A 60,529-nucleotide genomic window follows, 5' to 3' on the forward strand; every position below is an offset into this window, starting at 1 on the left:
CGAGGTGGAGTATAGGCACCGTCGACATTGCTGGGGGATGAGATATGAGAACCCCGGGAAACCACAGAGGAAACAAGGAGTGCTACGGATTCTGTATTATCTGTGACGTCTGCTCGAATTCCTGGCCGGGTTAGCTTAATCGTCGGAGAAAAGTCAAAGGATGATCGATCATTGGCAGCCAGCAGAGTGATTTTATAGTCGGGCGACTCGGCTGATTTCGTGGTCGAATGAGGGAGCGATCTTGGAGGTGGGACCGAGCTGTAGCACGTAGACGAGACGATTCACAACACTTGCGACTCCGCGAACGCAGGCACTGTGCTTTTTTTCCGGGAGACTCGCGTCAGCAGCCGGGATATGTTTTTCTACGCTTTCACTGCTCGCCTTCCGGGGTAGCGGAAGATATGATAAAGTCAGGAGCTCGAGCCTGAGCTCGACCTCGCCGTCTACGACTGTTTCTAGATGAAAAAAACTTGACGCCGGTTCGGCTGAGGGCCAAACCGAAGTTCGCGTAGAACTACGGAGAATGCGCTCGTTTAGAATGAGTGGAGCACTCAAATGGATAATTCATATGATCTCTCATTAATCAGTAGCGTCATGGGTCGCACTTCAGTGGAAACCGATATAGAGTGTTTTCCATCCTCATATCAGGGGCGCGCACAGGATTTGATCTTGGGGGCGGGCAACTAGAGTTTTGGAGGGGGCCAGACGACCGAAAATGATGACGCGCCTTCTTGGGGTCTATGCTCAAGCGTTGAGGGCGGAGAATTCCGGGAGGGGCCACGGCCCCCTCCCCCCAGTGCGCCCCTCTGCGAACAGCGAGTTCTCTTGAAAAAAACAATACTTCTTCCAACGGTCACAGGAAGCTTCCGACGAGCACCGCGTCTTTCAGATTCGGAGCATCATCGTCCCATGGAGTCTGTGCGCAAGTATCTAATGGCTTTTCAGAGTACGAGCCTAACGCGGTACGCCGGGTCGTATAAAGTCTTGTGCAGTGCGTCCCATTCGTCGTTGTTCGACAGTTTATCCGTTTCTCGTGGTTATCCTGCTCTCTCGATCGACCCCATTGCGCTTTTCCCCGCTCTCGTCGTCTCTGTCCTGCGTACATGGCACGCTGACAGCTAACGATCCTGCGCCGTTGTGTTGCCACTGCGGCCCGTTAGGGATTGTGATGGCCTCGACTTCTGCCGTGGCATTCTTCGATGCTTTCGCCGTCGACTCCGTAGCGATGCTGGCTACGGTTTTGGCTTCCGGGTCCACTTGTGTTCCGAGGAGAGTTTCCATTCTCCGGAGACGTTCGCATCCTCTCTCAGGCTTGCTGGCAGGCTTGTTTTTTTTAAACTCCAGCATGTGGCCGTGGCTTCCTTGGTTTCGACTCCTTTGTATCAGATTATTTTTTCGACTTCTTCCCCGAGACAACTGCTCTGCTCGCCGAATTACTCCCTCCTGGAAGTTTATCTTCTTCGACTTGATGCGAACATCGAGTCACGCACACACTTCTGAGTTCGAGATACAGGAGTAAGATATTGCTGGAACAAAGCTTTTTCAGGAAATATACCGAGACCGGATCAAAACGAAATGGTTTGAAAGCTTTTTGATGTTTCCTCTTCTGCGCGTCTTCCCCTGAATTCCGTTCGATGGACTTCCCGAACGGAAGATCGCTTTCTGGCCAAAGAACACTGTCAGAGTTTGCTCGAGTCACATCGCGTCTCTCCATAGGAGAATTCGCAGGTTTCCGAGTCAATCGCATCCTCACCCGGAGATCGCTGAAAGCAAACCCACGGTCCCGCTGATGTTTCAATAGAGCTCGGAATCGCGTGATCGCCTCCAATCCATCAATTATTATTCGTTGCGGTTCACGGTATCTTACGCTCCTCTACGGATTTCCTCTACAGTGCGAAGTTAGCCGGGTCTCGTACGGTGAGGATGCGGGGGTCCTCTTTCCATTCATACTGGAAGACAGACTGCGGTCATTGTGGTGCTCGCTGGTAATCAATCATTAGGAGCCAGGAAGTGTCACCGATCAGAATCCGCTCTCGTCGCACGCTTGCGCGCTTACTCCACTCACCAGAGTCGAACACACATGGTAGGCTCAAAATTTCACCGAGTCCCTCTGTTGCGTAACGAACAACGTCTGCTCGAGTCCTTGACATCTTCGCGGAGGATCCTTCGAATGGAAAGCCGCAGTCTCGAGACATGTCGACTCGAGAGCATCGACGAAGTTTAAAGTCGTGTAGTGGTTCCCCAGGCACCGTTGTGACACGGTGACCTCGAGTCACATCGAGAACATTCGGCCGCATATTTTTTCGCGAGGAATATCGTCGCGACGGCGGTGACGACGGCGAGGCCTTCAACCTGTCGCAGCTCGCGGGCGACGTTCGAAGTCTCGATTAGTTGTCGTCAAATTTTGAAGCCATCACGGACCTAAGTGCCCCCATTCGACGACAACGCCAAGAGTTGCACTCAGGAAACTGCCCAATTCCCCCATTCACATCTCCCCCTCTTCGGTAGGAATGGAGCTGAGCTCCGAAAACTTGGCGCATCCACAGGACGCAGGCGCGAGGTTTGACGCGAAAGCAATGCAACAGTCCGGATCTCGTACTCCTCGCCCGCTCGAGAAAGTTCAAGCGTTGCAAGACGCGGGAGTTTTGATTTTTGCGACACCCGAAACGCTCTGATTGAAATGCACTCGAGCTGTTCTCTCTGTCGTCATCCACAGGGTAAGTTCCTTCCCTCCACCGGGACCAAGCGATTGCAAAATATGATAGAAGGCTCGACCAGAAGCGAGTGACTGTAAATACCCGACATATTTTCCGACTTGATCTATTCGATTTCATTAATCTACCGAGGGTGGAGTTTCAATGGACGAATCGGGTCAGGGATCGCCTCCAGGCAATTCCGCTTGGGATCGGGTTTCTCTTCGTGGTTTTTGGCCCGTCGCTCATGTTGTAATAAGTATTGGCAATGACCGCGCAAACATTCGTCGGAGCGAGGAGGAATGAAAAATTCTCTCGATACTCTCTGTTCTCGAGGAGCACCGAGACGACTCGGCCGACTCTTGCAGGGACATTGACTTATATTTATGTCAATACAGTTTTTAGATTCTGCGAATCCATTATCAACAGAGGGGAGGAAACTGCCTCAAGGTCTTTTCAATATTCTCGGAGCTTTCTCATAGCAACGTGTCGACTCGATCACGGAGTTGTTCTCGTTTTCCTTGCGCCTCCTATGAGAAGATCTCATTACTGAGGAGATTTTCCTGTTGATGGTGGCCAGCTTCACCGAACATTTGGAATAATTATTAGCGCAAATAATGATTATTCCCGAGAATCGAACTAATTTATCCGGATGCTGGTCTTCCAGTCAAAGCTGAGAGAATGGCTGTGATCACACTATTCGGCCACTGTGGGTGTACGTCGCACCAAAAGGGAGACTCTGCAATGCTGTAATGCTTGAACACACAAGATGTATTATACAACACCGAAAGACGTGCTCGGCTGGAGCGACTGCCGTTCTAAGCGTCATTGTTCCGGGCCTTCCTCTCGTAGAGGGCGCGTAGCGGAGCTCCCTTCGTATTGTGATCCTAGTTCCTGTCCTAATGTGTCTCGCTCCAACAATGCCTAATGTCTAATATGTTGAAGAATCGCGAGCCTGCTCGAGTTCTCCACGGTCCTTGTTGAGCGATAATTCGAGGCCACTTATTTCCCACAAAACTCGCTCGGATTTGAATGGTGGCACGCGCTATCGTCGGGCCGAGTGAACTCGAATCCTTTCGCTGTGGTTCGCGTGAGCTCCTTTTCATTCAATGAATTGTAAGGGAGCTCAAATTCATTTTTATGGCCCGCATTCCAAATTATGACAGCTTCAAACAGCCGAGAGCGGGAACGATACCCCTTCATGCACGAAGACGGAGCGAGACGATGTATACTAACGAGGATCGGCATCATCCGTCCGTAGTCGTCGATATCGACGCGTCGTCGACGTAGGCGTAAGCACTTGTCATACATGTCGAAGTGCCATCAGAAGAATAAACACCTCACTTGTTGTTGGCCTCGCTGCCGTCACTGCTGCCGGAACGCAGACCAATGGTCTCCGAGGGCGGAAACGAGTGACATCTCCCGCAACGAGAACACGCCTCAATTCTTGTATGTGCCCCTGTCGTCTCAGAGCAGCGTTCCTTTAGATCACGGGAAAGAAAAGTCCTGCCCGTGTCAGCTCTCGCCCTCGGGGACAGCACATCGCGTTAATGCGTCAGCGGCCCTCCTTTAACGTAGGAGATCTCTGGAAATTTTAGAGTAGCTATGGCGAGCTGTTGAGTCCTCCAGGCGACAGAATATTTACAGACTTCGGCAGGAATCCACGGCTCTCCAGAAGATTACTGGTCTTGGCTCTTGGCAGACTCGGCTCGATGCGCCGAGGTCCCGGACCGAGCATCTCACATCTCAGAGGAGAAAAGATTTCTCTCAGAGAGGTCAAGTCACAAGGATTGGGGAGCAGAGACTTTCGCAAGCGACAACGACGCACCGATCATCCGCCTTCCACGCTAATTTCTGCTCAATACCTGCCTTCTTGCATCGTTAGTGTTTGTGCGTGCGGGGAATGCCCTAAGAAGATTCGATTCCATCACTTTCTCGTCTCCTCTGTTCAATGTGCCTCAGTTCTGCCCGTTGGGCCGAGGTGAGCGGTTCTCTGCCCGTACTCTCCAACTTCCCCGAATCCATTATCCCATGAAAGGGTCAGTACAGTACCGCGTTATTCATCAGGGCTGCGTTATGTAGCCCCCGCCGCCGCCGCCGGGAAATACAATCGAGAAACCATTGCAGGTGCGTCCGAGATGATTCGTCAGCAAAATACAATTTTTTTAAACGCGATCGACTGATTCCCACCGCTTGTGAATGTGTTCCGCAAGAAAAAAGCGGCGCTTCATCAAGGAAGCTAGGCAGTCGGTACCAATACTTCCCTGCAGGCAGCCCACGTGCTCCTCGAGAGTAAACGGGGACTCGTAATAGACCCGAGGAACAAGGCAAAAATGAAGCGGCTGGTATTGTTTGACTCTGCGCCAGGCTTTTCCCTCCCTCCGCACATCGTTCCCAGAGATCTGCGGCCAGGCACCTTTACCGCCAGACGATAGCCTCGAGGCGCGTATAAGTAATCGGTCGATGGGGACCGTGACAATTGTGGGGTCGGCAATCGCAACCACGCTGAGACTTAACACCTGAGAATAGGAGCACAGGCGGCCTCAATCCTGCGTGCGACCTCGGCCGAATCATGCGGCGCAATAATTCGAATATTGATACTGGCGAAAGCCTTATAAAAACTGAGGGCGTGATCTCGAACTTTCTCCCCGCGTCCACCGCAACTCGCTTCACCACTGTGTTCATGCGAGACTCGTTTTTTGTATGTCCATTCACTCTTTCTTCCTCTAATAAGACTTTCGGTACCTCTTCCGGAAAAGGAGGAGGCAATCGGATTTTCGATGAACGAGAAGCGGAGTTCCTCCCGGGGGAATATCCTGCGGAACGCGAACTTTCACATCTAGTTTGCAATATCGATGTCGCTGCCCGCACCTGTCTCTCTCCTACATGAATCGAGAGTCTATCTGCCGTGGATGTACATTCGACCTGCGGTGCGGCCGACTCTGAAGGTACTTTTACGACATATGTGGTGGGGGAGGGGGGAGAAACCCGCTCGCACCTGAGTTCCTCCACGGCCCCTGGATTCCGTATGCTTCCCTGCCATGAAAACCAGCTATTTGCTTTCTTCGACGTCCTCCCCATCCCCTAAACAATCTCCTGCTCACATCGTGACATGGGCCGGCCGGAGCAGCTCTTCACCTCTGCCGGATCCGAGAGAGACGTCGGACCTGGTTGCTTGTTGTACTCCGGATTGGCTCGATTATTTTGCGGCCGAGCTCCCCAGACCTGAGTCTGATGGGTAATCAACGCCTGACAAGCGCTAGATATTGCTTCGACGGAGTTTTGTGGAAGCGCACTCGAAGCGAGGCTGCAGAACGAAAGAGAGAACGGAACGATTCCATCGAGGAAAGAGTCTCTGTTTGCCAACGGGAGGATCCGACCTGCCGACAGACGCAGACCGACGCTGTTTTTGAGTTGTGGCGAATGGCACCCCACTCATCTAGTTCCAGAACCGGATGGAGTTCCGTGGGTCCCCGCTTCGAGAAGCTCTCGAATGACATTTTTCCTGATGTGTATGCCTCCGCATCTTGTCTGACGGGAGCCACCTCCAATATCGGGTCCTTCCGCGAATACACACGACCGCGAATTGGAAAGCTTTCCGGCAGAGTAGTGCCTCAGCCGCGGGAGGCGCGGTTTACGCGTCCGTCTGAGAGTCGAATTCACCTCTTCGCGTCAATATTTCCCCTTTTTTTTTCTCCACAGCAACGGATTTAAGGCAACGTGCGATAGTGGCGGCAGCGACGGAGGTGATCTTGACTTCTTACAGCTGTATCCAGGATATTGCAGGCTAGGACGTGTGCAGGGTTTTTAGCAGATGATGTGGAGCCGCTGCTTTTTTGGCCGCCGCCGCCGCCACGACGACTCTTCTCCTCGGCTTGAAAGCTCTCCAGTGTGCGAATGAGACCTTCAAAGGTGAAACTTTCGATGGTAAAAGGAAGAAAGATTGAGCCGAACTCTCTGGACACTTGGAGACCCTCTATTGATCGAACGAAATTCCCCAGAAGGGGATGAATGGGGGAGTGAAAGGATGGATGGGCGGACAGATGAATGAATCAATGCTACAAAGAATGGCCTCGCTTTCGCAGCGAGGAGCTTCTTTATTCTCGCGACGTCCTCCGTTATCCTTTCTCACTGATTGTGGGTGAGAGCGAGGGGGTGCAGACGTCATCGAATTACAGAATGGAGGGAATCAGCTGTACTCGATACGAGATGCGTATCCAGTTGTGGAATGAGGATCCTCTCATCGTAGGTATCGACCTGGCTTTCTCTGTCACTTCGGAGAGGTGTCACGCTTATCCTGTCATACAGTGGGGTCCCGGTCAACGAACTCGCTCGGTTCCGTGGGAAGGTTCGTTCAGCGGAGCCACAATTGAAATCGGCCTCAATGGGGAAACAGGCGTCTTGATCGCATCGTGCATCTAGGTCGACGCGCTAGCAGAAAAAAAACTTGGAATTCGTAAGTCCATAAACCTGTGAGATCCGCTTTGATTCTCTACAAGAATACGAAAAAATTCGTCAAGCGGCTAAAACTGGTTCGAAATGCGGGTCAATGGGGTCAATTCGGTAAGGTTCCTTAGCCGGAACGTTTGTTCTCCGAGGCGTTCCTTAACCGGGACCCCACTGTGTAGAGGGGCCCGGAACTGGGAGGCTACGCAGCGGAGCGACTCGGCACGCTACGGATGTGTCGCAACAAACTGTACCGCGTCGCAGGCGGCAGGACTCGAAAGCCTCGTGGATCATTATGCAGTCTTTGGGTTCGCTGACAAACGTATGGAAATAAGCGCCAATGCTACACGAAGACAAAGGATAGATTCCGAGTTACAGGTGAAGCAGTTTCGCTAAGTTTCAATGCGGCGATACCCGCGCGAGCAGCCAGTCGAGGCGACGCTTCACCGAGTTCTTGTCGATTGCTCCCAGGAAGCAGCAAAACTACCGAACGATTGCCGACGGCGACCGAGACCGACGAGAGAAGGGCCTGGGCTAGAGAAATCCACAAAAGTTCATTGTTTTGCAAACGCCTCGACGTTGAATGGTGCGGATGGTGGCTTTCGGAGACTGGTTCCTTTTTTTCTCGGTGGGGGGTTGCCCAAGGACGACCGCGTTCCACATCGAATCGCGAGGCTGAGCGAGGAGCTCCCGTCTTTTTCTTCTTCTGATGACGGAGCAAGGCTAGGCCTCGCCGCGCTTCGACCTTCCCGGAATGGTCCAGAACGATTCCGACTGTTTCAGCATGCGCTCGGAGAAACCATTTGAGCTTGGTATATGTTAAATGGAGACTTGCGCTGTCTTCATGGCTCCGTTTGGGGAAGTGTTTCTCGATTTTCGGAAGGGTTCCCTCTGCTGGCTGGATTTCCTGCTCGGTCTACCAGCAGACGGCCAGATGAGACGAACAAGGCCGGCTTTATCGCGCGTGAAGGTCCCGGTCGGAAAGAACGTTCCAGAGACTGGTCGGAGGATTGATGGAGGATGTTCTCGATAATCTCCACATCTCTGATAGCTTGGCCCTATTTCTCAATCGCTCTGCATATTCCTCCCGTACATTTGTCCCGGAAGCTGTAGCGAGTTCCAAACTTCGATATGTCGGGGCGGCCACCGTTTCTGCTCGAAACGCTAAGCTTCCCGGGACAAAAGTACCTCGCGGCCCCATTGTTCCCCTCTGCGAACGATTACGAAATGTATGTGGACGGATTTCAGTCGGAACGGGCAGCGAAACGCCACGGAGATACGGCGCCTGGCCGCGTCGGCTCAAACCGCTGGAGGAAATGAAAGGAGAACGGAAAGCCATTCGCTCTGCGGAGCGACGTGTTCCAGGGTCCATCAATCATTGGAACCGGCCCGGAACTTCCGAGTCGAAATACTCCGGAGCTGATGGCAGCGGGAAAAGTCGGCGAGAGGGACAGGGGCATCCGCAAGTCGAGTCCTGCGTCGCGCAGTCCCGCATTCGAATGGAACTCTGCAGCGATGACGGTCCAGCGATTCCCAGTCCCCGCATCCCCCTCTGCCCGAGGTATTGAATATCTCCTGAGCAAACTTCGAGGAATCACTAGAAGTTTCCCACGACGGAGCGTTCATCAGAGCGGACGATTTTTCGGTTCCACTTTCTGTCTCGGCACGATCGCCGCTTGAGACCCGATTGCTGGAATTCCTGAGGATTCTTTCGTGTTTCGCTCGTGAGACTCGAGGCCTCCCCTTAGCTGGCTGGCTGGACGCTCGCTGCACAGAGGGTATCATCCATGAAAAGAGTTAACCTCAAAAACCAACGAGCCTTTGATGGGAGGGCGAACCAGCCTCAGAATTCTTTCGGAACTTTCGAGAATCCTTAAGAAATATCTGCCACTCAACGTTGTCTTCGGGATAGACACCAGCGACCGACGCTGTTGGAAGGAGGACTCTACCTACTCACAGAGCAATCTCGCAAGCCTTCATTCTGCGAAAAAGTGAGTGAGTGGGTCAATGAGTGGGGAACGAGGGAAAAACGAAAGTTGGCTGGGGAGCGAGGAGGCGACGTCGCGCCGTGGGGGTGAGGGGCGCGGGAGGCGCCGAGATCGAGCTCTGGAAGTTTCTCGCTCGGTTTGGCGGCGGCCGCGGCGTTGGTGGAGAATTCCTCCTCTATCGCTTGCTAGTTCAGTGGATCCGCGTCCCGCTGGGCCACTCGTGCTCTGGAGCATCTGGGCCTCCTTTTATACTTTCTCGACCTCGAGTAGTCTCTCTTTCTCTCTGAAATAAACGGCTCTGAGGTCGAAGATGTCGGCGGGAGACGCAATTCTCGACGTCCTCGGAGCAAACATCAACAACAACAACAGCTGATCTATATCATCCACAGCGTGGGTTCAATCAAAGTTCGCAGCGCTTATTTGTCCCTTGGGAGCGGATCGAGGGAGAGATATCCTCTTGATGCCACAGCTTCGTCTTCTAGGGTTCTGCAGCTTCAATCAGATGATCCCTTGTTGCGGCGCAGTTACCCAAGCGTTGATCACTTTGAGCTCGGAGCCTCGTTGTGCCTTAAGCTCTCCTAGTCGGAGCTCGTTAGCGTTGTTTGGAGGTCGCGCGGTTTGGCATGTCTGGACGCGGTCGTCGCGTTTGATGCGATTCTCGCGGCTAGAAATAGAAAACTCCTCGGCCGTGCTCTCGCGTGAGGCACGCGAGACGGGGTGTTTTTGGGCCCCGCGAATCCCCCATTGCACGGTAGGAGGAAGGTGGTCCTGCTCTGGTTCGGCAGGAGTTTCAGCTCGAAAACTTTCTAAGGGGTCTGCCGTGATCGGATGCCGAGCAGTCCCGATGTTTGACTTGTTTCGATTGCCCTTCTCGAATAGGGGAATCCTACAAGAGAAGCAGCAGGAATCGGTCCTTCCAAAGTTCGATGCCCGAATCCGATTTGGCTCTTTCCGTCCCGGCTCCCGAGCTCCCGTGTCTGCAAGTCACCGGCTAGCAGGACTCCAAGTGCAGCGCTTCTAAAAATTGGCGACTGACATTTTCGCTTTCCAATGACTCCCCATCGAAGCGCCTGGAAGCTCTTTTTCTGGGGAGCGGTGGATTCCGGAGGTCCGTCGCAAGCTGCAAGACTTTCCGACTTGTTACGCGACGGAGAATCTTTCACCTCGCTCGGATCTGTTATTTTTTCGGGCTCGACTCCATCAACGACGACATCGCCAGCGGTTCACGTCGACCATTAGATTGTTCAACGCTGGGAGTCAGACCAAGGTCTCAGTCATCAGCCAAAGTTCACCAATGGTTAGCACTGTACTTCGCTAAGGGGAACATTCCTCCGTGGATACTGCGGAGAGGAGTTTCTCCTTACCGACGCATACGAGTTTCAATCCAATTCGTTTGACGGGACGGGGTCGAGTCCTATCGACCCATCCCATCCCCGAACGTGTGTGCGATCGGATCAATTCGTCCCGTCTGAGCTCAAATACAATTCATCAACAATCGCGAAGATGTCTGGCTCTCCGGCTCCCTTGGACGGGGCCCGCAAACAATCCCGGATCGAATTAGCCTGCGCGGTCAGTGTGATTACTTCGTGAATGAGACGATCGTTCCACTCCGGTCTAGATTGCCCCATTGGAGCTCTGCTTACACACGCTGTGTAATTCTGCCACTCACCATTGGCGGTATTGACTCGACTGGTGACGAAATACAGTCGCTGGCTGCAGCACAAGGAGAACATCGGCCGGATTCCTGGCATTGAAAGTTCGTATCGCCATCAGAATTAGGGTGAGGGGGAAACACCTTGCATTTTGGATCAGGGGAACTCCTCCAATTTCGCGACCGTGTTCTGAAAGGATCTCTGGGAGTTAAAGGACAAGACAGGGCGAGCCGTCATGATTCCGCCCTAGACCAACCCAATCTGACTCGACACCCGATCGCTTGGTGGCATCGTCCCTGGGAGTGGCGCGGCGCATCGCGAGGCAAGATTTCACGCAATTCTGAATGTACCTAGTCGAGGCGGAGCTCGTCTATTCGAACGAAGGTCGTCGACTGACTCCCGACCGGAGAGTCGAAGAACACGACCGATCGATCTCCGGATTCACTCCTAGCCTCGTCAGGGGGAGATGGATCTCCCGAGGGGTATCTGGATGAGGCATTTTCTCAGGCTCGAGAATGCCCAAGTGATGCCGAACCCGTCAGGTTCATCGGCGGTCCCCGAATTTCTCAGGATTCACGCTAGCATCGGGTGAATTATTGTCTTCGCGATGATCAGTACCTTCGCTGAGGAGTCGAATGTCAAAATCCCGCTGATTTTCTCTGGAGGAGTAGGGAGAAATTCGAAAGCTTGAGACGTCTGTGATTCGCTTCGAACGGTCGCAGGCGAACTCTGTCCCTCCTCTCATTAAACACGAACACTAATCGAGCCACGGCCGCCCAGTCGGAGGCGGCACTACTGATCAAGTTCGCGGTCGAACAGAATCCGATCAGCTCGGGATCAGCTGACGATGCTCAGCGGCGCGGGTTCCATGCAACAGCTTGAGAGTGCTCGCTGCAAGAGAGAGAAAAAAGCGAGTTTCCCCGCAGAATAATTCATGTCACCCTCTTTCCTGCCCACATCCAGCGAGAGGACTTGGTGAGGTATTCGCCTGCGGAATTACTCTCCGTTAAATATACATACATGTGCGAGTGGAGAATATCTGATGGAAGGTGCCGCGTCTCTTTCCCGGGACCATGTGAGCGAAGGATTAGGGGCTTCCGAAAATCCGTACCGTTCGCAGTCCATTGACAAGAGTACGGCTGGCACGCGACTATAACCCCGACGTTGGCAATGTCGTGGGTATTCATCCCGTGGGTGACTCCGAGGAATGTTTCTCGCGTTTGAATATTAAGTGTTGCGACCCTAGTTTCGGTTCCGTGATCCCGGGAATCCGAGTTTTCTCTGGATTCCTCAGATCCGAAGTAGAGCTTGCCTCTCTCAAAAGTATTATCGGCATACATGTATCTTCGTCCTCGCTTCAGCTTCAGGGTAGAAGTGGCGTTCGTTCTTTTCTGCAATGCGCTGAAGATCCTCCTGCTCGGAACCGCCACCACCGTCACCTCCTGCGAAGGCAAGGAAGCTGCTTCGTGGGGCCGCCCGAGAGAATGTCTGTCGTCTCACTTGCTCACTTTTCGTGCAACTTTTTTATTGATGTCGAAACCGTTTTCGAACGCCTTTGGCGATTCCTTTTTTGTCGAGAGCCTAAGCGGGTCGAGCCCGCGCGGGAAGCCATCGACGCCCGACCTCTAACGCGGCTCGACGTGCCTAACGCGATAAACTTCTTCCTCTTCTTCCTCTTCTTCTGCAAACCGCCTTCACATTTTTCATCAATTCGCCCCCTACAACATCCCCCCCTTCAGCGCCTTGTCCAGTCGTCTCGACCTGAGCGTGACTCCGAAGAAAGGTTTTCGCATTCCTTGATCCGGACTAGCCGGTGGAGAAGAGAACAGAGCGATGGGGATCTCCCTGGAAGGAGTTCACACATCTGGGCGGGAATCCGCGTCACGTCGCAATCGGAGAGCTCGTCACCTGCTGGGGAGAGCATCTCGATGATACAGATCGACTATTGCGTGGTGAGGGCGTTGCCCTTGGGAAAAAGAGGAGATCTAGTCGTAAAGCCGTGGTCGTTCAAGTAAGTAAGCCTTCAAGCTGTCGGCTGCACACGTCGAAACGTTTTCCAGAGAGCGGGGACCATTTCGTCGCAACAGTTCCTCCCTCACGGATACTATCCGCTGATGCTCATCAAGCGAGCCGCCCACATCGTCTACGCCTAAACTTCACTCTAGAAGAAGTGGGAGGGGGTCGGAAGGGGGAAATCAATCGGATGTCTGATAGAGCATGGGATTGAAGTACTATCTCGAAATTCGATCTGGAAAATTGCAGGAGACGAATGCGTGACTCGAACGTACTTGTTCCGCTCGAGAAAATTCCACCGTCCTCAGCCTCGTCGAGCGGTATTACGGAACGTCTCCTCGGGTCCCCTTAATAGCTACGCAGTTGCACGGATACCGAGCCATTAGGCGGCACCGGCACCTATCTCATCTGTTCCCGTTGACTATAAACATCTCCCAGCATCGGCTCGATGCCTGATCCACAGCAACTGGCCGTTGTCTTTGACCCGAGTCAGTTGAGCACCGCCAGGGAGCTCGTTCAATGCCGTTCCCTTGATCTCGGAGATTTGCCGCCAGTCTCCTCGAACCCGAGTTGACAACTCTCTCCGAGTGAGCAGCGACGCTGCCGATGTAGGACCGCTAGTTTGCTTGAAGTGCGACTGATCCAAGAAGAAGTGCGCTGTGTGTATACATAGTACCTACGTGTGACATTGCTGAGCAAGGCTTGCTCGACAGTCGAGGAAAAAGCTAATTAGTCTGACTTCACTCTGTGGAACTTTGCCTCCCACTCAAGCTCCTGGAACTCAATGTCCCCTACAGGTGACTGTTTACGACAAGATTCGAAACTCGGCTTGGTACGACTGGAGAAACCAGCCGAATAAGCCGAAGCTACACATGTGACGATCAGGGGAAACGTTTCTCGTTGAGTCCGTCGGAGCGGCGGTGTTCGCGTGATATATCTTCTCAATTCCCTGGTTCCGTCGATAATAATCGGACGAGATTAAGATCCCCGTGTTCGGCGTACTTGTGCTTCGATCTCACACCTCATTCCTCTCGATGAAAACCTCGCAGGAGCGTCGCGTCGTTCACTCTCATGCATCGAAGACAGACGGCTATTCATAGTCCACGAACAATGTTTGCTACACGAACAGGGATCCACTCACAACCGATGGGCGAGCGATACGCTCGGCTGGGCGCATTGTTGAGGAAATTATTTCCGGAGAATTTTATAAACATCGGCCTTCGTTGGAGAGGAAACTACTACGAGCGGAGCGGAATACATCGATATTTTTCGTCGTCGGAGCTCCTCCGAATGAAGTGCGCTCCGAGGTTGTCCAAATATTTCCATGGGGTAGGGAGCGGGTGGGCAGCCAGAAGCTCTATTAGTAGAGAGATAATTAGAGATTCGCGCATAACGTTCGGCTGGCATCGCTCACTCCACACGATGAAAAGCCTCAGCTATACCGCCACCGCGGTTGAGACTCTGGGTATTTATGCTTCACATGGCCAAACCATAAACAATCCCCATGAGCGAGAAACTCGGTCTTAATCACATGCTCAATACGCTGACGCAAAGTTTTTTGCGTTGCGGAACGTCTCTATTGAGATAGCCTCGTCAAGCGACGCTCGCATTCGAAAGCAAGCCAACTCTCGAAGCGAAAGTGAGTTTTCATATGGTCCAAGTGAGTCCCACGATGGGAGCCGAGTCGCGAGTTGGATCCTCGGAGAGTTCATTCCCCGGAAGCCTCGCTCGCACCCGGAAAGTCGGTCTCGAGAGACCAACGCAGTCGACGCGCTGTAGTTTCCCTCTGAGCAACCACCGTGCACGTGGGTTGCTTCATGGCCCTCCCCGAGGGAGAAGAGCGACATGAATATGTTGTACCTGAGTGCCAAAGAAGTCCACGAATCAGATGCTGCCCGAGGTAGAATTCAAGGATTCAATGGTAAAGTTCGTCTTAAGACAATTTTATTAGAAATCGGCTCTCCGTCGTTATTGTTGAAAAAGCGTCTCGGAAGAAGGAAATGTGATAGAAACCGATTCGATATTTTACAATTTCCCGCTTCACTTCAGCTAATTCATTTATCAGGGAACGGAAAAAAATTCGCGCTCGAGACGGTCGTTACAAATATTTCTTAGGTCGGGTCCTCGGTAGTCACCCGGAGGCGACACCGGACCGGTCCTCGGCAACAATGTTATAATCTTATATGTATATAGGAATTGGTTAGAATACATAATCACCTATGGCATCGGTAACATTCGATCTCCACTCTCAAGGGATTTCAAAATTCGCTTCATCCTCAACGCCAGGTCAGGTTGTATCCTTGACTCCCGCTCATTTTTCTCGGGACACATATCATACTCAACATTTTCAGGAGAGGATCACCGAAAAAAACAGGCTCGAAGAAATTTAGAGCTTGACAAAAAGGCCCCGAACTCCCGGAAAGAGACGGAAATTAGATTGCGCCAGTCTCGCCGCGGAGCGCGGCTTTGCGATTGACAGAGTTGAGTCGATACCGACAGCTGAGACTTAAGTAATGAAGAATCGCTCTGATTCCTCGAGGTCCGATTCCTAGATCGAACGATCTCTGTGTCCCCGAGAGTCCGCAGGTCTTCGGTTTCTCCCAGGCCATGAAATCCTACTCGTCTTCTTATAAGTATTTCGTTTTGACAAATACGTCGTTTGCTCTCCGAAAGTCTCGGTTTCATAATCCCCCTCGAAGCGAACTATCGGTTGCTCCCTTTTTGAATGAATTCTCGTATGGTGAAATTGTGAAATGAATGCACTCCGCACCAATCGAAGAGCCACCTCAACAATGGTGCTGCACACGAGAGGGATTTTATCCCCTTGCCCTTGTGGATCCTTAGCAGCCGATCGCTTTGAGAAGCGCCCTGTGGTGAACTCGCTTATATGGTATAAACATGGTACTGATCGTTGGCACGGAATAACCGCTGTACGGCCTATCCGGTGCCGGCACAAGAGCTCCGGTTCTCGGATCGGAGCGATCAATTAATTATGAGATCAGGAAACAGACTCGATCAGCAAATGATGGCCACCTCTCCCTCGACGGCAATGCGGTCGTGTAGGCGACGCCGAGGTGTCACGTGACTGTCTATTCAGATCAGTAATTGTTCGGTTGACTCCGTCATTGTTTTATTACTCTATACACTTAAATCCAGAGCTCGACCTATCCGAGTATCCCTTCCGTCTCCCATCGTGCGAGAACGATAACTCCGCTCCGAGCGCATTGAGATACGTGAGCGAATCGCCATTGGTCTGGGCATCTGATCGTTTCATAAACGATTTCCGTTCAAAAGGAAGAGTTTCGCAAAGTGCCGGAGCATTGAAATTTCGGACGCAGTGCAGGGATCTCATTCAGCATGTGAAGATTCTCGAAGGAAGAGACACGCCTTTTCGAGAACCTGATTTCAATGAATAACGGGAGCATTCAACAGCAGCTTGGATGCATGCGCAGGAAGTCCCCCAAAGTCGACAGTGGGATGTTGTGGAGAAACAATAAAGCGATAGCTCGGATCCGCCAATGAGTTTCGGATTCCCTTACTCCGTCGTCATTATCCACTGGGAGACATCCTCCTTAAATTATCGGGATGGCCAATATCGAAGAAGGATTCAAAGGGAGAACAGTGCGGTAGCTCTCCGTCTGTTTCCTTCAAGACTGTTGTCGGGCACTCCGAGAGCTTCCATTCTTTGATCTTTTCAGCAGGATGAGGAAAGTGCGGAACGGAGTTCATGGCGTACGATTAAGCTTATGATTGGTCCTTTCCATAATCTATCATGCTTGGGCTGCTGACGTATCCAATTATGATTGCACGGAACCACGGCCTCGAGAGGTCGCGACGCGGAACAGTACGCAGCGTGTTCTCATCGGCAACGAGCTCTGGTATAGTACTCCACTATCGTAACACACAAAGCAATCTTCATATCGTATCTCAAGTCAAGTTGTCATCGATGACTCCCGCGACTTCGGCCTTGTGTCTCGAATCGACGTGACCGTTCTTCTGCTCGTCGTCTTGTTCTTCATCAGGGTACGGAAAAATGAAGCCTGCGCGCGGCTTTGAGTCTTCCAGCTTCGTTGGTCTCCTCCTCCGGGAACAACAGCAAGCTAACGAAGTCACTGATTTGAACTCCGGACCAAACAAATCTGGCTTTTTTTTCCGGTGATGGTGATCACGGTGTTGTTCGAAACGGAAGCGGAGATGACGGCGATGCGCTTCCTCTCGGTAATGGGACGGCCGGTGCATTCCCAAAACGACCGGGATCATGGTGCTTGGGCTGCCGATGTTCGCTTGGTCGTTTCTCTGCTACTGCTGTTGTCGTGGCCCTCGCCGCCGTCCTCGTGGGATGATGTTCGCTATCCGATCACAACACACACAGAAGGAGTCCAACGAATATTGTTATGATGTCACATATGAGCAGCACGCAGGCCGACTCCATTATGCAATGTCTGATGGGGCAGCCCAGAACGCGGCGTGACGACGTCCGGCTGCGTTCAGGGCTGGGCGGTCGTGAACGAAAGAGGGCGGCGGCACACGTGAATAACGCACACCCACGCCGTCTCCACTCGAAGCTTCTACGATGCTTCAGGTTTGTGCCAGAGGTCGACGTAGCACTCCGATGAAGGATTCCTTCCGGCGATGAGAGCCCTTCCGCGGCAGGACTGCTGCTCGGCTACGATGCGCTACTCACCATGTCCAACCGTGAGGTCGAACTCGCTTCTTCACGAGGCGACACTCATCGTACCCTCCTCGATCCAGTAGTTCCGCGGACGGCGGAACTGCGGTCAATTATCCCTTTATTCCGCTTCCACTGTCACTCAATCGAAAGGATTTCTAGAGGTCTGCGTAGAAGTCTATCGACGAACCTCGCGGGATCTCCGCAAACCGTCGCGAGCCACTTTGAAAGTATGGGTTATGCTCTCCGAGGAACCTATCCGACGCGATATGTGAGCTCTGACACTCAAAGTTCCAAGGGCGGCGCTCACTCAACTGGCGCGCTTGCTGGGAACCTAAACGTGTGGTAGACACTTGTTGGAGACGGGAAAGGGGTTTTCCCTTGCCCGAGGAAAAGCGGAGGAGAAGGAGGAGGAGGGCATAGTGACTGTCGAGCCGTCTGGTCATGGGTTTCCCGGTATGGCGTGGGACGATCGTACGCTAGTACGTATGCTGAGACGAGCTCAATGGGCTCCACTCGACGAACCCTCACGACCGGGCAAGCCAGCGGTAAACCTCCCTATCCCCTTATTGATAGATGTCGCCGTCGCTCGGGAATCCAGAAATGATTATTAATGAAGACGAGCCGGATAGATGAACGAATCGGATACAAACATCGATATTATAAGCCGGACATCGGAGCGACTATCGAGGATCGATGATATCCATCGCGAGTGTCAGGGACAAGCGTACGAATAAAACATTGGAGGTTTTTCCCCTAATGACGGGCGCGAGCAACTCCCATTTGTAATAGCCTCAACCCCGGCTGGAGCGAGGGATTCCTGAACGATCGAAGCATGAACCGACGCCCGAACCGTTCCTCTCACTGTAAATTGTATTGGAGCATGGCATGGGAGATCATCAATTCCTTGAGCTGATCGTCAGGAGACGCCTCTGACCTCCTCCGGAGGTCTCCTTCGGAGCCGGCTGTCAATTCAGGAGCTCGGTTTCTAGGGGGCCGATAGATTCCCCTTCTTTTCTTATTTGATGTGACGTATTGGGAAATAAATCGACTTCCGACTTACTTTGACTCTGTTCGAGTGCGACCCCACGGCAACGCACAAGACACACCCACACACGTACAGTCAACGATCTCCCATCCGACAGGTCGTTCCAGGGACCTGGCGTGTGAGCCCGCAGACAAATTATTGACAAGCCATTAATGAGACGTGGCTCCACAGAGTCGCCAGAAATCTATCGCCAGTCCGCCGAAGCGGGTTCTGCAGGTAGATGTGAGCACCCCGGCAACAAGGAGAACAGAGCATCACTTGCGTCGCGCTCAAATATCCCGGTCGAGAAACTCGAGTCAAACGTGAGGGCCGAGAGCAGCGATGTCCAAATCCTGGGGATTGGAACGGGAGTGCTGTCAACGATATCGTGAACATCGGAATAACTCCGAGAATGGAGAGGTGCCTTCCCGTAGCGATATCCTCATAAAAGCCTCCGGAAACGAGCCCTTGCAGACTCTCTGTCTGTTCGTGCATTTCCAGCTGTCTGCCAATCGAATGGCTGTCAAGTCTGGAGCGAATACGTGCGCTTATTGTCAGGATGAAATGAGCGCAGAGTCGTCTTGGGATCCCCGTCTAAACCTAGACTCGCTTCACACGTTCCCTCCAGTCCGGCTTTGGCGCTTCCCGACAGTTTGTAGACGACACGGAACAAGAGACGAGATCAGAGAAGCGGAACGAGCGCAGTCTGATTGCCCTCAGAAAATCGGAACTTTTATTTGAAGTTTCCCTCGTTCCCGGGTCGATCGGCCGCACCGAAGTCTGGCGTCAGGACGCTGAGCCAGGAGAGGTTTGGATCTCATCTGATTTCACTGCGGAAATTCGTCGTCGATCAGTCCGTGATACCGGAAATTCCCATTCGTCCTCATTGATCCGTTCTCATGCCCCCTGAGCTAGGAACAAACGCATCTTGCACAGCTTCCTCACTTTGGAGCCAATGTCAAGTCAAGAGCTTTCCTCCAGCGCGAAGTCCATAGGGGACGAAAGACCCCTCAACGTGAGGCTCCTCCAATTTTTTTCCGAGAATACCCGCCACACAGTAATTGTGGATCGTCCGACGCAAAATCTGTGAGGCACTATCTCGACCTCCGCAAAATGCGCAATGCTAAAGGCAGACTCCGGTTCAGGCTCCGCACATCGACTAGTTCCAGCGTCTTATCTTTCTCGAGCAGGAATACCTCGTACTCGCAAACGAACTTGTTTTTCACATGATCGCTCCCGTCTCATTTCCTCTTCCCTCGTGGCAACAGGGCGACTTAGACTGATGCGGCGTTCTGGAACTCGTCGTAAGCGCGGGCCTCGGATCCCGTAATTTAGAGCGTTGCGGAGCTAAAGATGTCGAACCGGCTTCTCATACGCAATTTGCTCATCAGAATTCAAGAGTTCGGACCCGGGAAGGGCAGAAGAGCTCTCTACGCTGGCAGTAGAAAAATTCTATGACTGCGGGCACGAAATTATCGGAAGCTCGCCAGCCCCGCAGGAATCGGTAGGTACGTTTCTAAAGACTCACTCAACGCTGGGGCTCGGAATGCTTTTTACGAAGACATCCCGAGGAATCCTCCAGCATCCGCTTAGCGTTTGCTCCAACACCTGCCGCTCTGACGACGCGCTCTTGAGGAACACGCGCTGAACCCCTACTCCATTTCCAACTTTCATTTCACGAACCATCTTTTTCGGCAAGTGGCCGGCCGATGGGTATCTAGAGGAGCACGGAACTCCCCGCGGGATTTTCCATCCTATAATGTGTCTACAGCCTGTCAAACATCTCGGTGAGCTCTTGACACGGCGACGACGGCGCCGACCGTCCGACCGCAGTCTCATCCGAGCCGCGGGACGTCGAGCAAATTTTCCGTCGCTCCAGGAAGCGGAGCATTGGCCCTCCTTGATTTCGCTTTCTCCCTCGGCTGGTTCTACGACTCGATCCGTCCCGCAATCTTTCCGCTATCGTCGTAGCGGATAAGATTTCCCGGAAAAAAACAAATTGCGGCCCGATCCGCATCGCCACCGCATCACATAGACTCATGTCGTGGTCGGAGGCCTTTCCAGCAGTAGGTCGACCGGTCCGTCTTCTGCCTGTCTTCTGTCTATCGTCACTTCGTGCTCTTGACAAGCCTAGCCGATCGCTTGGGAACGACTCGCGAATCACTCGCGCGTGTACCCATACCGAAGACGTCTATGGTCGCTCGGCGCTCTAAAAGGCTTCGCGAGCTCGGCGGAGGGTATGGCGGAAAAAGATCTTACTCCCTCCCCCACTCAGTCAGTCAGTCGCTCGCTCCAGCCATCCATCTGTCTGTCCCTGATCGACGTCTATAGAGCAGTTTCCGCCAAATTAGGCTAACGATCCCTACAACGATAATTTCGCTCAAAGAACTGCTAAGCTCGGACCGCAGTAGGCAACGAGCCCATGTCCATAAGTGAGATCGGAGGCACCATCACAGATGTTCTTGGGGACCCGTCGCGAACTCCAGAATGCCGCCAAAAGTTCACTTTTTATGCCTTCTCTTCGACCCCTGAGCCCTCACAGATGAGAACTGAAACGTAGTTGGAAGAAGGATCGACAGAGAAGACGGGAAGCATCGAGTAACGATCATGGTAAGAAATAGCATTCGAAGCTGAACGGAATGCAGATTAATGATATGGCCTTCTCCTCGACTGAACGATTCTCACTCGTACATATGTACAATCATTTCGCGAAGCATGTAGACTCTCTTCCTCCGCGAGGGAGTCGAGCTGTTCTGCAACGGAAGGCAAGACATCGTCAACGTTTCATTATTGTGCGGATCGTTCTCGCGTCGACTTGTTTTTTCCAGGCACTACCCGCGCCTGTCGGAGCTTCTCTGCCATTCGCGGTCATACTCGTTGCAGTTTTCCCCGCTCAAGCCGAGTGAGGATTTCGCAGAATCCTCCCTACTAATTAGCTTCCGGTCCGATTGAAGTCCGACGTCGGTACATCGAAACACAGACGGTTGAGCGCACAAGGGTCTGTCTGAAATTCGAAGATTTGATTGATTGATTTATTAACCATCCCTGGTGTTACAAGGTTTACGTTGTAACCAGGAGAGATTCTGAGTTTCCGATGCGTCCTCAATCCCCATCCGGCGTACCTGTTTCCGAACCTCCCTCCACCCTGCAAGAGCTTATGACCACGGGCAAAACGAGCTGCGACGATCTTCTCTCTGTCGGAATCAATCCGGATCGATTGAGACCTGTGATGTCTCGGAGGATTGATCGGCCAAGTTTCGGGAGCGTTATCAGCACGGTTGGGTGCTTTTCGTCGGAGATGAACGTTCGGCTTTGAGTGATTGGAGATCAGCGCTAATCACTCTCGCGATGGGATTCCCGCTCCCCCACGGAGAGTCTGAGATCGATGGGGTCATTGGAAGCACCACCTGACCCCAAATCATTTTGCAAGACACCAATAGGCTGTTCCCTCCAGAAACTTATGATCTCTGTCGATCTCTGGTCTCATTGGAGAGCGTCGCTGGATCGCCGCAGACGGATCCGTGGCGCAGAACTCATTGCCGGAATGCGATTCGCGTGAGCCAGTTCAAAGCGAGCCGAGAAGTCGTCCCCAGGGGACTGACAAGGGATCGCGATATTGACGCGGCTTTGCCGTAGATGATTCTCCTCTCGACATTGAGCATCTTATTCGGCGACACACTATCGCAATCGTGACTTGCGCATCTCCACTCACGGAGCCAGACACGCTCGCTCGCCTAGATACCCAGGGCATCTGAACGACCGCTCCGACTGATAGCCGCGGTTGTATCGATGACTAAAAATATCGAATGTCTCTTCACATCGAAATGTGCTGCTATGAGCTGTGGGGGTATACATGGGGACAAATCCCACCAAATGCTGTACCGAATATTTTTCCTCCAGGATGTGGCTTGCTAGCAACCCCATGAGAGATTTGAGCTCCTCAGGAACATGATGATGGGAATTTCCGGGTCTTCGCCTTCCTTGATTCCGGTCACGCTTGTCTCGGCGACCCCCTCGCAGCTCACCTCAGTCTTGTCACCTGTTCCGGTGGGCTTTCCAGAATTGTTTGCGTCCCCGATGGCTAGGCGGGTCGGGCTATGGGAGGCTATCTTTTTAGCCGGTCGAGTGCTTCACAAGGCTCAGATATCGGCGGAAAGGAGGCCGGAGAAACCGCCTCCAAAGGACGACCGCAACCAGTCGGAAGATGGAGTGTCGACCAGATGGATGGACGGTCGGCTTGCTTGTCGGACGGAGGGACCGGTCAGCGAAAGCGGCAGATGGCTCGACGGAATTCTATCAATACCCTGGCTGAAAGGCCCAGCTGTGCGGCGGGAAAACTCTCTCACATTTTGTCATTTCCATGTCCCTGATCAACACACCGCACCGACCGAGATATGGGTTGACGACCGCCGATGACAAGGTCTTCCAGGGGCCGCTGGCTGCAGGACACTCGCTTCGCATGATCAGCGGAATATCAGGTGCAACGAACTCGTATTCTTTCTTTTCTGTCCCCGTGCGTGGCCCGCCTCTCACGGTTGTATGTTTTTTTGCAGCGCCTCCTTCGCATTGTGTAATATTACCTCTGAATAGCTCCATTGAATCGGAATCGGATGTTGACAGGCGCGACGGGCGGCACCCGTTCCGCTTCTCAACGAGGCCTCGACCGGTGAAAACCGAGAATTTCCAGTGAGGCATACGATAGAAGAATGTTTGTTATTGGGAATCGATTTTAATGATATTGACAAGGTCGCTTGGAATGTTTGCGTCCCGTGTGGTCCTGGCTCTTCAGGGAGCATTACTGGCTGCTACGGACACAACGAGGGGAGACTTGGAAGCCATGTGTGTACAGCTTGGTTGTTCGTTGGTTTCGCGAAATCAGTGCTTACCATGCGGCGAAATGAAATCTCGGACCAATCGCTAGACCTAGGCTCTGGCTTCCGCGGTCCTGATGCACACAGGCGAGGGCAGTTTTTTTTTGAGGCCGCCCGTGTTCCTTTTCCTTATTCCGGGAGCCAAGGCGCTCTCAAGTCTTAACAACGAGTTTCCCAATTTGGCACTGAAGACACTGGTTCCGTTCAAATGCCCCGAACGAGGTTCCTCTCAACGGTTTCGGTGCAGGGGCAATTCCAAGGAAAAAAACTCTCCTTTTTTTGTTTCGTTAGTAGGGACACGGGAAACCACCCCGGTAACGGAGCGACGACATTGCTGATGAGAAAGATGTAACAGTCGTAATATGGGCGAGATAGCGGAACTACGCAGAGTCAGAGGGAGTGGAACGATAGGACTGGTCTATTTCACTGGATGAATGCCACTGCGGGGCGTAGAATGGATATCGCATGTGATGCGGAAAATGGGAAAAGGCCGGAGTAAACTTGCCCGCCACCACGTTCACCATCTCATACTGGTTTTCTTGCCGGGGGACGCGAAGCCTCTCGGTGGAGACGAGCGCACCAGTACATGGAGATGGATTTATCAGTCAGAGGTGCATCAATTTCCAAGGCGCGAATCGAGCTCAGATAGCAGGGTCCGAAAAAATGAGACCGATTTGACGAAGATCTATCATCAGCGAGATTAGCTCGTCGCTGCTTCCATCTACCCCTGTGTGTACTCAGTCAGTATATCATTTGTCCCCCGCGAGGTTCCTGCTCTGCGCTCTTAGTCAGACACTCCGGGACTTCCCACCCGTCAGAGAAATCGGTCGGCGAACAGCCACACCCGGAATACCACATGCGGATGCTCGGCACGTACCACGCAAGCGATTGTTTCGTGCTCGGATCTGAGGCTTCGTGGAGCATTTACGATCGGTGCATTGTGAAGTTCGGCGAAGTTTAGCCGGATACGACAAGCATTGACATGTTGGGGTGCGTTGGGAAATTGTCGACTCCCCGCGGCACGTTCGGGAGACGAAGATCGGTGACTCGGTAGAAACGCTCCGGATAGAGAAGAGTGCTCGGTGCTTCCGACCGACAAAGAGCTGCGACGATTTTGCGGTAATATCGTGGCCCGCCGCGAAAGTTCCGCAGAAGCTCCTCGCCAAGCCCGCGAGGCACTCGACCGTAGAGACACAGACGTCCGCTCGTGGGTCCGTTTGGGAAGTGGCGCCGTCTTCCAGCGTTGGCCAACCAGTCAGTCGAGAAGCCTCCGCAGCTCGACTTCCACAGTAGTAACGTTGAATGGCAATCATATTTCAGCATGTTCTCTTTTCGCTCCCTCTCGCGGATCTCGTTCGGTAATAGCGGGCCCATCTGGTGTTGCCGTCAACCGGAGAAGAAAGGAAGACGGTATTTCCCCCCCCCTTGCCTATCCCCGACGAGTTCCCCTAACGGGAGCCGAGCCGTGGATTTGCATCAAACTCTCATCAATCCTTTGATGGGTGAATCCAACGGGCGATGGTCAGTTCTTGCGCCAAAACGAGTCTTCGTCAATCACCTAGGTAGTCGCATAAAAGGAGAGGTCTCGGCGGTACATAGAATGGGGGAAGAACGGTCTTGCGGAACATTTTTAGGCTTCCTTGGAAATTCTTCATATTGTAGCCGGAAAGAGGCGCCCCATCGTGCCCGGCTTGCCGGTCTCCTCGAATTTCAATATCTATCGGAGCAAGTTTACTTCTATCAAGGTAGCGGCGCGGCGTGTCGCTCCCGTTTGGACTGGTGCTAAGGACAAGTTTCGTCCAACGAACGAGCTCGTCCTGGAACTTCATTCGTCCGATGTGGATCCCGCCTCCGGAAGACATCATTCGTCTCATTTATTGAACGTGTGTCCACCGCGAATGTCCTCTGAAGAGTTCAATGCGCTCGAGATCGTAAGTCCCCGGGTGTCTAATCCCTCCGAAGGACCGGGATTCTGAGGGCGAACAAATTCTCTTTGGTGATGCCGCTTCTGCAGCGCCTCGAGGAAGATCACTTTGCGGTGAATCGAAATCTTGTCGGAGCGTACGCTTATTCTCAATCGTTCCGTGCCTCGAAACAATTCATGTCGCTTTGAGTTATTCCCAGACGGTGGGTCGCTGCGCCACCGGAAAATTTCGATGCCGATCGTTAGCTCGGAGACCCACGTGATCATTACACCGGTTCGCTTCAGCGACATTGGTGAGTCTAATGATCTCTCGAGGTCCGAACGCTCGAGGATCCGCATTCAACGAGGAATACGTTGGGATAAGCAGCACGTGCATCCTGATGCTTTTGATGGACACGTTTCATTTGCAAGCGGCAGCAGGATCGCGGTTGCTATTAAGACAGAACAAGCCGAGCGGATGTCGTGCGATATGGAATCCCTCACTTTGTGCCGCACCTTGTTGTTTCTTTGTTTGTGCTGCTCGTACCGAGCCTATTCCCCGGGAGCACCCGACGAATGAACGAGCGAAAGACAGTCATCCACACAAGGCAGTCGGTCGGCTTGTCGCGCCCTGGAAGACTCGGGAAAGAGTCAAGAAGGCGAAAGGTTCTCTCCATAAGGGGGAATGAACGAGTCATTTATCTCGACACGTCGTGGACCAGCCTTCACCATCTAGCGACGAGGTACCGCACAATAATTATGACATAAAGCAGACCATGAGGGAGATGGGAAATTGAGTTAGCAGGACGATTCCAGTAAGTTATAACCAGCGAAAACAAAATGAACAGTCAATTTCGCAGGTCTTGACTCGCGAGATTGATCTCTGCTTAGCGTTTCGGGATGAGTCTCGATCTGATCTAATGAGTTCTCTGATCTCCTTGAATCGAAGAGTTGAATCCGATGAGACTGACCACAGCCTAACGGTTCTGGAGCACCGGGGGAAGACTTCCGAGCGGTTTTCTCCGGGGGCATCCCGAAACAATCGAAAACCTCCAGCGTGGTCAGCGACGTAAGAGATCTAGATTGTTTGGAAGAAAACTTGGAGCGACAAAATAAGCCCTCAGATTCCTCGAGCGCTCAATTGTAACAGCCGTCGACAGATCGTCCAGCATCGTTCTCCGGATAAGCGAAGCCCTTATCGACGGGGGCGAAGAGACGACTCCCGACTCTGGCTCTACTTAGCATGACTCTTGCCATCTCCGGACCAAAACAGTGAAAAAAGAGGAAGATCGTCTTCTCGACTCGCAGCTGTTCCGCGGACGATATCATTGAAAATATTCACAGAATGGGCTGACAAGGAAAACCGGTCGTCGGGAATGGCTGTAAACTTCGTAGGACGGATGCCCATCGGCGCGGCGAAGAATTGCATCCATCCGATGTCACGCGGGACATTAGGCACCATTAAACAGAAGCCCGGGATCGGAGCTTCCGGAATAATTCGCTCGTCCGACAGAGGAAGGGGCTGTGCTAGTATAAAACACGACCAATGATCGCGGAGTAATGGTCTCAGATTCGTGATTTCCCGGACGGACCATTCTTCGCAGCGACATCACTCAACATTGCAGGCTTTCGGGGGATTCCCATCATTATGTGGGAGCCTATTGACCGTGGACTCAGGGAACAAGGCTGTGAAAGTTAGGAGGAATATTCGCCTAATGCATGGAAAACTACACCAGCTCCGACAACGCGGGATCTTCCGGTCTTCCTTGGGTCCACTAGTCGCAGCGAGCACCCTTCCCGCTCGTCCGAGTCATCCCTGCGACGACGCCCCCCCCCCCCCCCTGGGAGAGCGTGCTCGATGTGTGTCGTCGGTGCGACCTCGCAAAAATCAGGCATCATTGTCTCGAGAAATCGACCATGTAGATCGACTACCATATCGAACGTACGTACCTCATTGCTATATTCAGACACAGAGTCTAAGAACGGAGATATAGACCGGTCGAAAGCGTCGTCCTTCCCTCGCTCCTTTACAGGGTTGAATATTTCATAAGACAATGGTTCCGATGTTAGTTAGAGCAAGTGTCGCTGCGACGGTCCTCGTACCCGGACGACTCGGCGCGGGGAAAATTCGACGTACCTCTCGATAAGGCCGCTCGAGGCCGAGAGAGTGGACACGTATGCACGTAGTTCACGAATGTTCAACATTATTCGCCCACTCGGAAACTGCTTCGAGCTGCAAGGGTTGGAACGTATTTGTGTCCCGCAGCACGATGAGAAGGCTCGCAATATTCGGAAGCGGGCCACAACGGGGTAATCAATCTCAATTATTTCCCTCTCTGTGCTTTACACGTAGGCGAATGTTTTTGTTGGGCGGACCGCGTGGGTTCATTGCCTAACTCGACCACTTTGTACTAATGGAATTGATCTCTCGCATCGACCGAGGGAAGCCGAGGAAGCGGGCAATTTTCGTGTGTCGAAGGGACGATCCCGTGACCCGTAGACGTATGGGGCGTCTGAAGATCGGGTCCCAGAGGGTAAGTCAGCAAATCAAAGAGTATCGGTATTGCAGAAGTCAGTCTTCTTGGAGCGGTCGCATGACAGCAGCGCGACGAGCCTCATCGGTCCATCGGAAACTTGTCCGTCGGACCAATATGAGACAAGGTCTGCGGCTCGGTCATCTCCGGGGACCGGCCCGAGTTTCTGGTCTGTTCGGCTCGAGAAGGAAAAATGAAGGATCGAGTCCTTCTCCTGACCGCAAGCTACCTCGGCTCTGCCTGTCTCGAGGGTTCGAGGACTTGGGCCTGGTAAGTTTGCGATGGAATCAACCGGATTCTATTCTATTTCCCAGCGGTCGATTTTCGCCGAGGTCGGAGACCTATTTTACGAGTCCAGGGCCAACATTATACAACATACGCTGTTTGTTCGCAGCGTAACCTTGACATCGCTGCTCAAAGTTCGCGTTATCGTTTCGGGCGACTGCTTCCCAAAGCGTGGAAGTTCGGAACGAGCAGAACGAGAGTCAGAAATGGAGAGGAGCTCCATGGCGAGAGAGCGTATTCCTCGTAGAGGATCGAGACGGAAGCGAGAAAGTCACTCTCTCGGGGCGGCTCGGCCTTTGAAGCCGAATTCCGGAACTTTGGAAATATCCAACTAGTCCGCGACCGCTGATCGAGGACTCGGTCGACGCCGGCGACAAAGTCAATTCAAATCTTGCGGCGATCGAAATTTCCATAGAAATAACCTTCATTGGGAAAACTGAAACTTCTCGACGAAAAATCGCGTTCCATCCTGGTCGTCGCCGTCGTCCGCCGTCGGAGTTCCTTTGGACAATTTTTCCCGCCATCAGCCAACCTCCGACTGACTCGCTCACTTCGATTCTTTGTGCGAGTTTTTCCGCTTTCGGCATCACATTCGTTTTTAGCGACAGCGAAATCGATCCCCGCCCGAACATTGATTTTGCGTCTGACTTCGACGTCATCGCGTACCTTGCGACGCCTTCATGACGAATGTGTAGGCGTGTCAAAAATGATGGGTTCGCGGGTTTTTCGCGCGAGCGGAGAACGTAATCTCGATGAGGCGCCGGGCAGCGAGAGGTGAATAATAAGGGACTCGATTCTAGCCGCGCGCTTCTAGGGACCCAGAGAGAGCTCAAACTCGACTCTCTCTGAACAGATATTTCTGGCATGGCTCCTTCAATGACGATAAGCAGTTCGGAGCCTGATTTTTCTCGCTGCGATTCTGTTCTCCCACCCCGCATTCTTTCCATGCAGCCTCTTCCAGGTGTGCCGCGATGGTGGTTGATACGAAGATCGAATCGATGGACGAGTCGACTGAGAAAGCAAGAGCCTGCATTCAGAGCCCCTATCAGTGGAGGTAGCTCCCGAGCCGGACCGCAGAGGCTCGACCCGACGTCCGCCAGAGCAAACACCGCTGACCTCGTTGAGTTTCTCTAATTGCTTGCGCAATTCTTGTCGCGAGAGCGCTGCCGTCTGCAGGAATTCTTCCCGCTGAGGTTGCCGCGCGCGGTCAAGGACAAAGAGTCACATCGACCGCAGGAAGACAGCAGCGAAGGAAGGCACGAGGCCCGCGAGGATAGCTGGACGGGTACCATTAAAAGCTCGACATGTTATCACCCACCAGCGAGAAGGCGAGCTATTCATCACGAAGGTTCGCTGTGGTCGCTGCTGTCATCATCATCGTTCGCAAGGCATACGAACACCCAGCGGCCCCTCTAACGGGGGTTATTCCTTGCCGACGACCCGCTGAACACGACCGTTTACCCAATTAAGTACTATCCAGGGCGTAATAGATAAGTTGCTCGCGGCGGGCTCTCGTTACTCCAACTCAAGCTCGTCACCGAAAACCGCTGGCCGGCAATGCCTCATGCCCGAAATCAAGGCTGTTAAATGCAGGAAGCGAGGACGAAATCATTACCCAGAATAATTTTAATTTCCTGCGGCATTTCGTTGTGATCGACGCCATGTTGAAGATTAAGTCATTCTCGACGCCGACGCACAACCGCGGGACCCATTATTTTTCAGGAACATTGTGATAGTTCCGCAACCCAGCCGTTGAGATTGCCGAAGTCGCGCATGAGCGGCGAATGAACAGAGCGTGGAGTTTTTCCTCCAAAAAGGAGCACTTCTGCAATTGACTTTCAGGTCGATTGCGCTGTTGCGCCTTTCAGATTCTCCGCATCAAAGAACTCACAATAAATCGTCATCGAGGTTTCCGGACTGGCCTTCCCCCGGCGGGAGTCGACAGCAGCTCAGAACCCCTTCGGGTGCCGGAGAACACGAAGAATTCTCGAAAAAATGCGATCAATGGCGGCCCCCAGAGCCGTATTACGAACTTCGGCAGTTTTGATTCTCCCTCTAGGGACCAGGCCTTGGGAGAACCCTTTGAACTCATTCGAGTAGTTCTTCTGGGAATTTCGAATGCACGACGTCATGGATATCGAAAGCAGTAATCTGACCGTTAGGGAACGGTCTCGAAATGGAAGGTGACGATGAGGTAGCGGGCTCACCGAGACACAAGCAGAGCGGTAGGCGACATCTAGATAGGGAAGGAGAAATATGACTTATCTCGAACTTGCATGGTTTCTGAAGGACTTCGCCCCCCTTCGACCACAGACCGTAGCTCGTGCTTCGATGGCCGGGATCCCCGCAAAGAGGCGCTTAAATCCTTGAATAACTCGATATTCCAAGTTTAGGATTCTTGAAAATCAATGCGTGGGGAAGAAATGCTCCGGATGAGCTAGTTTTCGAACCTCTTCAGACACTAGGACCCCAATCGGACGCCATTTTATTCTCTGAGGATGCAATTAAGGCGTGCAGTTTCCGTGTGATTATTCCGCATGTTGGGAATGTCGGAATAAATCGCTTATTTGAACAGAACTCTACCGGAGAGATCGACTGTATCTGCACACCGGGCCATTATTTCTCGAGGAATTCTCTTTCACTTAGGGAAGGAATTCCCTCAGGAAAACTATTGAACAGATTTACTTCGTCCTTCCACGGTCTCGACAGCGACCAAAAATTATCTTTGGTGGCGCAGGAAGGCTCGAAAACTCGTTGCTGCGCCATGTGGCTCGAAAATCGGTGCCACTGAGACCTCGGCAGTTCCTTCTAATTCCTCGATATGGGGATGTATGGACGAGAATGAACCCTCCTGAAAACTTTTGCGGTAGGCAAGCATCCTCGCTGATTGGCAAGGGAGTCAAAGGCAGTGAGAGAGGGCGGTATGAAAGGCCCGATGGTCGCGCAAACTGCTCCACGGAAGTCACGGGCAGTCTTCTTGCCTCCGCCATAGACGTTGAGGAGTTGCATGGCCATCACGGTCTCTTCATTCCATGCTCCATTTATCCGGTGTCTCGCCGGAGATCTCTGGCAGACGCGCAACCATCCATCTTCCCATGAGCATCGGAGCGGCTCGTATCCACTGAGAGCTCCATTCAGCAATCAGCGTGTGACGTACAATCCATGCTGCGCTGACAGCCGCCGGGAACCTGGATGCGTTCATCCACGACATCCAGAATCCCCCGAAATGTCGTGAGAGAGTGAAGGCCTCACAGATGAGAAGCTGACGGTTCCGTTTCGTGCGGAACAGACATTGTGAATCCTCTTGGAATCATCGAGATCCGTGTCAATGTCGGTCGTCGCGGCCCCTCGCCCCCTCTTCCTCTGATGACAACGCGCTGCCGGCAAGAGCGACAGGAGTCAGGAAGCTGACAGCCTTCCGCTGACAGACGATGAAAATTGAAGCTATTTATCGAGGAAGAGAAGGAGCTCCTTCCAATTCCGTTTTCCGAATTCGAGTCCTTCCTTCACGGAATCAGCAGTCAGAATCCAATTAATTCAGAAGTAGCTCTTGGCGGAGAGCTTCTCGAATCCTCTCCAATCCGCGAGTTGAGGGTTTCTATTAACGAAGGTGGAAGAGGCGCAAATCGAACTCTTTACGGTCATGCCGAGAGAGGCCGCGCCAGGCCTGATCGAGGCTCCCTTTTAGTAGCACAAGAGCGCGCGATAGATTTTCACTCTTCCAGATAATGGTGCCCTCGTCGTTATTACCGGCGCCGATGGAACTTCTCTCGTGGCTCGATCAATATAAAAACACCTATCGCTTTCAAAGCCCCATTTCTCTTGCTTTCTCCGTTTTATCGTCTGTCTGCTCGTTTTCCCATGCATCGTTCGCGAGTTACGTAGGTCGGCGGGTCTCACAAAGTGATAACGCAACAAGGAAGGCTCTCCTCCAACTCCAATGCGTGTTGCGACTGAACATCAAGCTCGGTGCTCCTGACCTGCTCGAGGGATCCCATGCTCAGGTGGAGGGGATGGAGCTCTTCTCCCGGATGTGATCCCGAGAGGCAGATACACGAATGTTCTAGACGACAAGAAGCCTTCTAATGCACTAGCGCACAGAGTGGGTCCGTGTCTGGAGCAACGAGCGTTTTTTTCCCTGTGCGCTGCGATCCTGAGCAGCGATGAGAGATTCGGAGCAGACGACGCTCCTCATTGTCCTCAGAGGCTATTAGTTCTCGTAGGCGAGCTACAAGCTATTCAAGGCCTCGATTGCGCTTGCTGACGCGCCGCTTCCGTCGGGAACGACCATCTGATCTTGCAGACAAGATAGTCAAGTTCTACTCCAAAAACACTATGGCGGGGAGGTTAAGAAAACCGCCGCGGTTCCGCCCGCAGGGAGCTTGAAAAAAGTGTCAGAGAAAAGAATCCTTGATGCAGTACCAGAATATCCCTTGGCGAGCTTGAATAGGAAAACCTAACGAGAGGATCGAACAGCTCGATGCTAATTCCGAAATTCGTTTCGTTCATGACAGGTCTTGAAGGGGTGAGCTTGCTCTTGGACGGCAACGAGAATGGCACGGGACACCTGTGCCCTGGGAGCAGCAAGCTGACACGGAGTATCGAGGCGAACCGTGGTGAAGAGTAACTCCGTATTGGGAGCATCTGTATTCGAGCGAGACTCGCAACGAGCTTCCGTGAGACAGCCAGAAATCTGGAATACTGTCGGCTGAGAACCGGTGTGGAGGCGGGAACGCGATGTCTCCGGAGAGCGGACTCGAAATAGAAAAGCGCCCGATTCCCACAGCGTCAGGCTCGGGGCTCCCAAACTCATATCTAAAAGGTCTGGAAGATCGCCCAGGGCTCCCCGACCTATCGCTTCTCATCCACTTCACAACCGAGTTTACAGATGGTCCGCTGAAAAGTTTCGATACCGTCATTCCGATATCGGAGAGATTGCTCTCATATGTTCTGAGGTCTTGAGTCGATTCGAACCCGAGGTAGAATCAGGAAGTCCATCTCCATACAAGACGAGAAGGCAACGTTCCGAGTTTCTTCAGACCAATGATGCAGATCCACTATCCTTCTCAGGTGAGTGGTCGAGAGTTGGTCGGGCAATGTGCCGTGGATTTGCTCACAAGTTCTTTGGAGATTATACGCAAGGCCTGTTCCCGCGCACTGGAGTTCCTCTTCGGCGCAGTTCCGGCTTCACCAAGTGGGGGAACCACTCAAGTCAAGGCGAAAGGAAAAGTTATCAGACTCGCATCATCAAGATCCAGTCGGCTCGTAATACGATCTGCAACACGAAGGCTCAGGCGGAATCATCTCGGAATCACTGCATTCTCGCTTCATTCGTACAGCGCGAATCTCACCCACACGGCTCAGCGGGGAACAATTGGCATCTGATGAGACCTAGCGACCCTACAAGGCCTGATGCCTTCCAGACTTGCGCCACTCGACGATCTCAGCATTCCTCGAACGATTTGTCTAGGAGACGAATTGACGAAGTTCCGATTTCCGAAGAAGCGAGTTGTCAACCGAACCTGACTCAGACGGGGGACGCTTACAATTTTCCCGCGTCCGGTCTCGATTCCCCCACAGCGGAACTTGAACTTGAAGTCAATGGATATCCGCTCTCAAATGAGATCGTCAGGCGAGCATCCTACTCGCAGCGACTCGCAGAATTTCCTTCTGGCGCAGTTCTTGGTTCCATGCCTCACCAACCAGAGATTGGTACGCGGATGTCTCTTAACCGGTCCCGGGGCAGCGCCTGTACAGGTACCAATATCGGCTTGGATTGCTCTCATGAGTCGATTCCGGATTTTCGTTCCGGAATTCACCCATCGCAATACTAGACATCTTCATGACGGATGATCGAAGCACCTCGTGGAGCTTATTTTATCGCATATTTTTCCGAAACATGAGCTTCTTCCCCTCGCCATCTCGCCTCGCCATCGGATGCCGAAACATAGCGTGATTCCTCCCATGAACTCTTCCGAGCCCTCGTTCGACGATCGCCGGGAAGCCTAGACGTCAGCATCGGGATCTAACAGTCTTAGATCGGTCTCCCACGGCCTTTTCAATTCGTGAGTGAAGAGGTTTGACGAACAGTGGTGGGGAAAGTGAAGTTTTTTTGAGGTCGTTCCACAGGAAGCTGCGCTGAGCCCACACGAGGTTTGCTTTTAGTTGAACAAGAGCTACCGATGGATTTTTACCCGTCTAGATAATGGTGCCTCTGCTGATGTGAACGGCGACGATGAAACTCCTTCCGAGGCTGCAGGGGAATAAAAATGCGCATCGATTTCAAGGTCTCTTTTTCCTCCATCTGCTCATCGTTCATTCGCTCGTATCTCTCACGTCGGCTCGGAGAGTCGGCTCTTTCCTTCGGGTTTATAGCTCTTTGGAGAGATCTTCCTCACTTATCGAACCCGCATTTCCGAGATTGTAACCGAGCGTCGAGCTCGGAGCAGTCGTTCTGCTGTAGAGCTTCAGACCTCATTAGGATAGGAATGGAGCTTTTCCTGCCTGAGGGTGATCTCCTAAGAAGAGATCTCTCCGTCATGTCCTCTAATGCTTACGCCGACTCACTGGAGCCTTGAACAGAGCAAAGACTTTCTTTCCCCGGTGTGACGCGCTCCGGAGCAGCGATGAGAGAATAGCAGCCTACGTCACTCCTCCCAGTACTCGGAGGCCCTTAATTATAATGATATAGGTTTCATCGCGCTCTCTATGGGATAGGTTCCGTCTTTAGCTCGGGAAGAATCGGCAAAAACTCGTCGAGCCCCGCGAGCCAGTCGCTCGCTCAGAGTCGGACCCGTCGGGATTTCGAAATCCAGCGCTCTAACCGACCCTCTCCCCGAGGAAGAGAGGGGAAGAGCGAAGCTCGAGCCCAAAACACGACGAGCTCTGTTACGTTCGAAATATCGGGGATGGGGTTCCCAGGTGGAGGGATCAGCGATGTTCACGTTGGGTTCAGTGTCGGAGCACAGGCATCCTGATTCGGTGGCGAACCATTGTCTGAGCGGTCTCGGATAGTGCCGCCATGAGTGGTCAGACTATCCGCGAGTCTGGCCACAGAGGAGATGAAGCCGGATCGGAGACTGTGATTGGTTCAGCTCTTGGGTCTCTGCTGCGAGTACAACCCACAACAGCTCAGCCACATGATGGTAAGCGGAAAACATTCACCATTCCAAACGAATTCATCCCGTCCGTGTAATTCCGAATGATCTCCCGGATGGGCTCGAGCATCACGGGAAGATACCGATACGGAAGGCCCCTTGTACGTAGTAAGCACATTAAACTTTGTGTCGTTCATTGCAGACCCTCAGAAAGATAAGCCCGTACAGCTAGGCTGCGAGGATGCTGCGGGGAGACTGAACAGGCTCTTGAATCAGCTTGACGAAACATATCATGAATATTTTGATCTTCAAGCTTGTGAGAAGTTTCTGAGCGAGAGGGACGATCTTGCGCGCGACGTTACTCGGAACAAACTCTCGAGAGAAACAAATTCTGAAATGTGGGACACTGTCGAGAACTTCCTGCCTGGCTACCAGAAGGAGAAGCGAAGGAGATATAGGAACGAGAACGAAAAGCGCAACCTTCACCTGGAAGAGATTCCGAATAGGAAGAAGCTCAACTCCTACAGCGTCAGATTCAAGTGTTCGATGTGTCCCAGCATTTTCGATGATGCACGGACCCTGAAATTGCACAAAGTCGCCAGACACAGCGTCACCTAAGCCCAACTTTGTAAATCCTGTAGGATAATTGTGGTAGTCGGCGTACGCGGGCGCCCAGTCGCCTGTCGAGGCACGCTCCCACCGGCTGAGCCGGGGGATTCCAAAGTACGATTCTCTGAATGGGTATACTTTACTTATGGGTATACTTTATTATGGGTATACTTTGAATACGTGGAAAAATTGTGACTCCAAAGCCGTTTGAAATCTAATAAATTAAGTCATCGATCGAAGGAAACTCGGGACCCTCTTCAATTCCATCACTTATCCGTTCCCGAGCCCAGCTGCGAAGCTCTCGATCGGGGCCCTCCCGGAGATGTTTGGCTCTTCGAACCTTATAGCGATTCTCTGAATCTCTCGTCCCTGATTGAGCTGTCACCGAGCCCTCCCCATGGGCCGGAAAGTTCTCGAATTCGTTTCATCCATTCAGGTGCCGAGATGATTTCTGAATTAATCCGGTCCGTCTGTATGCAAAGCAGGTAAGGTGGACGAAGTTCCCATCCTTAGGAATGCGAGGCTGCGATGAAATCAGAAGCCGAAGCGGAACGCTCATCTCTACCGCGATCTCGGCATTCAACGGAAATGACTCGCAATGCCCTTATGTTGTCCATCACGAATCCACAGCGAAATAACTCCTGATCTCGTCCATGTCCGCTCGGTCAGATGGAAGCGATTTCTTCGATCGTACAGCGACCTTCCGCGGCCTCTTCCTCCGTCGAATCTGCTCCGGTAGCTCCTCGAACGGAGATGGAAATGCAGATGGCCTCCGATTGCATACGGGGCAGCTGCATAATGTTCGAATGTCGGCACGGTAGGCTCCCATTTGAGTTCACTTTTGATGACGTCGGTCAATCTTACCCGTCCCACAAGTAAAGCCCTCTTTCTCCGTAGCGGCTGGGGGGAGCGCCTCGGTTAGTGAACTGTCTCTCGTAGCGGAAGCAACAGCTCCGAATCCGTTCCTGAATCCTCCGAAGAGCTACTCCGGCAGCGACCGTGAACGATTCCGAGTTCTCGGTACGATCTCAGCGGGGGCTCTGGGAAAGACGAGTAATATCGACTACCCTCGGATTCCTTGTGTCACGAAATCATTCCGTTCAGACAATCAGAGTCGGAGAACTGCCGCGAACAGCTCGTCCGTGAGTAAACGCTACGAGCAGAGATGTTCGTCTCTGGTGCTGCAATGGAGTCGACAGCATCAGCAACAGAACTTCCAGGGGAGGAATTGTGACAGAGAAAGGCTGAGCGACGTAGTCCTACCCGAGGCAGTCGTCACGGACGAGTTGTCGTCGGTGATTATCGCGCAGTTTCTGGATCCCTCCATCGAACGCGGGTCGCCGAGCGATCTGTTCACGGATTTCGAAGTCTTGGATATATCAGCCGTGAGCGAGCCGCCGAATTCCGTGAAGGTGTGTTTCGCCGGGAGGGAATCCGTACGGAAACTCTTGAAGCACTGCACATACGACAAAGACAATGGCTACGTCTACGCTCATAAGAAGAATGGACGGAACGTGATCATCAAGGTTTCTCCGTATTGGTCGAAACTGGGTGTCTACAAACGCTATGAGTGGTTCAACGAAGCGCAGATTTTCGAGCCCGTCTGTCACGTTAGGGGCATCGTTTCCGCAATCACGGCCGAGCAGCTTGCCGCACCTTTCGAGCTTCTTTTCGGGCCCGTGCTCCTCGCGAAAATCTTCCTCGACGGGAGAGGCTTCCCGACCGAATGGGGCTACGTCATATTTCGAGAAAGACTCCACTACGAGGCGGCATTGCGCACTGGGCTCATTGCGGTCAAGTCTCAAAACCTACAATTGAGCCTCGAGGCAGTTCCGTCGTTTGAGAAAGAGCCGTGTACCTACTGCTTTGCTCGGGACGGTGTGATATTCTGCCGTCACACTCACTGCTTCACATTTTATTGTTACTCTTGCTTTGTAAAAGTTCACGACATGGGCTCTTTGATGCAGCAGCTCGACGATCCCTTGTTCGCCGCCTCCGACGGAGTAATGCATAGGGTCTATGTCTGCAAGGACGAGGACGAAGCAGACGAGGGAATAGGGTCATTAGTCGAGTAAAAAGCCGACGAGCAAACTGAAAAAACGTCTTAGCCGGCAAGCTCTGTATGCATCGGCTCCTCTAGAATAAACTGGAATTGACCCTCCGATGCAGGAGTTTCGCGAGACATTGTTCGAGTCGTTCAGGTCGAGACTCCAGGGGTTCGATTCTTCTGAGGACTTCTCCATTCATATAGTATGATGACGAACGGGAGCCTTTTGCGAGCCTCCCTCCTAATTTACTCCCGAGAAGGGAGACGCGGACACGAGAGACACAACCTCCTGGTTCAATTTGCGCATGTCATACGCCGCATGCCGCGCTCAATGGGGGATTTCACTGCGAAGCCGCCACGCTGGTCGACTCCGTTCTTACTCAATGCAGCGCTCTTCCTTTCCAAGAACAGGTGCAAAGCTATTCCTCTCCCCGTGGGGACCATTCTGGAGGAATTCGAATCATCGTCAGCCGGCAGAATTCCTCCGACACCCGATCCACCTCCGTGAGCGAGGTCGAGACGGAGAGCATCTGATCCATGAGTGGGCAGGGTACAATGTTCAACTCGAATTCGCCCGACAAGCATGCGCTTAAGCAATGCCCGCGACTCGGAGACATTTCCATCGGCCCAGGGGATTAGTCCGCCAAGGATTCCACTTCAGGGCAGACCCTGCCGGAAACGGATTCGGAGCTCAAACCTCAGGAAGGGTGGGTTCTGACGTCAGCTGAAGCGATTCCTTTCTCCCTTCCGGTGAATGACCCGCGCGGAATCGAGGAGATTTCAAAGCCAGAGCCCCCCCGATCAAGATATCCGGGAAGATCTGTGACGGAATCTGCACGTCTAGATCTGCTCGCGCTCGGCGAAGCGTTCAGCCGATAAGCACCTCAGATCTGATCGCTTACCCGACGAGGATCCGCAGGCTCCACAATTCGGAGCTCATCGACGAGCACTATGAAGGGAGCCCCCGGGGGCCTAGCGCGCTGAACAAGCCAGCGTCAAACGAGAAGCGTAAACTTATGGATCGGTAGGACACGCTCTATCAGAAGAACGCTTCCTGGACGTCACTCACTCAGCATCGCCATGTACTCGTCATGAATCTTGAAGTTAGGATATTCCGAGTGCGATATGCGGGTCGAAGGCTTCTCCGGTCGCCGGGCAATCGAGAAGCCTCGGCTCCGCTCTTTTTCCAGCTAACTATCATATGTCGGACTTATCAAGAGAAAGGCTCCGAGAGACACAGACAGAAAAGTAGTTGACACAATGCGACTCAGTCAGTCGATACTCGAAATTAAGACGCTTCGGGATCCATGGGCAACTTCGAGTTTCCATGCTATCCTTGCGGAGAGGGGGCTGTCATCGATCAGCCGTAACTTCCGCGTCTTCCCTTACATAAAGATAAATCTTTCTGCTAGGGCTTGTGATGGGCAAGGTCGTCCGAAAATACCTAATTCGTGGAATTAAATCAGGGAATAAATTTATCCGGCGTCAATTCGATGATGTCCGAGCTCTTCGCCACAGATCCTGCCCTGAAGCTCAGGAATAAGATAAAAAGCTCGATTCTGGCGCTGCGGTCGCCCATATAATCAGAGATCACTTCCGCTTTTTCTCTGATACAATGAAAGAGGTACGATTTCCTCTTTCACGTCAGCATTCGCTTACGATTTAGGGTGAAGGTGACAGCGGCTTCTCTGATCGTCTCTTCTACGTCCGAACACGAGGTGAGTCACCGACGAGTGAGGACCATATAGTTTTCGTCGAAGAACCTTGTTGTTCTTGCGAGTTTGAAGGGAATATTCGGAGATACTCCTTCTGCTCCCAATTGCTCCGGATGAGACTGAAATAGAATCACATCAGATGCTCGCTCCTGGCTCCTTGTCGGCGCGTGTCGCAGTGCGACTAACGCTTGCACTCCTGCGAGTCTTGATCTCGAGCAACGAAGGTGGGCATGGGGAGTTTTTTCTGGCGGTGAGCCTCTGAGAGCGTACGGGGGGACCTCGGGGCTGGTGTATTCTAGCATATGGACGTGGATGTCTTGAGCGGGCCAGCTCGCGCGATGTCCTTCGACGGTGAAATTTGCGATGTTCAAGGCCTCGGATCATTTTCGCTTGGCACATGCACTTCGGCTTTTCGGTGCGCCTCTCTGGGCTGTGCATCACTTCAGTCGACGAGGTGTCGGACCTCTCGCCCAGCAGACCCTATTCTTTGCCACTGACGCTGATGTCTTACAATTAGTTGCAGTATGGAAGTGTCCCGCCGTCTTACGCGCTCGACACAGAAACGGAAATCAGCCGAAGGGACGAGAAGTGATCCAGAATCACAATCTGAGTCGAAGAAAACGATCAGCTCGAACAAGAGAAAAGTCCGAAGGAAAAACACGTGGCCGCTGATTCGAAACCGCACCGCGAGCAGCTCCGGCTCCCAGGTTCCGATGACGAGGACTCACTCTATCAGGAGCCGTTCGAGGAGAAAGTCTTCGCTACGCGAACTCGGGCCGAATGTGACGCTGGCAACACGAAACTTCTGATTGAAACGACCGACGAAGCCGGCGCCGTCAAGCTCGAAAGCCTCGAGGACTTTTCCCTCGATCAACAGACGAGCAATTCTGGGGAGAAGTCCAGCTCCGAATCCCTGCAACGAGCTGTCAATGGACTGATGGAGGACATGCACACTAGCCCACTGCCGTACGCGATCCGGAGCATGCCCTCGATGAAGTCCACCGATCCCGAAGCGGTGATATTGCCACTCCTGGCGGAAAAAACAGCGATCGCCATCGAGGGAATCGTGGCCATACCGGTCGAATCGACAAAATGCATATTCTGCGAAGCTGTATTCAAGACAGCCAATGAACTGAAGGAACACATGAGAATCGTTCACGCCAAGGACGCTCGGAAGAAATGCAGATCGACTCCGCAACGCGAGCTTAAGACTGAGAAAGCCCCAACGCCCCTCCCTAGGTAAATTCACGACCCTTCGATTTCCGGACGTATGTAAGATGATGCAAGGACGTGAGGCGTCCGTTTCTCGCTTGAAATTATCCTACTCCCAAACTGCAGGCAGGGAGCCTCCACGAAGGCTCGGCGACGTAAACCTCGGACAGCGGGGAATTTGGGCTCGCACGAATGCCAAATTTGTCATAAGAGGTTCCAACAGATGGGACATCTACGGAACCACATGAGGCTCCACACGGGTAGGTGATTGGGTAGACTCCGTGCTTCGTCTGCGATCGATACCGCCCGGAGAAAATTTTGCCGCAGTTGTCTTCATCGAGCGCAATTCCTTTCCAGGTGAGCGGCCCTTCGTCTGTGAGATGTGTGGGAAGGCGTTCTCTCAGTCTGGACACCTAGTGTCCCACATCAATAGTCATACCAACACTCGCCCATACGAATGTCCGTACTGCAAGAAACGATTCACCCAAAGCGGGCACCTTCGGAATCATGAACGTCTTCATCTCGGTAAGGGAACCCGAGCTACTCAGAGACCCTCGGAGTGGCGACTCGACGATGTGTCATTGTTCACATCTTGGTCTGGAGCTTGTCAATCACACACCGATAAGGATCCAACGAGGAAATCGAATTATTTTCCACGTGTTTCCAGGGATCCGACCATACCAATGCGGGCATTGTGGGAAGTCGTTCACCCAATCCGGTCATCTCGTCAATCATCTTCGACTCCACGACGGCGAGAAACCTTACAACTGTCCTTTCTGCACCAAGAAATTCACCCAGTCGGGCCATCTATCCAATCATTTGAAGACGCACAATGAAGGCCGTGGCCATCAGTGCAACTTGTGTTGCAAGCGATTCGCACACGTGAGCGACGATCCTTAACTCTTCGCCTTACCTCGTGCGTCTTGATTTCATCGGAATTTATCCCGGAAGGAAGCTAAGGGGACTTTGAATTACAGGCCGACTTCCTCGAAGGACACATGAGGATCCATGCGGACTACCGTCCCTTCGCATGCACGCTATGCCCAGCGAAATTTTCCAACGAGGATTATCTGAACATCCATCTGAAGATTCATGTCCCTCAGAGAAGTTCATCGTTCCGAAAACGACGGCAGGCTTCACAAAAAGACCTGGCGGAATACTCGGATGATGAGAGGATCACCCTGGTGAGAGGCAGAATACCGGCTCAACTATGCAGCTGTGCACTCAGCTTGAATTTATCTCGCAGTACTCGATCACACCTTCATTCCTCCACAGGGAGGGACCCCGGTCATCGTGCGCGTGGCGCGCATGGACGAGGACGCGGAGGAAAACATGAGCCAGGACTTCCAAGAATATTCATCGAACGTAAGCCATGGATTAGCTTCATAGGAATTTCCTCTCTGGCGATTTTCGAAAGATCATCAACCAATCTCGATATATCGGTGAGGTCTTCACTCCAGGGAATAATGCTCGTCACGGTCTGCTTTTCAGGAGGATGAGCTCAAAGAGCACTCGAACTTCGTAGGGGAAGTCATGGCTGTCGAGGAAATTTTGCCCGAGGGAATCGATCTAATTCACGTAGAGGAAGAACTCGAACACTTGTACGTGTTCCCCTCCGATAATTCTAGCGCTCGAGAACCTTAGGAACGAAATAGATTCGTCATCTTACTCAAGACATCTTCGAACCAGACAGTCCGACAATGGCTTCCCCGATCTTTTAATTCAGTGTGCGGTTCTTATGCCGGAATAAATAAGCTTTTAGACATTTCATTTTCTCCTTTTATTCCTTCCCAAGCTATGTACAGATGGCAGCTTTACGATGATTTTATAGTTCCTCCTTCGATTTGCTCTTGTCCTCGACGGGGAGTTTCTCGCTCAGACACTTTGTCTCCGTCGAGTCATTCTTAAGAACACGTTCTTGGCATAAGTATTGCATCAACGATGCTTTGTTCTCGCTCTCGTCGAAGTACCTGTAATTACAAGAGGCGGGCTCAAAAAATCGCCAGCTAGTTCCGCGCTCTAAGCCTCGGAGTCAACGTCTGTTCATTGAGAGGAGATTGTGCGGAAGGTCTCACCATTCCTCGATGTCGCTCTCATGGGACTCCAACATGTTTTCGCATTGAGTCTTCAAATTAGTGACCTCGGCCGGGGCCTCGTCCCAGAGATCCTTCGGGATCCCTAAATCCACCTTGACTCCTTTCGCGACCAAGTTGTTGAGGACTTGGAAAGTTTGACTCGTTCCTGAAATCGACTGACTTCAATATCGGAAGATTCTCTTTCGCCTCCGGTGTTAAGCCTCAGAGAATATTTCCCGCTCCTCGTCGAATTAGAATGAATGACTGTAGGGAGTATACCTCTCGCGAATCTCGTCGAATCGGTGCGTTCCTTGTGAATTCGATACTCGAGAAGGCGTTTGCAAACACTCTCCAGAGTTTCTATGAGGCGTAGTTCCGACCGGGCATACTTTTTCTTCTTTCGTTTTTCCGACGGCGTGTCGATATGGTATCCGGTTTCGATGACATCGTGGGATTTACCTTGAAATGAACGGAAGGTCCAATCGATCTCTTGCCATCGCATGCCTTCTTTCGAGATATTATGACCTGGGAGTGACGTCGTACGCGCCAGAGGGAAATCGCTGGCACTCAGTGTGACTCCGGCGCGGAAACTCACCAGTCAGCTGGAGTTCAGCATCGAGTTCCGTGACGAGATACTTGCATACTTCACATGTGTCTGCATATCTGACCCCATATTGTTTCTCAACGAAATCTTCCTCGCCTTTTTTGTTTTCCGTGCCTAAAATTCTCCCGATCAACAGACCCACGATGACCGGGAAAATCAGCACAGACTGAAGCATACTCCTGGAAAGCAGGACGAGCCGACTCATGTTGAGAAATCGAATCCAAATCGATTGACGCGAGCCCTTCGGATTGCTGCTCTGGACAAAGCTGCTGGCAGATTCGCGCGCCCACCCATGACACGGACTGAGAGGATTTATGTGCAACCGGAGCTCGTCTCGAGAATCGATCCGTATTCCTGAGTTGACATTCCTTAGAGGATTTCCAGCGACACACGTTTTGTCAAACTTTCTTTCTCCCTCAATCGATCGCTGGACTCGATGGGCGTCTCAACATCTCTGCCGGACTCGCAGCTCGCGGGGAATGTTAGCTTTCTGGACGGAGAGTGTGCGTCCGCAGGTCTGAACTGGAATCATCCTTTCTGGGACTAGCGCGCTTCAAGTTCTTCCGCCTATCGCGAGGAAACTCCGATCGACCACTGAACATCCTCCGAATCATTGGCCTCATGACTCACTCCGCTAGGCCCTTTCCGAATTTTGTGTCTAATGGAAACACGTCCCGGGCTAAGCTGGACCTCCGACTCTGGTCCGATCCTCACTTACTCTGCTCGTCGAATGCGATGTAATCCTTGTTTCGATCACTGATTTGACTCTGGAAGCGCATGCCGGCTCGGACTAGATGAAGAATCGGGTCCAGCCGGCGGAGACGCAGGCGTCATCCAGTCACCACTGGCGGGCGCGCACTCGGAGATTGAAATCGCTGTTGTTCTCTAGAGCGCATCATTGGAGGAGACCCTTGCACACACTTGCAGTGAACTCTGGTTAGTATTTCAGCTGACTCGAAGAGAGAGAGAGAAACAAACTCGGAGACGGCGACTGATGGAACCTCCTGCCTCATGCAGCCCCCCCCCCTCGTTCGCCAAATGCGTGTCGGTGAGGATCTTGAACGATCTACGTATCATCGATGCAGGGGTAGTATGCAAGCGGACGGGGAGCATGTTTTGCTCAGACCCTCCACGGTGGGATTAGAACTACTGTCTGTGTGAGCTGGGGGGAGCCGCGACCCAAGTCCTCCACACGTGATCATCTTCCCCCGCCAAAGAAATCGGGGACCCGTAGTGCCTTCGACACCCATCTGCACTCCCATGGTTGAACGAGTGTACGCCCACTCACTCACATGTCACCGATTGGTTCCTATCTAGGGGTCGGATATCACGGACTAATGTCGCAGGACCAAACATACCGATTTTCGATGGGGACAAACAGACGGCAGAATTGAATCGGAATTCTTTTCAAGAACTTTATTTTTAAAATCAATGTTTCCCTTCTCTCAATCTCTGCTGAGTCGCTCTATAACATGCATGTACACTGCTTCGAGTTCTTTGTATTCCGCATCCAATTTCTCGATGCTATCGCTCACCAAATGGAACTCGGGCATCGTGGCTCCTTCTTTTTTGAAAGCTTTCTTCGCTTTCTCGATGTTGATCTGCTCTTGCCGATTCGTGGCATTCAGTCGATTCTTGACGTCAAGTCTATATTTCTTATACTCTGCCGCACTCTTCTTCGGAGTATTCTTCAGCCTGAGGATCTCATAAACACGGCGAGCTTGACGTCGACCGATCTTGAACTTTTCCTTCGCTTCCGATCTCATGTCATCCGTGAAGCCCTTCTGTAATTTTGCAGCATGGAACGACGAGAGCCGTTGACAGTTTTTACAATCGAGGAAGTCCCGAATGCGCGTCAGCTCGTCGGAGGGATCTTCGAAAGTTATGTCGACAACATCCGGCCGGGACTGGTAGAAGTTGTAGACGCTTTGAAGCAACTGGCTCCCGAGCCCTTTCTTCTGGAAGGGTGGAAGGACGAGGATCTGGGAGACTCGCGGTCGTTGTTTGTCAGGATAAGCCCAGTACTTGTAGACAGTACAATAGCCGCAAAACGTGAACCAAGTTTCTCCGGCGACCCTCCTTTTCTCGTAAAGAACAAATGAGTTCCAGTTGACGTCTTCTGTATCGATGTACGACGCGCCGTCAATGTACCACATGACGAAGGATTCCATGCGCATGTGATACTTTCTGTACTTCTCGTCCGATACCAGATTGTGGTATATTTCGTATGAAACTCCCTCGTCTGTTTTCCAGTGATGTTGGAGGGATCCAGTTGGTCTGAAGGTGGGTTCCACGGACTCGATCTTGGACGTGAACACATCGAGACTCGTGTGGAAATCGTTCTCGGGCAGCTTCGATCCGATTATCTGCATGACGTTGTCCGGAGCGACTCCCTGGGACTTCTTTGTCGAGATTTTCTCTGTGTATTTCTCTCCTAAGAAAATCTCCAGGCTCGCAGCACCGAAGAAAAGTTGAACGGTGAGATCTCGGTATCCGAAGATCGATTCGCCTTCACCAAAGAATTGATGCGACATCTCGGGGTTGAAAGTTCCCTCATCTTTCTCGATATCTTTCGACGAGTGAACGAGCCGGAACTCCACGGCTTCGTTCGCGTCGACGACATATTGCGCTAGGAAATCTTTATGAACAGCGACGTCCATGTTTTCGCGTCTGGAATTTTCAGAGAGAAAATTGAGTATAAGCGCTGAGCAGAGCTTCGTGTAGAGCCGGGGAGTCGGGAAATCTCAATGTAATATGAGCTCGAGTCACGCTCGACAGGGAGGGAACGCAAACCCCAAGCGAACCGAAGAGGAGCCTTGACGGGAGCCGAGCGAAAGACTCCGCGGTTCCGCCCGGGTCATACTGCAGTCTACTGCTCCGTAGACGGTATTCACTTACGGGGATTGAAGCGACGAATTGAGAACTTCAATTAAGAACTGTCAAATTCACATTTGACTGTGAAGGAGCGCACAATAAAAACTCATACACCGACGGTCGTCGTTGCTCCCCGAACGCGCCTGCAGGGTGTTTTGGCGGGAAACCTCAAAGCTTCATGACGGCGATGGATTTTCGCTGGATGGCTCTAGTTCAAGCAGATCCGGAATCTCAATCGGGGAGCCTCTGTGCCGTGGATGATCCGCTCGCCGAATATCGATCGGGCCGGAATATCCAGCTTGCTCTCCGTCGCGAAGGATCCTGATTTATCGTGAATAAGTGCGATGGGATCGCAGCGAACCTTCTCCGCTGTCAGCTGATCGGGCGCTGCCTCTACTAGGGGGAGCGCGCGTTCGTCGTTGAGAGAGGGTTGCCGATGTCAAGCATTGCTGACAAGGAACACGCGACGGTGGTGCCGTCAATTGATTCAATAGGAACGTCCTGCCAGGATCATCATCTGTGTTCATTATTTGGACAGCGATTGTTTATCTGTCACGCCGAAAAATGCTGATCAGCTGTGTGAGTATTTCAACTTGAGACAGCCAGAAATATGGAGGGAGTGAGTTTCGCGAGTTTCGTTCGATTCGCGTTCCTCCATTGATTTCGCGCGCGAGGACCTTTTTCATCCTTCGGGTTGAGCATTGATCCGCAGCTCTTCTAGGATTAGGGGAATTAGCAGTAGTCTTGTCACGGAGCTCAGATCGAGAATTCGGGGAATATCGCAGGCAATTCGAACGACGTGTCACCGGAGCCAGCTGATCAGACATGCTTCAACCTTGCTGCGGAGCCAGGCTTACATCGACGGTCAATGGGTCGACGCATCGAAAGGGGCGAAGTTTCCCGTGAGTTTCCCGTTTAGTGTATTGGATGCGAGATGTGACGAACCGGAGTTTCCCTTGAGTGGAAGTCCGAGCGGAGCCTTTCGACGCAGGTTCATAACCCCTCCACGAATGAGGAGATCGCGAAGGTAGCGGACTGCACCAGTGAGGATGTAGACAAGGCAGTCAAAGCCGCCTCAACGGCGTTCGAGACCTTCAGTCAGACATCGGCGAAAGAGAGGAGCGCTTTACTGAGGAAACTCTTTGATTTGCACAATGAACACCAAAAGGTGAGATTTTTTCACTTGCTGTCCCCCGACGGCTCTCTCCGACCGAGTCTGGGCTTCGAATGACAGTCGAATGATTGTCGGCTGTGCACCCAGGGTACAGAGGATTCGCTCTCGAGGGCATCATGGTATTGCGCTCTTGAACTTCTGCACCTCTTCAGGAGTTGGCTGAAATAATGACCCTGGAGAACGGCAAACCGCTGCGCGAAGCCATCGGCGAAATCGTGTACGGAGCGTCTTTCTTGGAATGGTTCTCCGAGGAGGCGAGACGGGTCTACGGAGACATCATACCGGCGAACACGACGGACCGAGAAATTCTTGCGATCAAACAACCCATAGGCGTAGCGGCCATCATAACACCGGTGAGTTCCTCTGAAGCGTATAGATCGAACACGAGGATTGTTGAGAAAAAGTCTACCGAACTCTCATGAATTATTATAATCCACGCGAACCAGTCGAACGGAATGCCGCGTCTGCGCAGACTTCTTTGTTTTGAGCCCGCAGACATCGGATTTTTTCCGCTCAATTCTGGATTGAGAGGAGGGAGCTTTTCACTAATCAGAACAGATGCTTTCAGTGGAACTTTCCAAACGCGATGATCACTCGCAAAATCGGAGCCGCGCTCGCGGTCGGTTGTACTTGCGTCATCAAACCAGCCGAGGACACCCCTCTGTCGGCATTGGCGATCGCCGATCTCGCGGAAAAAGCGGGCTATCCTAGAGGAGTCATCAACGTTCTTCCGGCCTCGCGAGAGAACACACCCCAAGTGGGTAGCGGGCTCGCGAATCATCCTGACGTACATGCGCTCAGCTTCACTGGGAGCACTCAAGTCGGAAAGGTCAGTTTCCCTCTTGGAGGGGACCCCAGTGTCCGGCAATGCTCGGGAAATACTCACTTGTGGACTCTAGACCGTATGCGGCTGATTTCTAGTCTCAAAGCTTCGATCGTTCTCGATTGTTTCCAGCTGCTCCTGAAGCAAAGTGCCTCGAGCGTCAAAAAGGTTTCGCTCGAGTTGGGCGGCAATGCGCCATTCATTGTATTCGATTCCGCTGATGTCGACAGAGCGGTTGTCGGGCTGATGGGGGCCAAATTCAGAAACACGGGACAGACCTGTGTTTCCGCCAATCGTATTTTCGTTCAGTCGAAAATCTACGACGCTTTCATCGGTGGGTACCGGAGCTTGTCGCTCAGAGTCTCCTTCGAGCATTTCAATGCTCCCATGAGTAGAACCGCCGGCGCAGGTGAATTCGTCCCGATCCGGTCATGCTGATCTTTCGTCAATAGACTTCGCGATTTACAGACAAACTGAAGGACGCGATGAGGGCTCAACTCCACGTAGGAGATGGTTTCAAAGACGCATCGACGTGCGGCCCTCTCATCAATAAGCGGGCAGTCGAGAAAGTGTCTCAACACCTGCAGGACATCCGGAGCAAGGGTGGTCGAATAGTCTTAGAAGGAAGCATCAAGGGGAATTTCGTGGATCCCATCCTCGCAGCTGATGTTACCTCAGAGATGTTGGTCTGCAGCGAAGAAACTTTCGGACCTCTGGTAGCTGTGATTCGTTTCGACACTGAGGAGGAGGTGTTAAAAGTAGCCAATAGCACCGACTATGGTCTAGCCGGCTACTTCTTCTCCCGGGATGTCAGCCAAATTTTCCGAGTTTCCAAGAAACTACAAGCAGGAATGATCGGCGTGAACGAAGGTCTCATTTCCACAGCACAAGCTCCCTTCGGCGGCATTAAACAGTCCGGAATAGGACGGGAGGGCTCGAAATACGGAGTCGATGAATATACGGAGATCAAGTACATATGCTTAGGAGGTTTAGCTTGAGAAGAGACTTCGGTCGCGATCCTTTTTGTCGATCGATCACTGTTAGAACTTCCGAATGAACATTTCGAATTGGTGACATCTTGAGCCGGGGACCGTCATGGACGAAGGAGAAGCAAAATCTAAGAAATTCTGCAACCATGTCTTCCAGTGTGCGCATTCGAGCATCGTGTGTAATTGTTTCACATTCTTCCCCCGTAGCACGAGACCACAACTCAGAGATATATGCGGGGACGGACGACTCAATAGCTCTTAGTAAATCAATGATGTACGTCTGATTGAAACGACGGGCATTCCCTTCCATATTTTCCGTCAGGATTCAATCCATACGTTTACTGATGATGAGTTCGGATATCAGGGATTGCGTCCAACGCTGAGCATGGAGTAAGGAATAAAAGGGTGGGGAAGGGTGAAACCTTTCTTCACAATCAGAATCGGCGAAATTCATACTATCCCGGACGGTGGATATCCGGGGAGATTCCAGAGGGTATCTGTCGAAAGCTCTCGAATGCGACACCGATGCTGATGAATTATGCTCTCACTCTGTTCAGCAATCCCTCCGACCTGAAGGTGGGGGAAGTCGCCGCCAAGATTCTCCGTTCTTCGTGAGCTTTCCTACGTGAAGTGACACGCTCACTCGTCATCGAGAAATTCAAATAGGTTCCCTTACCGGGAAATCCCTTGCGAAGATCGTCGAGGCCACTAGCAAATAGAGTGTCAGTGGGCGACCGCAGAAACAATATCTAATTCCTTGATTCCCGCCTCACTAGATGAGCCCGCTCATCCATCCGGAGAGCTAGGGCTTATATTCTCCCTCTCGGTGCTAATCTGGAAGATCCCCGTACTACATTTTCGTGGTTTCATCGACAGGGACATGGGCCAGGGTGTCCAAGCGAGAGCACGCGCGATCTGGAGCGACTCGAGGAGGGCTATCGTGAATTCATCTGCCGCAGCACTCTTCAAAGCCGAGCGATCAAATATACATATGTACCAAGTGACTCGTGTTGTTGCGGCTTGCGGCTCACGCTGAGTGCTCCCTTGAGAGGACTGGGGATCCACATGTACGGCCTGGTGCCAAGCGACCTGGCGCCATAGTAAATTGTATACTAGGCGCTTCCCAACCTCCGCCGATAGCCTCCGACATTCCAACAGCTTTTTGAACCATGTTGTGGAAACAGTTTTCATCGTAGCTTAGGTTCGGGCTCTTCACATCAGCGCGTCTCCTGGCTTCCTCCGTCGATGATGAAGTGAAAAAGAATGGAGACGCATGCAGTGTCAGCTGCGAAACTTTCCTTTTTCCCTGGGAAAAGTTCGTGGTCTGCCCCTCGGGGAGCAGATAGAAACTTTGAGCTTGAGCTCCTCGGTGAAGGTGACAGCTTATTGACAGGGAGATAAACCGGAGCTAGTTAGCCCCGGAGGTCATACTCGAACCTTCCTCAACGACGATGGAGTGCGTATCGCGTGACGTATCTTTCCCAAGCCGATATATTGGAAAGGAAAAAGGTTCCGGGTCGACGGATTGTCCCGCAGACCGAGAACTACTTCAAATCCGGAAGCGGAAGGTAACAGCCGGGGCTAAGGAAAATGGGCTACCTGACTTCAAGTTTTGACCGACCTCAGGATACTCAAATCTGTCCGGAGGGCCTTTCCCTTCGATCTTTCCCTCTAGAGAAGGGCGACCTGCTTTCTCGAGGCTTTACCTTGGATACGGTGTTCTTCGAGCTACCTCCGACAGTTCCCGGAGCTTCCGAAGATATGTTTTAGGAATGAGCGGAATGCCCGATTTCGTTTCGGTAGCATGCATTCACGAGCAATTGATTCTCCAGTCCGGGCGCCTTTTGCGGGAGATCTCGACGGTGTCCGCTGAGACGACTCAGGATATTTCTCGGTGACATCCGAGAGGGGGAAGGCGGCCCGCATTGATCACCTTACAATGAAGTTGCAACGCTCTCGAGCTCCGCGAACCCGAGGTAGGAATCGGAGCAGAAAAAAGGAATGCAGTTCCTCCGGGTGGAATACTCGAGTACCAGTCGGTGCGGCTGAATGCGCACGTCGCAGGTTGGCTAAAAACCCTCTCTGAACTCCAGCTCGTCGTGGATAATTAACGCGACTCCGCATGAATAAGAAATAATCAACGAACCAACTTTCACGCCCACGTCGAGCGTCTCTGCGTGAGATCGTTCCGTGACTACGCGCCGAGGTTTCATTAGCAGTAAGATATACCGGGTGGAAAACATCCTCGCAGTTTTCCATGCCTAGAGCATTCGCCTTGAGGATAATTTCCGTGATGTTTTGCGTTATATATATCGTCAAGATAGTACGGTCCCTGGTCACGTTATTTGAGGTGTGACGACATATCCCTCGGTGTGAGTTATGTTGAGCAAAACCACCCCTGTTCGTTCCTTGACCAGGACCGAACCGCTCGATCCCCAGTGCCGGAGGACCACCGGTTTGTTCCCGAGGGGACAGCTCCGCTCCAAACCCTTGAACGACCCAGAGAGGTCGAGACGAAGTTTCCCTTGTGAAATTTCTGCTCGCGAGTTTATTCTCTCCCCTTTATGTTTCGGCTGGAGGATTCACGACGCTGCGCTGGAAGCCCCTCTCGAACCGTTCTTGCTCCACGGAGGCACCCATTTTCCGCTGTCGACGAGATTTGCGAGTCGACCTGCGGTCCAAGCGACTCGAGAGCGACTAGTGAATTAGTGAGCAACGAATTCCAGCCTCGAGTGTGTTTTCTACTTGTTGATGCAGCCGCCAGCCGATGACGGGAGTGAGGAGTCGTAGCGGCCTGACCGAGAGCGATTTCAGAAGGAAGTCGGAACTTAGTTAGAGCTCGGAACACTTATCTCCGAGCCCCGTGGACTACAATCGCAAATGAGCGGATTGAAAGATAATACCCCGCGAAAACGATTACTCTTGTATGTTGGGGAATGTAGACGTGCGCTATCGCTCTGGTTGCGGCGCCGAGCATGCGACGATGTCCATGCTCGTTCAATCAGACAGGAATACCGTAAAATATCGTCTTCGTGAATTCCCAGTTGATAAAACACGACTTTTCCCTATTTGAGGTGAAAGGTGTTCTGGCCTAGCGGGTACATGATTGCAGCAACAAAAAAAAATCAGAATGTAAACCCGACAGCTGCTTGGACCGGAGGTCTTTTCCCCCAGGCTCACTTATTGTAATTGTAATATTATATATGCAGTATTGCTTTCCGAAAGAACGATTCGATTCTGTGATACACCGCATCACCTACGCGCAAGGACGATCCGTGCACCCGTTCGGGCCCTTGGTAATGCGGATTCTCCGCCTGCGGGTAATCGGAGCGAGTTGTCTCTTATTTTTCTCGGAGCCCTACGCAAGGATGATTACTATGAGAATTCTCAAGCTCCGTCTTAAGAGCGTCCGGGAGGCGGATTCCATCGCCGACTTGATGGCTCGGTGGCGAGCACCGCAAAGTATCTTGCCGGGGCTAGAAGGGGTGCGTAGGTTTGAGTCCGAAAGTCGGCGATTGGAACCATGTTCACATTTCACATGCCTGATCCCACGGGAGCCGGATGGCCTTAAGCATGCACTTCGGGGGTCCGTGACCAGCTTGAAGGGCTCGAACCATTGTTCAGCGTGCTTTCGCTTTCGCCTCCGTCATCGTTCCTCCCAGGCGTCCCGAGAGCACTCTCGGTTCTCTGTTTCTGCTCACGGTCATTGTTATGCTTGTTCCCGGCCATCTCGGTCCGTTCTCCGGTCGCACTCGACACAGCCGCTCCGACAACTTCTGTTACTCAACGTCCCGAATTCCGCGGCCGCTCACACGAACTGACGACTCCTACGCGATTTCTTCTTAGGATATGTATTCGTTCCCCGCAAGTCCGCTGAGTGTTCATCCACTGTTCCTCATCATGTCTCACGTCTCACATTGCAAGCAATTGCTCTCAGAGGCGTCGACATCGATAGCTCTCAATGTCGCTTCCTGGTACTATAAGTGGCTGTGTAATCTCGTTAGGATGAGTTTTGTTAGATTCCATCGTTTCGGCGAAGCGGACGAAGTTTGACTCCGCATTAGCTTTCAGTTCCCGTTCCGCGGCGAACGCAAATTAGTTTCCGTTCCCGTTCCGCGAGGAACGGAAAACGGTTTCCGTTCTCCGTTCCCTGGGAACGGAAAATGCTCCCCGTTCTCCGTCCCGCGGGAACGGAAAGTGCGTAGGATGGACCTGTACCGAGGCGACAGGCTCGTGAGAAGAGTTTTCCATGGTGAGGAATGCGACGGGGAAAAGATGATGATGCAAAGGGGGAAAGGTTAATGGTGCATCGTTTTCTAGGGAGATGGAATAATTGATAATGCTGGGATTTCAGCGGCAATACTTTTGAACTTCGACGTGGGAAAACTCGACGGAGCATGGTTTGCGAGAGTGTGTGAGCATTCTCCTCACTTCATGGGCAGGGGCGTGCCAAGGATTTTCTATCGGGAATGGCCAAATTTTTTTCGATGGAAAATTTCATAAATAAGGAGCAAATCAAAGAAAGCCACTCCAAAAGTCGACCGAGGTAGTATGAAACTTAATTTGTCGGGGGGGCCATGGCCCCCTTGCCCCCCCCCCCTGAGCACGCCACTGTTCGTGGGGGAAGTGTTAATCGGCAGCCGTGCTGTCAGAGTCATAGGTAGTTCCACTGTGAAACCCTTCGCAACAGTATGGGATTTCCATGCTATTTCCATTCCCATGTCAGTTGCGGGTGTCTGAGCCTCAGGCCCCCTATAAATACGCTAAAACTCACTATGCTTCGAAGATTCGCTCGAAAATGACTATTCTTATTTCGCAGATCTCGAGACGCTGCCGACCGAGGAGACCCAACACTCGCGAAGCAGTACGCAGATGAGGCGGCTCAGATGTACGAGAGAGCTGTTAGTGGTCCCCTGTCCAGATGTCAATTGCTTTACTTCGCCTATGCTGATTTCGAAGAAGGGCGGAACAATCACGAAAAAGTTCACACCATATACAACCGTTTGATCGAGATCCAAGACGTGGATCCAACATTGGCGTACGTCCACTATCTGAAATTCGCGAGTCGAGCGGAAGGCATCATGAGCGCGAGGCAGGTTTTCAAGAAAGCTGCAGAAGATATACGCACAAAGCACCACGTGTACGTAGCAGCCGCGCTCACGGAGCACAATTTCAGCGAGGTGGGTTGAGCTCCGAGATTACTTTTGAATCGTGAGCCATTCCTTCGAGCCTCCGGGGGCAGAATATTGACCATTCCTGAATTTTTCCTTGTTTCAGGCCACGACGAGGGCATCCAGAATCTTCGAACTGGGCCTAAACAAGTATGCGGGAAACTCAGCTTACGTTCTCGCCTATATAGATTATCTTTTCCGCCGAAAGGGTGAGCGCCTGAAGCAGTAATTCGAAATGGTCGGACGCTCTGATCTTCTGATGCACGGCATTGTTAGATGCAACCCTCCAACGAAAATATTCTCGTTTCCAGAGAACGATGCCGCTCATTCTCTCTTCGAGAGAGTGCTCAACGATGAGAAACTCGCAACCCCGGAGAAAGAAATGCTTAGAAATAAGTTTCCTGATTTAGCATCCAATACCGACGGGTGGTCGAGTGGTCAGCGCGTTTGTCACTACTCGTGCAGACGTGCATAGCCGCAACGACGCCGCTCGCGCGGGAGGCGGTGTGGGTTCGATCCCTGCTGCCGGAAAAATATGCAGGTACTCGGCCTTGATCCTCCTGGGTACATTTGCTCTATGGATCCGTCCTCGGAAGCAATGTGAATAACAGTACCCGAAACGTTAAACCTTGGCTGTGTGGATCAGCCCGAAAAAGTTTGATTTAGCATCCGGAAGATATCATTCTGAGGTGACCCTTGAGTTAGAAGGGATACTTGAGGCACGGCTCTTGAAACAAGGCATGTCCTGCCTCCAATGCGGAGAGCTCCTCCGCGATAGGAAATCCCTGAAGAGACACCTTGAGACTCATAGGCCAGACAGGCCATACGTTTGCGAAACGTGCGAATGCTCATTCAAAAGAAAAGATATCCTGAAAAGGCATGAAAAACTGGTTCACCGAGCCGTCGCACCGCTCTAAACGACTTCGTACGCATCAAATCCCTCGCGCGAAAAGCGGACGCGGTACAGTCCCCAATTGACAATAAAATGACTATGTAAAACCATTCGATCACCGAATAATATAGGTCCAATATTTTTAATTTTCCTCCCCTGACACTCCAATACCTCTAGTCTAGCGTATTTATCCACGAGACAACGCAGCCGCCGATGCGTACGCCACGGAATCTGTGAACTTTATGACCCACTGGCTCGAAACAGGGGACGATGTCGGAAAATATGCGGCAAATTATTCTCCCAAATTTCAAACCCCTGCAGAAAATTTCCCAAGAGGAATTTTGGACCTCTGTTAGCGTCAAAATTTGCGTCTGTCTTTGCCATTTCCGGAGAGAATTTCTCCCGCTTGAAATCTCATGACCTTTCGGGCGCAGAAGCAAGAATCAGGGATTTTGTTTGGGATATGTGGACACTTTTTATTGATTCTGTGTGAGAGGTGGGAATCTGGCTTCGGTTCCCTCTCGAAACTGCTGAAGGTCGCATTCCTTATCATTTTTTGAAAATGTGATCATCGAAATGTTTTCCTTGCTTCGCTATGCAAGCTGTAAGACGATCCCGGAAGTTCCGCATGACACGAACAGTCATCTCCACTGGAATGGCAGCGATTTCTCCACGTATTGCTTGCTTTAAGTCGGCCAATGTTTGAGGTCGGTTTCGGTAAACTTTGGCCTTCAAGTGACCCCATAGGAAGAAGTCACATGGATTGAGATCGGGCAAATAGGGCGCCCACGGAATGTCTCCCCGCAAGGAAATCACGCACCCGGGGAACATGTCCCTTAGCAACGCGAGCGATGGCCTCGAGGTGTGACATGTCGCTCCATCCTGCTGGAACCACACGTTCCTCGAATCTTGCCCTCTAAGAGCAGCCAGTCTTGGTGCGATGAAGTCCCGCAGCATGTTGCAATAGCGTTCGGTGTTCACGGTGACGGTCTGGTTTCCCTCCTCGAAGAAGTGAGGGCCCCAAACTCCGAAACTACCGACGACGCAAAAAACAGTGACCCTCGGGCAGTGCAGAGGACGTTCGTGAAGATTGCGGGGATTCTGCTGCGCCCAATGTCGACTGTTTTGTTGATTACTCGTCCCATACAGGTGAAAGTGCGCTTCATCTGTGCACAGCACGATGTCTGACTCGGGAACGCCATTCAGTAAAGCCTGACAAGAAAGAATTCTCTTATTCCACACCGCTGGCTTCAACTCCTGTGCTTTTGCTGCTTGTACGGATGCATACCGAGATCTTCATGCAAGATTCTCCTGACTGTTCGATCGCTGAGATTCATCGCTGGGGCGAGTTTTCTTGCGGGTCGTTTGGGCGACCTCAAAATCGCCTGTTCAACAGCCGAGACATTGTCGGCCGTTTTCAAGCGTGGTCCCTCTGTGCGTTTCTTCCTCTCTGTTGAAGCCGTAGCCTCGAACTTCCTCAACCAGTCTTTGATCGATTTCGCGTGAGGTACTGGATCGTGACGTTCGAGATTGAAGTGCAATCGAAATGCGCGTTGTGTCATTATCACAGAGCCGTTACGGATCATTTCGGAGACCGCGTATGCTCGATGCTGTGGCGCCCAAATCATAATGGTGAATAGTGAAGGGTGACTTTAACGGATTTCAGGCTGATTACCAGAACTGAGCTTGAGAATGATGCAGCGTGTTTTTCAACTTCGTCATCCTCATGCGTCAACTCCGCCTAATCTGTGGCTCTGAGTTTGAATCCGTCCACCCAACGACTTTCGCCGATGGACACGTGAAATCCTCCACATTACGGATTAAACTTCGAAAGAGATTCAAGACCGAAATCGTGTTTCGATGCTCTTCCGTCTCGAAAGGAACACCATGAAGACCCGTCCAAACCATTTTCTCCGACATGACAATCGCAGACTGTTGCGTTTGATTTGATTTTTCCTCTCGCTGACCGACGCCGACGGGTGATCGAGCGTTGAGCGCGTCTGCCATTCCTCGTGTAAACGTGCAGAGATGCAACGACGCCCCTCGCACGGGAAATGGCACGTCGCGGTCTCGATCCCCGCTACCGTCAGATCCCCGGCGTAGATCCACCTGAGCGGATTCGCTCTCTGAATCCTCGGGACCATCGGCGATACCCGCGACCTGAACCTCAGCTCTGTGGTCAAGCTCGAAAATTTGAATTTCGCCACCGAAGCCCGGGGGCGCGGAGTATCATGCAATTTCGCTTCTGCGGCAGAATCGGGAAAAAATCTGGAGAGAGAGGATCTCCCCGTGAATGGCACCGACAGACGCAACTTTTGACGCAAACAGAATTCCGAAATTCTTCCCCGAAGATTTTCCGCGGGGGTTTGAAATAAGGGAGAATAATTTGCCGCACCCTGTATCCACGAGACAACGCAGCCGCCGATGCGTACGCCACGGAATCTGTGAACTTTATGACCCACTGGCTCGAAACAGGGGACGATGTCGGAAAATATGCTAAGCAGAGTTGACGCTCTTCACGCGCGTCCCGAAGACGCGCCCAGATTACCTCAGTCAGTCAGGTGGTCTCGCGACCGCCGAGGACAGCGGCGCCGGGCCGGCCGTGCTGGTTCCTGACAGCTTCTAGTTCGTTCCCGAATCGGATGCTGCTCCCGTCATGGTCGGCGACGTCACTGCGTTCATTATTATCATCGTTTTCGTCATTGCCATAACCGTTGTTGTCAACGACGTCGCTGCGATGACGTTGCGGCGGTTGCCAGGTCCCGAGCCTCGAACGGCTTGTCGCCAGCGCTGCTCTGACATCTTCTGATGAGGCTGGCTCTGTTTGTCTTTCCATTCGTTAGAGGCTACGAAGGCGTAACTGATAAAGAAACGGAGCGATTGAAAACGCGTGTGACCGGGTATAGCATTACAATCGGAGTAACGGTCTCATTTTTTCGAGAGACGACACTATTTCCAACAGCCCCCCGCAGGCGCCTGACCGACTTCCTTTTTTTTCAACGGATACCTAATTTTTCCCTGCAACACTTAAGTGCCTCGCTCTTGGTGAGGATATCGGCCGTCATCTCGTTCGTTGACAGATACTTGATACGGACCGACCCTTCCTTTACCATGTCCCGGACAAAATGATGTCGAAGATCGATGTGTTTCGATCTCAAATGATGAACATCGTTTGCGCTTAAAAGGACCGATCCTATGTTGTCGCACCATAGGGTGACGGGACGATCTATGCGGATACTTGGAAGATCTTCGAAATTGAGGAGCCACTTGAGCTCCTGACATGCGGCTGAACAAGCCATATACTCGGCTTCAATCTGTTGAGTGTCTGAATGAACGTAGACACTTCAATGCGCCTGCGCAAGGAAGACTATAAATAAAGGCGAAGTCTTTACTTCTTTACAGTCTGTATTTAATTGTGAGCTTCGTTCTTCTGGTCGAACTTCTCCCGTCAGCTAGCTTCCAGATCCAGCTCGACTACCCTGCTGCATACTCTGTCTACAGGTTATGGGCCCAGAGCCTCTGTAGTTGGAGCTCTTATAAGGATAGCAAGAAAGTCGGGAATTTCGGATTTCGAAACGACGACTGAAGTCGAAGTATTACGTGGCAAACTTGATCGACACATCCCGGTGTCCGTGGACTAGGAAGAGGATGGACAAGTTACTGGTCACCAAGTTCGACGGTCGTCGAGATTTCGTTGTATGGAAAGTTCAAGTTCAGTCGTTCCTGGAAGCCAATTGCTGGTTCGGGACAATCGACGGAACTCTACCTCAAGCAGTCGTGAATCAGCCCAATCCTCAGTGGAGCAGGACGGACGCTAAGGCGAGATCGGTGATCTTGAACGCGTTGGAGACTTCGGTGGTCAGAACTGTGATGGCTCTCAGAAGTGCTTACGATATATGGACTCGGTTGACCACTATGTACGAATCAAGGAGCCGAGTAACTCTGAATATCCTATTGAAGGAATTCCACTCGTACAAGATGACCGACGACTCAGACATGGCGAGTCTCATAGCTAAGGTGGAATCCATGGCCCAAAGTCTAAGTGATGTTGGGCAGAACATTGAGGAGACTCAAATCATTGCGAAGCTCTTGGAGTTGCCTCAGCCTCAAACGATTCGTGGTGTCCGCGAGTGGACACGTTATATATGGAGTCGGACTTGGTTCTGTCAACATTGAGAGCATCGTGGATGGCAGGCGCATCACGGCTACACTGACCAATGTCCTGCACATACCGGAGGTGAATCAGAATCTGATTTCCATTGGAGAGCTCACCGATCGTGGCTTCGAAGCTCGCTTCACAAGCGAAGGTCTCAAGATTCTCCGCGAAAATGAGACGGTGGCTATTGGAGTGAGGGAAGGCGGCGAGCGCCTGTATCGCATGAAATGTCGAGTGCTCGTCGACAAGGAAGCTCACGCTCTCTTGACTCTGAGTTCAACTTCTCAGCCAATTGATGTCTGGCACGAGCGTCTGGGGCACGCGAATTATCAAACTATTGGAGCCGCACTCCGACATGAATCTGTTCTCGGTCTCGAGGTGGAGAGAACCAACGTCTCAGATGAAAGCTTACGTTTCTGCGAGGCCTGTTGCCTGGGGAAGCAAGCGAGATTACCGATTTATCCTTCGAATAAGCGAGCTGAAAACTGTGCTGAGCTCATTCATTTCGACATCTGCGGTCCAATGAGTGTGGAGTCCCCAGGAAGGTGTCGCTGGCTTGCTGTCTTCGTCGATGACTACAGCGGGTATCTGATGGTGTATCCAATGAGGAAGAAAGATGAAATTCTCGGCGTGATGCAAGATGTTCTAGTGGAGACTTCTTCAGCTGGTCATAAGATCCGGTTTCTCAGGAGTGATAACGCAATCGAGTTCAAATCAGCGCAGATGACTGCTTTACTGAGGAAACATCTCATCAAGCAGCAGTTCTCGACTCCATACGTTCCGGCAGAGAATGGGCGTGTCGAGCGCCAGAACCGGACTGTAATTGAGTCGGCCAGAGCGATGCTGAAAGCGGCGAATCTCCCGAAATTCTTAAGGGCAGAGGCTGCTAGTGCAGCTTGCTACATAAGGAACAGAATCCCCCTGAAGAGACTCGATTGGAAGACTCCCATCGAATTGTGGTCGGGCTCGAAACCTTCTGTTGACCATCTTCGTATCTGGGGTAGTGTTGG

General features: G+C 52.2%; 6 protein-coding genes across 6 annotated transcripts; 4 read left to right on the forward strand and 2 right to left on the reverse strand.

Moving 5' to 3' along the window:
- Nucleotides 1–34,969: 34,969 nt before the first annotated feature.
- On the forward strand, nucleotides 34,970–36,022 carry LOC100899955 (uncharacterized). Its single transcript, XM_003739211.2, has 2 exons — nucleotides 34,970–35,226; nucleotides 35,381–36,022. Exons 1-2 carry the CDS (start codon nucleotides 35,103–35,105, stop codon nucleotides 35,794–35,796), a joined length of 540 nt encoding a protein of 179 aa, XP_003739259.1. The 5' UTR covers nucleotides 34,970–35,102; the 3' UTR covers nucleotides 35,797–36,022.
- A 518-nt stretch (nucleotides 36,023–36,540) lies between these two features.
- Nucleotides 36,541–37,862, forward strand: LOC114828589 (uncharacterized). Its single transcript, XM_029113241.1, has 2 exons — nucleotides 36,541–36,604; nucleotides 36,685–37,862. The coding sequence occupies exons 1-2, from the start codon at nucleotides 36,541–36,543 to the stop codon at nucleotides 37,860–37,862; spliced, it is 1,242 nt and encodes a 413-aa protein (XP_028969074.1).
- A 2,050-nt stretch (nucleotides 37,863–39,912) lies between these two features.
- LOC108865205 (zinc finger and SCAN domain-containing protein 2-like) lies at nucleotides 39,913–42,405 on the forward strand. The gene is made up of 8 exons (XM_029113242.1): nucleotides 39,913–40,071; nucleotides 40,178–40,788; nucleotides 40,888–41,021; nucleotides 41,119–41,286; nucleotides 41,429–41,643; nucleotides 41,739–41,945; nucleotides 42,037–42,126; nucleotides 42,253–42,405. Exons 1-8 carry the CDS (start codon nucleotides 39,913–39,915, stop codon nucleotides 42,403–42,405), a joined length of 1,737 nt encoding a protein of 578 aa, XP_028969075.1.
- Nucleotides 42,406–42,525: 120 nt separating this feature from the next.
- Nucleotides 42,526–44,308, reverse strand: CNPYb (FGF signaling regulator protein canopy b). The gene is made up of 5 exons (XM_003739212.2): nucleotides 44,159–44,308; nucleotides 43,432–43,619; nucleotides 43,116–43,295; nucleotides 42,837–43,002; nucleotides 42,526–42,731 (listed from the first exon to the last, which is right to left on the reverse strand). The coding sequence occupies exons 2-5, from the start codon at nucleotides 43,613–43,615 to the stop codon at nucleotides 42,587–42,589; spliced, it is 675 nt and encodes a 224-aa protein (XP_003739260.1). The 5' UTR covers nucleotides 43,616–43,619; nucleotides 44,159–44,308; the 3' UTR covers nucleotides 42,526–42,586.
- A 562-nt stretch (nucleotides 44,309–44,870) lies between these two features.
- Nucleotides 44,871–46,466, reverse strand: Hat1 (histone acetyltransferase 1). Its single transcript, XM_003739213.2, has 2 exons — nucleotides 46,339–46,466; nucleotides 44,871–46,110 (listed from the first exon to the last, which is right to left on the reverse strand). Exon 2 carries the CDS (start codon nucleotides 46,098–46,100, stop codon nucleotides 44,886–44,888), a length of 1,215 nt encoding a protein of 404 aa, XP_003739261.1. The 5' UTR covers nucleotides 46,101–46,110; nucleotides 46,339–46,466; the 3' UTR covers nucleotides 44,871–44,885.
- Nucleotides 46,467–46,790: 324 nt separating this feature from the next.
- Ssadh (succinic semialdehyde dehydrogenase) lies at nucleotides 46,791–49,735 on the forward strand. Its single transcript, XM_003739214.1, has 7 exons — nucleotides 46,791–46,893; nucleotides 47,100–47,216; nucleotides 47,306–47,482; nucleotides 47,641–47,841; nucleotides 48,057–48,317; nucleotides 48,444–48,645; nucleotides 48,780–49,735. Exons 1-7 carry the CDS (start codon nucleotides 46,879–46,881, stop codon nucleotides 49,307–49,309), a joined length of 1,503 nt encoding a protein of 500 aa, XP_003739262.1. The 5' UTR covers nucleotides 46,791–46,878; the 3' UTR covers nucleotides 49,310–49,735.
- The last annotated feature ends 10,794 nt before the right edge of the window (nucleotides 49,736–60,529 follow it).

The sequence above is a fragment of the Galendromus occidentalis genome, unplaced genomic scaffold, assembly GCF_000255335.2.
Source record: "Galendromus occidentalis unplaced genomic scaffold, Mocc_1.1 scf7180000076440, whole genome shotgun sequence".
In the NCBI taxonomy this organism is placed as follows: domain Eukaryota; kingdom Metazoa; phylum Arthropoda; class Arachnida; order Mesostigmata; family Phytoseiidae; genus Galendromus; species Galendromus occidentalis.

Excerpts from the sequence above, each read along its gene's own strand:
- LOC108865205 (XM_029113242.1), top strand. The coding sequence starts at position 39,913 with ATGTTCAAGGCCTCGGATCATTTTCGCTTGGCACATGCACTTCGGCTT. Across the intron at positions 40,789-40,887 it reads GCCCCAACGCCCCTCCCTAG|GCAGGGAGCCTCCACGAAGG; the intron begins GTAAATTCACGA and ends CCCAAACTGCAG. Across the intron at positions 41,022-41,118 it reads CCACATGAGGCTCCACACGG|GTGAGCGGCCCTTCGTCTGT; the intron begins GTAGGTGATTGG and ends ATTCCTTTCCAG.
- Ssadh (XM_003739214.1), top strand. Across the intron at positions 47,483-47,640 it reads TGCACAATGAACACCAAAAG|GAGTTGGCTGAAATAATGAC; the intron begins GTGAGATTTTTT and ends GCACCTCTTCAG. Across the intron at positions 48,318-48,443 it reads GGAGCACTCAAGTCGGAAAG|CTGCTCCTGAAGCAAAGTGC; the intron begins GTCAGTTTCCCT and ends GATTGTTTCCAG.
- CNPYb (XM_003739212.2), bottom strand. The coding sequence starts at position 43,615 with ATGCTTCAGTCTGTGCTGATTTTCCCGGTCATCGTGGGTCTGTTGATC. Across the intron at positions 43,296-43,431 it reads TGCTGAACTCCAGCTGACTG|GTAAATCCCACGATGTCATC; the intron begins GTGAGTTTCCGC and ends GTTCATTTCAAG. Across the intron at positions 42,732-42,836 it reads GAGAGCGACATCGAGGAATG|GTACTTCGACGAGAGCGAGA; the intron begins GTGAGACCTTCC and ends TTGTAATTACAG.
- LOC100899955 (XM_003739211.2), top strand. The coding sequence starts at position 35,103 with ATGAGTGGTCAGACTATCCGCGAGTCTGGCCACAGAGGAGATGAAGCC. Across the intron at positions 35,227-35,380 it reads AACAGCTCAGCCACATGATG|ACCCTCAGAAAGATAAGCCC; the intron begins GTAAGCGGAAAA and ends CGTTCATTGCAG.
- Hat1 (XM_003739213.2), bottom strand. The coding sequence starts at position 46,100 with ATGGACGTCGCTGTTCATAAAGATTTCCTAGCGCAATATGTCGTCGAC.
- LOC114828589 (XM_029113241.1), top strand. The coding sequence starts at position 36,541 with ATGGAAATGCAGATGGCCTCCGATTGCATACGGGGCAGCTGCATAATG. Across the intron at positions 36,605-36,684 it reads AATGTTCGAATGTCGGCACG|CGGCTGGGGGGAGCGCCTCG; the intron begins GTAGGCTCCCAT and ends CTTTCTCCGTAG.